Genomic DNA, 72,089 nt, shown 5'->3' on the forward strand with positions numbered 1-72,089 from the left:
AGATAAGCCCTGCTTATTCTTCTACTATATCAGGGGAAACTACTTATTTAGGCAAACCAGTGACATTAACAACAAGCAACAAAGCTGTGAATGATGTATCTTGTATTTCCTTCCCTTGGTCTTACGGGTTTTCCACCTAGCTGTTCACAGTAGGTTTTGCTCCTTCCTTATTTTCTCAGCTCAAATTCCAAAACTACTGCTATAAGTGGATCTTGTTGGTAACTTGCTTGACACCTTTAAACACTTGTTTTCGAGCTATCAATCAGAAGCGCAGGTAATTAACTTCTAATTCCAAGAACAATAATGTATCTAACAACTATAAATGTTATTAGGTTTTACAGGAATACTTTTCCCACTCCAACAAGACAGAGCAGAGAAGGGAGAGTATGCAGTATATTCATAGGTAAGAAATGACTTCTCCCAAAATACGTAATGGGAAAGGTTATGGTAGAAATCTATGAAGTCATTAATTATATGGAGACAATGACGTAAAAAGGATAATCTGTTTCAAAACGGTAAGCTGGCCATGTAATCAGGTGTTCCTGTAGCTTTATTACAAAAAGTAGCAATGTGAAAAGAGTTATTTATAAAACAAATAAACTTACAGGATATTGCCACAGGTTGTAATAGGCACACTAAAAATATATGGATTCAAAATAGATCTTGGAGAAGTTAGTTGAGCATAGGTGGATTTAACTTTTGACTTTGAAAGTGCCAGAATTGCTAATTATGAAGAGCTGGGGTAAGAACCACTCTGTACACGCTTATTTTTCTGTATTTCCCTAGGGGTTCACTGCTGATCACTGTTCAGGACAAAACAGTGGTCAAGACAAGCTGATTCTCTCTGGCAGTTTCTTGCAGTATAGCTTCTCTTCGACAAAAGTTTGGGTTTTTATTTTGTTAAAATTATTTTGGAAAGTTGCTTCCATTATGGACAGCTCTAGATAATAAGCTTTTTAGGAGAGTCTTTTATTATTGTGCTCTTAGCAGAGGTACGGTACATGATTGTGTTCCCAGGCACAACTGATAGGTACAAAAATGTAGACCACTGATTCCGATGAAGTTACAGAGAAAGTTTATTTCTTTTTAATTAAGAGCTTTCTCTTTAGTACATTACCAGAATTTTAGGTATAAATTAATCTGAGTAATACATACATCATGACAGCTGTCTGATCATCAAGTCCAAAAAGGGAAAAAACAAAAATTCACAGTATTTTGAAAGTTATGTTCTATGGCTCTGTTACTTAGCAAATAACACCAGTAAGTGCAGCCTTATGACAAGTACCCCATTTGTTTTTCCCATGCCATATGTCAACAGTGGAAGTAACTGAGAAAAATACCATCCCCTTGTTTGATTGACATGCATTTTAAACTCCTTGTCAAAACTGCATAATTATTTAAGTAGCATAAATCTGCCAGTCTCCAGATTTAAAAGTAATTGGGAGCCTAACAGGTTGTAGTTTTTGTTTACTTGATGGTAAGAGAATTTATAAAGGAATCAGAAAATGAAATTATGGTAAGGGAAAAGCTTGCTAACCTGCCCATATTTTGCCTTTACATTGCTGTAGGTGATACTAGGAAGGACACTAAAAGAGTAAGATGCCAAATATTTTCCATTTTATGGCTCTATTTTTATTTTTCTAAAGATTTGCTAAATTTTAAGTATCTGGGTTTGTATTTTTGCAAGGATTTTCAGCAGCCATTAGCTGCCTCTCAGAAAAAAAAAAAAAAAGAGAGAAAAAAAGAAAATGTTGTTATAATTATGTTAAAAAAATAATAAAGTAGCTAAGAAGTGTTTCATGGCTTATGATATTGTATTTTTTGTGACTTCAATGTCATCTTTTCTTAAAGACTGAAAATTTGACCTTAAACCATTAATATATTCTATTTTTATATGTAATTTTAAAGCTTTTAGTTTTCTTTCCCTGTAGCTTTCAAGTAATGATATCACTTAGGATTCAAAGTTAGGATACCATGAAGTTATCTTTTGGTTATAAAAAAATATTAATAGTGGTGCTGTCTTTAGGAGATAATTTGTGCAGTAATGTCACATTTCAACAGCTACCCCACTGCATTGGCTTGGAGAATCTTACCATACCCAACAAAGCCACAGAAAGGAAAAACTATAAATTGTAGATGTATACAAAGATGCAGAAGTGTCCCAGTTAAAATTACTTTATAAAGTTCTGAAATTATAAGGATCATGTCTGTACATGGACAGTACTGAAGAACTGAAACGTTTCTAGATAGTATGGGGATTAGTGGGTACGCAGGCAAGGGGTGCTTCATAGCTTTCAGAATCTAAGGATAGAATTTTATAAACATTCTGTCCAGTGGTGAAACTGGCGTATATGCCAGCTTCTGACTAGTCACTGTGAACTGCAGTGCAGCATGTATCTATGCAACTGTCGGGTAATAATACTATGAACCAGATCATTTAAATGAGGCAGAATAGCAAATAGATCTTAAAAATACTCTTTAAGTCTGAGATAAATGAGTTCATTTGATGAAGTAGCATAAATAACTTCAGCATGTCTAAACTTTGGGCAGTTCAAATTATATAAGATGTAAATCAATGTAAAACTTTTGATTAAGGCACTAAATAAGACTGAATAAAATTTAGATTTTTACTTTATGCTCTTTCTCAACTGCAAAGTGACTTCAGCTGCAGTGATCTCTCTTGCCTGAAACAAACCTTCATTTATTCTCGGTTCTGATTATTTATGGCTAGTAATTTCCATTCATCATTACTTCAAAGTTCTCAGATCTGTACAATTTTCTACATCATTATTTCTATCAAATATTTCCTACATGTGAATTGGACAGAAATTTAAGCTGCTAGTTTGAGGATTGTTTTGTACTTACAGAGATAAGGAATCCAGTAATGATATCTTCTAAACCCTTTTTAATTCTATAGTTTCCTATCTATGTGTCAATGTATACCAGACTTGAAAGCTTTGAAGTAGCTCATGTAGAAATCTGCAGTCTATGACTTGTTTACTAGCAATTATTTTTTACCTTTTTTGTGACACAGTGAATTAAAAGGAAAATAGAATCATCTTCTGCTCTAATTGTGCCTCTAAGGGAAAATTTAAAGAGATAAGACAGAAAGGAAAATGATATGTTGATACACCATTCCAAAATCTGAACAAAAAACAACTCTTAATGGTTTTTCATGATGACAAAGCCGCCTTGCAAACACAAATGCTATCCTATCTACTGGTAGGACTGACTAAGACTAAGAGCAAGTTAGAAACTTCTGAAATAGCCATTTGTAGCTTTTAGGTTGCAGCTCAAGTGTTCTTCCTTCAGACTCTGCTTTGCAAAAATTCCTTTAATGGAACAGGACAGTCTCTCTCAGAGGCAAGCTGTGAGCAGGCGTTTAGTGCTGTGCCCAGAAAGAACCCAGGGAGAAGGCACTCAGCAAGGAGACAGGTGCCTAACCTTTCTTTCCTGTCATCCCAGTTTAAGGACTGTTCAAGCTTTCTTTAGGAAGTTAATTTCAGAAATAAGCCAATTCCGGGTCAAATGACTTCCATATAGTCAATCCCCTTGTTCCCTTGGTGGGTAATACATAAGGCAAAGCGTTCCAGCTTCTTCTCTTCAACAGGATGATGCCACCCACTCATTCCATGGTTAGATCTTAAGTATTTGAAGTGGTTTTGAAGCTGTTAAGGGTTTAGACTTAGGTGTTTGACAACAAATCACTGGAATTAAGCTTTTTCTTCTTCTTTTTTTTTTTTTTTTCTGATCTTGTCAAGCTATAGATCTGGAAATCAACTAAGGTTCTAATTATTTTGATTTCTGAGTTTCTTTAATATAAAAGCATCTGAATGTTTCCAGGGATCTGTATCAAGCTGCTGGATGATTGACTGGCCACTTAGTAAAATATTAGAAAGCATGCAGAAGTCACCTGCTAGTGGCTAGGGTGCCAAAAGGGCGTCTGGTTAATTTAGAGGATTTTTTTTTTGTTTTTTAATTTTTTTCCTGTAAAGATTAAATAAAATCTATAATATTTTATTTTTATTTGCTTTCTAAAAGTGAGTATGAATAAGAACAATATATCTGAAAAATTCAGTTTACCTCAATAAGGAAGTTAACTTTTTCAGTTGGAGAATGGAAAAACAATATTCTCCTTTTTATTTGATTTTTCTTTCTATTTATTCTCCCAAAAAGAACATTGTAAGTAAATCTACTTTTCATCAACACTTTTTTCTGTCACAAGATTTTTCCTTTTGTTTTCCTTTTCTGTAATCTGCAGGTCTCTTATCTTCACAGACAACTGGACTGGGTCATAATTTGATCTGTACTATTTAATATGTAGTTTTTCATAGCTGTCACTCAAAGATGTGCATTGTCTCTCCCTACTGTAAAGCCGTCCCCTTTTAAAATGATAGGATGCTAGCTTTTTGTCAGTGATTAAGGTATTCAAACTCCAAATGATCTGATTTTCAAGCCCCAATCAATACTCTTATGACCTTCAACAAAAAGTTTTGAGTGAGTTAAGCACTTCAAGTTTTGGCATGACATACAGACATTTGCCATGTCTGTCAATGTCTACACAGTATACTTACTTTTTTATTAATTTGTAGAACTTTAGAATTGGATAACTACAATTGGACAGACAACCTTACTTTGAGATCCATTACTTTTATATGAAGTCCAGAAATTATTTTTCTTTTTTTCATATGATAATTAACTGACTGTAACAGGAAATAAACAACTTAAATCTCCCTTGATATCATATATAATTCAAAAATTAAGAGGTCAAAGGTATGCCTTTTCAAAAAGAGAGGTAAGTATATATTTAAATAGAGGCAAAAAGGTCAATTGCTTTTATTGACTATTTTAAGTATTCTCTTTCAGATGTTTACTTGATAGGAAGAATGGTTCAGCGGAACAGTTAAAAGCAATTTCTAGCAGACAGAGATAAAGAGAGAGGTTGTAAAGACCAAAGTCCAGAAATACTTGAATGTAACCGTCTTTGGCTACTGAAAGACATACTATGGTGGCCAAACATATAAACCTAGATCACCCATGATGCACAGCGAGCAAGGAAAATATTAATAAGACAAAAAGGGTGAAAAAAAATACAGAGCGGTGTATTTGTATGAATAATTTGTTGCATGTACACGTTGTTATACAAAATAAGACAAAATGCACTGCTGCACTCAGATCTGGCTTCATGACAACAGATATTTCAGCAGCTTTAGTAAGTCTCTCACTGGCACTGCTTTTCAAAGTGTCAATAGGCTCAGCTCGAATTCTGCTTTTCTGCTGGAATGTGTCCTTCTTATCCTTTGAGGTTCATAGAAAACAATACTGGGTTTTAGTGGCATCAGGAACATAGAATCAAAAATTGTTAGAGTTGGAATGTGCCTTGAAGATCATCAAGTTCCAACCCCCTTGCCATGGGCAGGGACATCTTCTGTTAAACCAGGTTACTCAAAGCCGCATCCAGCCTGGCCTTGAACACTTGCAGGGATGGGGCATCCACAACTTCTCTGGGGAACCTGTTCCAGTGCCTCACTACCCTGACAGTAAAGAATTTCTTCCTTGTATCTAAGCTAAATCTACCCTCCTCCAGCTTGAAGCCATTATCCCTCATCCTATCACTACATGCCCTTGTAAAAAGTCCATCTCCAGCTTTCTTGTAGCTTTCTTTCCCCTTCAGATACTGGAAGGCTGCTATAAGGTCTCCTGGAGTCTTCTCCAGGCTGAACAACCCCAACTCTCTGAGCTTGTCTTCACAGGAGAGGTGCTTCAGTACTCTGATCATCTTGATGGCCCTCCCCTGGACCTGCCCTTGAACTTCATGAGGTTTGCATGGGCCCACCTCTCAAGCCTGTCCAGGTCCCTCTGGATGGTATCCGTTTCCTCCAGCATGTCGACCTCTCCACACAGCTTGATGTCGTTGGCAAACTTGCTGAGGGTGCACTCAATCCTACTAACCATGTGGCCAACAAAGACGTTAAACAGCACCAGTCCCAGTACCAATCCCTGAGGAATGCCACTTGTCACTGTTTTCCACTTGGACATTGAGTCGTTGACCACAACTCTTTGATTGTGGCCATCCAGCCAATTCCTTTTCCGCCGAGTGGTCCATCCATCAAATCCATGTCTCTCCCATTTAGAGACAAGGATGTCATGTGGGACAGTGTCAAATGCTTTGCACAAGTCCACGTAGATCATGTCAGTTGTTCTCCCCTCACCCACCAGTGCTGTAACACCGTCATAGAAGGCCACCAAATTTGTCAGGCACAATTTGCCTTTAGGGAAGCCATGTTGGCTGTCACCAATCCCCTCCTCATTTTTCACGTGCCTTAGCAAAGTTTCCAGGAGGATCTGTTCCATGATCTTGATGAGCACAGAGGTAAGACTGACCAGCCTGTAGTTCCTCAAATAGCCTGTATCTATTCCTTTAAAAGATAATTATGACAAAGCCTCTGACAGGAGACAAAAACTTCCTGCTATGTCTTCCTTTCTATAAGTAACTTCTCAAGGCAAATATTTTCCTACCTTTTTATGTACTTCAGTATTTTTGCTTTATACGATCTTAGAATGCTCTGAAAAATCACTTACATTGATATAGAAGTGTGCCTTACAAACAATAATTCTGAAATGACAGGAAAATGTAAATCAATGGATCGAGTATATTTTGCTGTTGTCAGAAAATTCTTGTCCTGTTGTCCAAGCCACTGTATGAAAGTCCAGCAAAATATTGGACATTTTATGGAGCAAAGATCATCTGTAGGCATCACTGAGTATTAAAAACTCTTGCTCTATTATCTGCTAAACAAACACATTAGTAGCAACATATCCAGGAGGAAGGGTGCAATTGATGCAATCAATGATTTTGCTTAGCCATCACAGAACAATTCTCCATACACTTCCTTCCACCTCCAGAGAAATAAAAGTACTTTATTAATCAACAAATTCACCACTGTTTTTCCCCCGGAAATTTCTGAAGTCAAATTTAAAGTCAAATGTGGCAGGACCGTGAACAACACTAAAATAGATAGTTGATCTGGAGACAACAGGATCATAAGCTGAATGAAGATCCTTCTAGCAGTTGTAAAACTGTTCATACAGACTGGAACTGAGCTAAATTCAGGGTCTTCCACTCACCTTAGTGAAACTTCAGGTTCCCAACACCTTTGAAAAGTCAGCTCTTTATGTAATGCTTATCATCAACTATTGTAGAGTTCCACATGGTATCCTTCAGACAAATTTCCTTAACTGCTTGTAACAGTAATTAAATAGTAACCTGAAAATGAAATTACATCTGCAGCTGGAGGAATATTTCAGTTAAAATGATTAGCCTTTTTCCTGTTCATGAATGGTTTGAACACCACGGATTTCTGCATATGTGTCTAATTCCAGAACACTAGCCACACTGTTATGCCAACAAATTCCATCTTAGGGATGGAAGAGTTAGTCACAGCTGTCATGTATGTTGTGCTAACTTCCCAATAATGATGGACGGGGCGGGGGGGTGGGGGTGGAAGAATAAGTTTCTTTCTGGTGAGAATTCACTGGATAATCATTTGTAGCAAAAATAATGTAACTTCGCATTTAATAAAATTTTCATAGATAATTAAATAAATAAAAGTCACCATCTGAAAAATATTTAGTCTGAAAAGTCTAGATATCGCTTATGTGTATGGAAAGAGAACATTAAATGTAAAGACATGACTAAAATCATTGGTGTGCAATGCAACAGGATACATGGTTATTCATCTGTTGTTCCTTGTAGATACAACAGCTGAAGCACTGCTTTCACTCAGCGGGGAAGAGAATAGTTTTCAAATCCTTCTGGGAATAAGAAACTGTCCAAAGAGAGTCTGTTCTATGTAAAACAATGAAGCCTATATAATGTAAAACCTTTAGGATGATTCCAGCAAATACTAACCGTGGTTCTATCCCTTGCTACTCGATGTTAATTATTCTAGAGACTCTGAGCTTATTTATATAGATTAATAACATTGAGAATAAATGGGACCAATTTCATGTTTTGCTTTGATTCCTTATTCCTTATTTCAGACACTTTACCTAGCATCTCTTACGGACCCAAAACTTCCATATTTTCCAAAACCTGTGTTGAGTAAACCTATGTGACTGAAACTCTTAGAAATCTTTGAGTAGCAACTTTGATCCACATCAAGTAGTTTCTCCTTCAGACAGACAAGCTGGTATTTAAATTAATCACCAAAGCTGCTGGAAACAATTCTTGTTGCTGCCTAAGAACACCTAAGAACTCTCATTTATCAGGCAAATATCAGTATGGACAGAGAGGATTTCAGACTCTCCAATTCAACCTATCCATTCTGTATACGCTTATGCTTTTTTTTAGAACAGGTTCTGAAATACAGTTCTTTACCCGTTCAGAATACTCCACCCACCCACCCATTCCCGTGCTTCTCTCCTTCCTTTCCCTTCTACCTTGTTACATGAAACCAGGAAAGTAATGTTTAATGGAATGACTTTACAAGTAATGATTGAATATAAAAATCCTTATACAACTGATAATTAAGATACTATCCAGAAGAGTGAAGATGTGGGACTGGGCTCTTTAACCAAGAAAAGGAATATGAATCTATGGTCTCCTCACTTCTTCAGAGATCTTTAAACACTGGTTTTCTCACTTAGAGGAGACAGTTTGTTTACAACAGCAAATTTAGGCAACTGACTCCGAAGGATCTTCACCTGATTATGGTTATGAATCCAAAGAGGAGTGAGACATCCAGTTCTGTAAGAATTCATTATTCACTAGGCGAAGAAGCTCCCTGTTCAATAATCTGGTTGGTGTGGAAGCCATTCTGGACCTTAAATTATTAATCATGGTACAGAGATCCTGTGTCCTCCTGCACAGTTCTGTACACTGCTCAGTACAGTGATGCCATCTGCATACTACAGTGGCCAGACCTGCTTTACCCACATCCTTGGTGTAAATGGAAACTCCTAGTCTTGCTAGCTTTGTCTTTTTCCACCTAAGCTGTGTCTTTTCCTCAGAAGAGACGTCTTTTCTCTCAGTTCTCTCTCTCCATTGACTACAGAGGGAGCCAAAAGTGGCAAAACTTTTACATGAGCTGCATCAGTTGGATGCCAGAAGTTTGGTGGGATGAAACCTGGCCCCTGTGGTTTGTTTCTCAATTTGTACAAGGGGATGCCACAACACTTTATAGGGGGTGGCTATGAGGGCTTTGAGTGGGCCTGGAACAGGGTTCATGTAAGTATATGAGATAAAACTATCCTATTATGTGCTTTGTGAAGTGAATATAATCCATGCCAATAATTTATACTTTAAATCAAGCACAGATTCAGCTTTGGCTTTGATAAAGTCTTTATAAAGAGAAAAAACAGCTAGTTGGAAATGTTAATGGAAACAGACCATCTTTAGAGCTGGGAGAAGAATAGCTCTACTTTGCCAGGACATCACACAAACCCAACAAACCCTGGATTGCTTACCTGGAGTCTGAATCAGAACAGCTTCTGTTGATCGAGAACTTTCAAAATGTTTGCAGGAAAAGTCGAAGGACAGCCTACAGGCAGTCACATTTTGAAACGCTGAGATAGAAACATCTAGGTAGGCCTGTTTTGCCTCAGGAGGTGCTGGTCTGTTATGATCCAAATAAGACAGACACTTAGACTCTTTAAAGTATCATTTAAAAGGCAATTCATTAGAGTTAAGGAGAGTTAAGAAGAAGATAAGAGTTAAGAAGAGAATACTGTGGATAGTCTTACATCCCTTTAAAACCTGGGAAAGCCTGAGTGGTGTAGCATCGAACAGGATTCTGACCCACGTGCAGCACACCATGCAGACCCTGTCCATAGCAGAGATTTTCCTCTTTTGGTCTTTCAAGCTATTATAGGATGTTCTTACAAGGAAACAACTCTATTCACCATTTCTACAGTCAAATAAGAAAGAAGTTCCCATGAGAACTTCTTGCAAAACATAAAGACAAGGCCACGCAGGACGCATAATCATCGGTGCTGAGCAGGAGCTGCCTGCGGGCTCCCTTGTTCCAGTGAGCTGGTTGGGTTTGTTCTGCAGCACAATGCAGCATGCCATACGTGCTGCACCACACAGCCTGCACCTGCTCAGGTTAGCTCTGCTGTGGATCACGCACTCCCACAGGCACATGGCTCTGTCAGTCAGCATCACTACAGCCTGTGCTCTGAGGATCACAAACCAGGCAAATAAGGTGATCTCAGAGAGGTATTAAATTAGGAATTTGAAAATGAAGGCCTGCTTGTGTGTTGCAACACTGCTGTTGATTCAGTCCTGAAGCATTACGCAGCTTAATGGCAAGTGAGTACTTGATGAGTCCTTATAAAAATATGAACTGGCTACTAAAAATAGCACATAAGTGAACTGAACAGTATTTGTTTTCTCAGTGATAATACTTCTCCAGTTATAATGCTGAAATACATTCGCTGGCAGGAGATTTAAGATTCTGAATAAGTACCTAGCTGTGTCTAGTTTTTCTGCTACTCATTTGTATTTGGGGTCTCCTGCAGAGTCTGTTAATGCATAGCTCCTGACTTAACATTTAATCTGTTAATGAATAGCTCCTGAAGTAACATTTAGTCTGCAAAAGCATAGTTTTCCAAGGCTTTTTCACAGTTATATTTCAGTAAAGTAAAAAGAACTCATGGAATACTTATATTATTTTACCCTTTAAGTGGAATGAAGCTTATTTTGCTTATAACCTGTGCTGTGAGTTCACTTCACTGTGAGCTATGTCTATTTTTCTCTCTTTTAAACCCAAGTCACTCAGAAAGAAACATGGAATAGATTTTTGATCTGCAAAGAACAAAGTTAGCACCCTAATGTAGGTATCTCCTTGCTGAGTGTGTCCTTTGTTACTTGTCTATATAGTAAATTTACAACTTGGCTATTTAAATATTACTTCTTCCTCACGTCTTCTATGCAATTTTGTGAATTAGCTCACATTTTTCACTTTTCTGCATTTTTATGTTATAATGTATTTAATTACCTTGATTGGAAAATATGTAAGTATATAAAATTATCTTTGCAAAATAAAAAGAACAAATACAAAAGTTAAAATATGTCATAAGATCTAAAAGGCTAGACTCCTGGAGTAAATCCATATGTGGATCACCAGAGAACATAAAGGTGCATGGAAAGAAATAGTAGCATGTCTGCCTTTTTTCTTTAATTAATGTGAATTCGTTCTCTTTTATCTACACATTCCCTGTATATTGTGAGCATAGAGGTTATGTTTATGTAATTCTCACCTAATGAGGTAAAGCTGTTCATTAATTAGAAGGCAATTACAGTGAACAAGTACAGCTATTTCTAGTTCTTTAGAGATATAGGTGAGTGAAACAGCAATTGCTAAGGGGTAGACAGTACACTGGGACCAGTATGCTGATATTTGAAGCAGAGAGTACTTTGACAGGTAGGTATTTTCATAGGTTTGTTGAACAATGCTTTTCAGTCATATTGTTTCTCTGAGCAGCTTCATCTGGGAGAATTAACAAATTCTAATACAATGTTTTCTTAACAGAAACAATCAGTTCTTTCTAAGAAGTATCACAACTCCATCCATCACTTGTATGCAATGTATTTTGCCATTGATTTTTCTCACTTCAATAACATTACAAAGTCAGCTGAAATGAGAAAACTTGTGTCTCTTAAAATACCTGAAAGCATATCAGGAGTTACAAATATTTTGCCCATAAATAATTCTTAAATAATCAGCAGTAAAGAAAATTGAATTATGGCCCTTGAAATTATATTCACTACAGACACATGCTATAAAGTAGTAGAACTAAACTGAGAAGGGATAGAAAGATCTACATTTTATAGTAGTTTAGTTCTCATTATATATATCTTAATACAGAATGATAATAATTATTTATAAATGTTTGAACATACATTTAGGGTAATAATTGAAATTTAGGGTAATAATAATTGAAATAAATTTATATTTTTCTCAGAAGGAAATGATCTAAAGGAATGGCTATAAAATAACCATGTCTACTCAGACAGCAGTGACATAATGGAATTATAGATTTTTCATTTTGTTCATTGACCCAGATTACCAGGAAGAAGTATCATTAGCTTCTCTTAGGTTCATACATTTTCTTCCAACCACTTCTGCACTTGATCCTTGTGATGGGTTGAGCCTGGGTAATGAGAAATAAAACCAAATCTTAAGATACCTTACCACCACCCCTCCCTTCTTCTTGGGCTCAACTTCACTCTCGATTTTCTCTGCCTCCTCACTTCAAGTGGTGCAGGGGGACAGGGAATGAGGGTTGGGGTCATGTTGTCTCTGCCTCTCCTTCCTCCTCACACTCTTTCCCTGCTCCAGCATTGGGTCCCTCCCATGGGAGACAGTCCTCCATGAACTTCTTCAAGGTAGGTCCTTCCCATGGGCTGCAGTTCTTCACGAAATGCTCTAGTGTGGGTCCTTTCCATAGGTGCAGTCCTTCATGAATACACTGCTCCAATGTGGGTCCCCCAGCAAACCTGCTCCAGTATGGGCTCCTCTCTCCACAGGTTCTGCCAGGACTCCATGGGATCACAGCCTCCTTCACGTTCATCTACCTGCACTGGTGTGGGATCCTCCATGGGCTGCAGGTGGGTATCTGCTCCACCATGGACCTCCATGGGCTACCTCATCATGGTCTTCACCAAAGCTGAAAGGGGAAACTGTGCTCTGGCACCTGGAGCACCTCCCCCTCCTCCTTCTTCACTGACCTTGGTGTCTGCAGAGTTGTTGCTCTCACATATTCTCACTTCTCTCCTCTGGATTCTATTGCCCAGCAGTTTTTTCCCCTTCTTAAATACATTATCGTAGAGGCACTACCACCTTCGCTAGTTGTCTCAGCCTTAGCCAGTGATAGGTCTATCTTGGAACTGGCTGGCATTGGCTCTATTGGACATGGGGGAAGCTTCTAGCAGCTTCTCACGGAAGCCTGTAACCCCACCTCCCCACTACTAACACCTTTCCACAGAACCTTATCTGTTTTTCTCTTCCAATGAAAAAAAATTCACACAACCTGAAGACTAGGAGGTGAGGTCAGGTTCAAGACTTCAAGAGCTAGTAAAGTTTGTGCAACGACACAGAATTCTCTTTTCAAAGAATTAATCTCTAATAAATTCAATATTTTGGCACTTACAGAAAAAAAATGCATCAATTTCCTTCTCCACAGGACTTCCTTGTGCTTCGTTTAATAAGCTGCTCTGGAGACACATCAGATGTGGAAAATCTGGGGAAAGGGATATTTGTCATAAAACATGTGCCACTAACAGTCTAAAATGCTCTTTAAAACTAATGCATAAAACACTACCTAACATTGTAATATGACCTCTCAAGTCTTATCCCAATGTGATTTTTCTCAAAGCAAGTAAGCCTTATTGTTTCTTATAGGGCTTGATTTACTCTAAAACATTAAATGCCTACTTAAATTTCAAAAGCTTGCCCAGAATGACTAAGATTTGGTCAAGTGGAATCTCACTTCAGTAGCTACCTTTATAATAAAACTCTCTCCACTCAAAATTCTTGGCTCTGACCTGGCATTGCAAGCAAATTTACATCAAGAGACTATTCACTGTCTGATATACCGGAAAAAAACTGCTGCTATTTGAAAAGCAGAGTATGTACTTGGTTCTTAAGAGTGAAATTCTTGTTTGTCTAGTAGAGCCTATTCCTACTCATACTGAAGTCACAAACTAATTCATACTGATCTTAACACACATGCATTTGATTAATATTTGCAGAAGAAATTTAACTATTAATATAGCAAAGCAAACCAACAGATGAGGCCAGATCACTCATTTGGTCAATAATGGGAATGAAAATAGCATGAAAGCTGTTTTCATATTTTCAGTGAAAGCCCGTGGTAATGAAAATAGCGATAACATGAATAGAATGATTGGAATTTATATTTCTAAACAATCCAATGCCAACTTGATACTGATTCCAAGTATCTAACTATTCAAGCTAAATAATTTTCAAGCTCACACTGGTATTCTTCTGCAATGCCTTTAAAGTTGAATTGCTTTGAGCCAGGTACTGTGTTAAATTCCAGAATGGTTACGTTTCCCAAACACAACGAAACGGTGAGGAGAGGCAGAAGAGAAATACTGTGACCTTCTCCATGGTGTACCAAACTCACCCTCTTCAATATCAGTTTTATTGTCCCCATGAAAAGTCAATTAACTTTTATGCTTTCTCCAATTTCCTAAAATATTCAGTCTCGGTGGAGAGACTATGGTATTGAAGCATATTGAGAAAAATCTAATTAGAATGTTTTGCCTTGATGGCTGAAAACTCTCCTACATAGTATAGCAAAAATTTTCAAGCAACAGAGACAATATATGCTCCCATATTTATTTGTATGGCCTATATACAAACAATGTAGATTATTTATGCATATTTCTACTACAGGAAAAAAAATAATCTCTTCAATAGCTTTTTTTTTTTCCTTTTCCCAATATTTTCTTCCTTTTAGTTTATGTATCTTCATATTGTCTCAGATCTTTGCAAGAACACTTTAGAAAGTAAGAGGTAGCAGTGAGATAACTTTCATTATGACAGAAATTAATCAAGAGATGACTACTTTGCTACTGTAGAATTCAAAAGAAGCTCAATATTGAACTCCTCACTGATACCTTTTCTGTAACTTGCTACAGCTGTTAGGATTACAGTATGTTGATGTCATGCCTTCTGGTGTGATCTTGTTTTCCTTACTCCATTGGATCCACTTCTCTACTGTATGACTATATTATTACCCATGAAATGTAGAAAACAGAGAAACTAATTTTTGAGTGAATATTTTAAAGAAAATTTTATGATGAATCTGATGTCACGGTGATGAATTATGTCTTTTCATTTTCAAATTTCAGAAATAAGAGGGAGAACCATTATTGGTGGGTAGGAGAGTTATATAATGTTTTATAAAACCAGTGAACTGAAAGAATGTTCTATAATATTCACTGGGGTTTTATGAATCATATTCAGCTTCAAATCAGTTTTTTTTCTTGCCAATAACAAGCAAATTTGAGGCTTTTTTACTTTGTTTTCAATAGTGCTTGAAGAATGACCATTGCAGCAATTTTGTGTCATTTTTTAGAGTTTCCATAGAAACCAGGAGAGTAAACTTAAAAACCTTTGGAAAGTTTCAGAATTGGACAGAAGCTGAACAGAACCTTGACCCTGAGTACTGAAAGATGATCCAAAACTAAAAGACAAAGCCTGTGCTAGCCAGAAAGTCCTGTAGTTACCAAACAATAAGGGGGACCTATACATTACAATAAATTTCTTTTGGGTACTGATTGGTTTTTCAGCTTTCAAATCCACGTTAATTTGAACTTCACTGTCTTCAAGTTTCCATAGCATTTACAATGCTGCAAAAATAATGGGGGAGGGGGGGAATCACTGAAATAAAATATTGCCTATTATTACTATGAAATGGAATAAAGTGGTTGGCATACAGATTTTCATAATCGTCCCGGTTTGAAGTAAAACCAAACCAATTTTCTGTTCTGTAACTTTACATCCTAGCTAGGCCTCCTCTAACTCTCTGAAATTAACGGCATATTGTGGAGAAAACTGCTCGTTCTCAGAATGATAAGGCCAATGTTTGTGCTCCGTGCCAAGGAATGGTATGCAGGGAGGCCCTTGCTTATACTTATTGCTATAACAACCAAGGTCAGGTAATTTCGTTATTTGCCCCTTTAGACGGTCGGAAATGGAAAAAACGTAGAGGGGTCACGTCGGTGGGGAGGAGTGGACAGGACAGGTGACCCAAACCTGACCAACAGGGGTATTCCATCCCATCTGCCCCATGCTCAGTATAAAGGCTGAGGGATCAAAGGGTCAGCCCCTTCCTGCGATGGCCGACATCCAGAGAGGACTCTGTCTGTTCATCTGCCTTTGATCCCGATCCGTGTGTTCCTGACTCCAGAGCTGGAATCCAGTTCCCATTCGTCACTGAGTCCAGTCTGGGACTTCCCCAGTGCCTGCCGGTGATGTGACTGTCATCCTGGGAGCTTGATACGGTTTTGTATATATTGTATCTATTTCATTATTTTCTTCTTTATTTTTATTTTAATATTAATTCTTCATTAAAGTAGTTTAGTTCATTCTAAACTTCTGAATCTCCTTATCTCTTTCTCCTCCTCTCTCCTCTTTTAGGGGGGGAAGGGGGGGGAAGGGCCATCTGCCGGTCCGGTTTTGGTAAATTCAGCCAAAACCACAACAGATTTATTGGCGCCCAACCGGGACAATAATACAAATATCTGGATGCCTTCAGCTTTAAACATCAACCTTGAGCATGTGTGTTGCTAATCTCACAACATGTGGAGCAGTTGGAATAATTTGTTCCTTAATTCTTTTTAAGAAGTTGTCTACCTGATATCTGAAAATTACAGTTGACACTTTTTCTTCTTTACTGCTCTTTAAGTAAAGGAAAAGCCATAAATAAAACAAGATATAAAACAATACGTGACACATCCCATCCTGCAGCAATTACATGGGTGTACCAGCAATATTCACTGTTGCATCTACAGGCTGTTTTTTTGCTAGGTATTTAATTCATGAATTCATTTGCTGTTTAAGAATGCAAGCAGCAGATGGTTGAAAAGGAAACTTACTGTTTAATTTGATTTGTTTATTCTGTTGGTAATTAATTCCATGCATCAGAGCCTTCTGGTTTCTCCCTTTCCCACTCTCCTCTGAACCATTGGAGACTGACTATTGCTAGAGAAGAGATACTGGATTAGGCAAGCTGATGCTTTTGGTGGTATGGAGAAACCTCTCAGCTGCCTGCCTATTGTGTCTTCCTCATACATTTTGGGTTCTTCAGCCGCTAGATTTTGAGTTAGGAGGTAATATTTTCTTCATATCAGATTAGTAGTGATCTTTGATCATCCAACTTGGAGATGATTGTCTTATTTTATTGTCTTTGGCGGTATGTAGCAGTGTCTACTTCTTGGCTAGTGTGAGCTCACATGTACTCTGCCAGTACAAGGACTTTGATCTTTTCTCTTCTCTTTCTATAACTTTATGGTTTTTCTTGTTCAACAGTACTGGTTTTAAGTTTATAATACAATGCTGATATCTTTTGAGGTGAGTCATGAAGTGACAGATAAGGAGCCTTCTCTCATATCCATTAAAATTGCTGTCAAAACTCAAACTTCAGTGTTCTGGGATCTGAACAAACATTCAGGATGTCCATGAAGAATTTCAGTTAATACTTGAATTCCTGAGATCTTAATGGTCAGAACTTTTTTAAATGTTACACCGGTTTTCTGAAAGTTTTGAGTTCTTATTACTAATGGAAGTAATGATTCAATAATGATTATTACTATTAAAATCATTTAAATTCTAGCTGGAAACCTGAACTTTTTCTTACCTGATTTTTTTATTTTATTTTATTAAAGAACCATTATAAAATACTTAATACTTCAAATAAAAGTCTGGTATAAACTGCAGAGTTTTAAGAAACTACAGTAGTGCTAAATTTGATCTAGTAAACAGTATTAAAGTAAAATCAAATTATCTATGCCTAAATATAACCGCATTAGTACAACCGGATCAGTTCAGCAAGATAAATTAGAAGTGAAGGACTCTTGAGAGACATTGCATCACTTGGAACATTTAGTAAAAATTAAACTAGTTACAAAATAGGTAAATGTTGCTCTCAAAGCCACAACATCGTGCAGTGATACAAACTTTCCCAAAACCCCAGTATTGTTAGGAACCAGGATTTCATTTGGGACTACCTTAGGAAATGCAACACATGGAAACTTCACAGAAGAGTTTTTGAAATATTTTGAATGCAGTACTTTTGACAAATATCCTCATGTTATGATGTTTATGAAAAGACAATGCGTTCTAGTCAATTTGTGAAAGCTTTATTGCTTTGTGATATCTTACCCTGAGGGCTAGCTGAAAACTTTACTGTGATGTAAAAAAAAAGTTTATAAAATAATTTTTGTTTCTGAAGTCTGTATATAATCTGAAAGGAGAACTATCGTGTTTCCTGGTATATGTAGCTCACATATTATGGAGTAAAAAAAATGTTGAAAAAATTCATGATATCATGATGTCACATATATAGGACTGCAAGTGAACTCATAAAATTATATTGTTCCCTACTATTCACTTAGACTATTCTAGAAATTGTGCTGCCTTTGTAGCAAAAAATGATATAGCATCTAAGAACAGAAAACTAAAGCCAGACAAATTCAAACCTGAACTAAGAAATTAATTTTTAACACTGAGAACAATTTAGCTTTAAAACAATTTATTATGATCTGTGATAGGTTCTCCAATGTTGTAAATATTTTACTTGAAATGGTGTGTTCTTCAGAGGATGTTCTCTGATTCAAAACAAGAACTGATGAGAAAATTCTATAGCCTACGTTATGTAGGAGATCAGACTGGATCCTCACAATGCTCCTATTTATACTTATAATCTGTGAACTTTAATTCCTATCTCCAACACAAAATCTAATCAGAATTGAATTTGCATTAGCACTGGCACCAGTATGTTATCAGCTACTGTTAAGGGAATAACATTAGTTGAATTCTCTTTCTTCCACATGTGATTCTTAAATCATATACATCAGCAAATACAATGTATGCCAAGTAAGTATTGCCAGTATGATTGTTACTCATTGCTGTTACTGCTACCCGTGTAACAGTTAACCACAGATCAAGACTGTGGTTCTATTGTGATGATGAATCTATCGTCTGCCTGATCAGCAGAAAATTACTGAGTAAGTGAGCTTCTTGGACCATCTCACTTCATCCCAGTCCCTGCTCTCAAATTACTGTGCTTGCTTTCTTTAGTGTACGCAGTTTTTTTCTCACTCTTATTGTTAGGACAAAGAGAATGTGGTTAAGTAGAAGATACAGTCGTGAGTGGCCTCATATAAAAAATAATGCCTGTCTGAAACAAGGTACTGAGAAATAAAATACATAACAAAATTCTAATATTGCAATAAAACCATCAATGTCAATAACAAGTCCATATATTGGGCTTAACAACCACAGAATGACTCCTAAATATTAAACTGGGGGGGAGGGAGGAGGACAGTGTTCAGTCAAGGTATACATAAACCACTTTATTTCTGGTTTTGTTTCATTTTAAGAATTCTTATGAGTGATGACAGCCTCCATATCTGCCTATCATCTCCAATAAGCAGTAAAATTGAGCTAGGCTGCTAGTCAGAAAATAACTTTAGACTTCTGTATAGCCGCAGCTAACATCCTGCATTGGTCAAGTATTCTTTAGTGTTAGAGATCCAATCTTTGACAAACACATATTATATTTCAGTTGCATCAAAAGACTTGAACTGTGACAAAGATAACAGAAATAGCAAAGGCAGATCCTGAGGAGGGAATCCTATCTATTATACTGTAGTGATTATTTTGTTCTTTTAATAAAACATGCTACAAGTCTCAGGCGCATCTGGAAAACAAATTTTAAGCTGTATAAGCTTTACTCATACTCAAGTTTACTTCAAACAAACTTTCTTTATCGTGTTACCATGAGATCCACTTATTTCCTTTTTGAAAATTCCCATTCAGCTTCTAGAGAAGCTAGAGATGAAGTAGGATTTATGAAGTAAGATATAAAAATGTTAATATTTTTGCTTTTCAAGAGTGATCTTTGTTTCAGATATCTAAATAGTAATTACGTATTTCACGAACACTATTAGAGCTAACCACGGGAAGAGGAGAGAAAAAAACTTAGAAAAATGTAAAAATGTCAGAATTAATAAGTATGCAAATGATTATTTGTCTTGCAGGAGCTCAGGCTTGCACAAGTTATTTAAGGAGGGCATGATTACTTTCCTGATAATAGTCAAAGAATGAAATTATGTCAGATTTGTGGTTCTAATTGTATTGCTTTCAAGTATTCAAGAATGGTAACAACTTTGTTCCAAAAGAGGGCAAGTTTTTTCAAATAAAACTCTAATCCTGACTGCAAGAAAATAAAGACTTATTAATGTTACAACCCCCTAGATCATTCTGTCTTCTCCAAATTTATTACTACTTTAAGCAGCAGAAAACATTTCATTTATTTCTCCTCTTCAGTCAGAGAGCTGGTTACTGAATTCCCCTAGGCCTCCTTCACAAGCTCTTCCCCTGTGCCAGCATGACCATGACAAATTGTTTTGCATATCATAGTCAAGACCAACAGACACCTCAGGCAGTAGGATCACGCCAGAATTCATATGCTACATTTGACTGGAATGATCACTATCTGCAAAAAGAGTCAAAGAAAACAATCTCCTCTGCCCTGTTTAGTCAATAGCAGAAAAACGCCACTTACTCAGGGTGTTCACATAATTCTTCATGAGTATAAACAGTACAGGGCAGAAGTAAGTGGGAACTGGGCTTACTGTGCTGTGAGAAGAAATTAGCTTTTATGTCTGAGCAATGGGAGATCAAGGTTTCCATCCCACTTGTTTCCCTTCATGAATCTCCAAAGTGAACTTGGAAGGACTTTTTAAACAATAGGTAAGGAGATGCCTCCATGGGATTTTGTAACACACACAGACTCTTTCCTCCATCTTCTCAACATGGACGTAACTCCATTGCTTTCAGGCAGAGAGAGATAAATGAGAATAAATGATGCACTGATCACTTTGATTAGAAAGGAGTGCTTGGTGAAGGTCAAGGCCTATTATATAAACTCACAACGGAATTATAGAAAGCAAATATAATTGTATGAATTGCCCGCAGACTCTTCTCTTACAGTTTGTTATCATCATTGTATGATAACAGGTCTAACACTGAGGATAACTCACTAGCAGAAAGAAAGAACAGATGTTTGAGCAGACTAGCCAATGCTGACCGGGAAAACATCAAAGAATTTGCTTTCTGAATTGAGTTTCTCTGTAAACAAAGTAGGAAAATATTGCACAAATGAGTGGCACTAGATAACCAGATAAATCAAGTTACACAAATTTATAATTTTTGATCTTATTTATCTAATTTATCTAATTAATTTTTTTGCTTTTTAATGTGACTAACAATCTGTGGACTTTACTCAAGCAAGCTTCTCATTACACTTTAAAAGTGGCTTCAAAACTAGTAAGGAGTGACTGAGATAAACTTTGGCTTTAATCATGCCATGCTTGTTTGTCATGCTATACTGCAGGTCTGATAGACTTTTCTGAAAAGTGCTGTAATGTTAGTTATAGTGACTCTTCAAGTTATTAGAAAAGCTTAAAAAGAAAGAATTCTAGTTACCGTGGTAGTCTTAGTATAGAATTAAAACATCTGTGACTTCAAGAGGGCATAGTGTCAGATGGGAAGTAGCAAATATAAAACACATTTAAAGCAATTAGCCAAGTCTGTCATAGGTATAGAGTGAAGTAAAAAAAAACAATGGAGTTTTCCCTCACAAATTCAGGTATGTTTCTATATATTTAAAACTGTATTAGTAGTAGTGGGAAAACTAGTACTTTTGGATGTGTAGGTACTACATGAAGATGTATGGCAGAGTTTGTTCATCTGACATTTTGTACTAGTCTTAAAAGCCATTTGAAATGAAAGTGATATTTCTCTAAACTCCTCAGGCAGCTTTTGAAATAGCAGCATAAGACGGTTTCAAAGTTCTCTCAAAAATCCCCGTTGTTTGCTTTTGGAAGATGAAGAAAGTTTATTTCCATGGCAGCTGGAAGCAACCACAGATCTAAAAGCATACATAGGAAAACTAGTAACGTCTGAAGGACAGGTCTAAAATAATATTACTATAACACAGAATTTTATTTTAATGGGTTCATTTATCTGAGTTATATATGTGAAAATTAAAATAGAGGTTGTCTGGCTGTGATTCTTCTATGGAGGAGACTGCTTATTGCAATAGTTAGAAAAGGCTCAGCACATTGTCTAGAATAAATATGTCTTTTAATCCAGGGCTCTCAATTACCATTTAGCGTGAAGGGTTAGTCTATTTGCCTTGTGATTTGAATTGAAGCATATTTAATATTAATTTATTTCGGAGCTTTTAAAAAATATGCTAAATGTTAAAGCAGTTTTGCAAATCCAGTATAAGAAATAGAAATCTGGCTTTGATCTGTTACAAGCAGGAAACAGGTAAAAGCAGAATTCCAGAAGAGACAAATTTGTATGCACATGCAAAGTTACATAGACCTACACAGAGTTCAACACAAGCACAGGGGTAGGCACAAACTGTAGTCTGTCCAAAGGCCAGTGTTTCTGAAGAGACATATCTACTAACGTATACAGCATTTGGGCTGTACCCAGAGCTCACTATAGAAGCAAAGCTTTAGCTTTAGGCAAGGATATATTTTATTTTCTTCTTTGGAGCACTTTAGGTTGCTTGTTGAAAATACCTATTAGTGAACACATTCTGTGACCTCAGGGGAATCAATGACTTTATTTTGTTCTGATTTCTATAGCAAGCCAGTCACAGCTGTAAATTTGGGCTATAAACAGTGATACATGACATCATAGCAACAAAGCCCTCATTTTTGAACTATCAACTGATAATACCTCTAAATTATAGATAATGGTAAATAACAGCTTTAAGAATACTCTTAATTACAAATCACATTTTTTCTGCTATGCATTGTCTGGTACATTAGATAAAGTCAGTTAAACTGGAGAGAGTAGGAAGTTGAACAAAAGACTGAATACCTGCCTTTTCACTTTTAAAAATAAAAGATTTACTGAAGATAATATAGCCCCCCAAAAAGTATTTTGTCCAAACATGAGTTTGAATTTTGACTAAGAAAAAAAAGATTGGGTTCACTTCCTTCAGATGTGAACAGTGGGTATTTCAACAGTAAGGCTAATTAGAATATTAGTGAAACATTTTCTTTGTTGATGTTATTTTACTAATTATGACATCATTGTTCCATTTCTGTGTTTATAGCTTTCTTGAAATATTAGTATTCAGTTATATGTCAAATACTTTCAGATATAGTTCAATTACAATGGAGAAAAAAAAATTGTTACCTGGCCCCCAAAATGAAAATCTGGTTTTAATCCCTGGGCTCAGATCTCATATAGAATGAGATCTGAAGTGCCTAACAGAGTTTCTAGAGCTACCTAAAGATAAGAGCTTAACACAAAAGAGTATTAAAAACCACAAGAAATCGGAAAGCCACGTTGAGATAAACCACCATACTGCTAGCCAAAGTATTTTGTCTTCAACTGCGAACAAAGGAGTTGCCAAAGAAAAAATATCAGCACAAAGCATGCATAAGTGATACTTCTGTCAGTGATCTGTGATCATTATCAGCTCAGAGCTCCTGATCATCTGCAGCTTTCTATGTATTCAGCAGTCCTCAGCAAAATTTTCTTCCTTGAATTTATCCTGGCCCCCTTTGAATATACTGGGGCTTTAAGGTGTCTCTAACACTTTGAAGCCACAGTCTTCTGGAAGATCATCTCCTGGTAGTGCGCTCCTTTTTTCTCTTCAGAATATTAATCAAGATTTACTTTTGGTTGTAAATATCCCTTGATTAGTGCTGGCTGCATCTGCCTTTTATGTAAAGTCTTGTGACTATTACTCAACAACATCACAGAAAGTGGATACTGTGTTCAGCTGCCTTGAAAGCTGTCCTAAACACATGTGGTCGTTCCAAGAGAAACACGGTCACTCCAAGTAATTGAATCAGCTGGCAAATGATGGGTTTAACTAAGTAGTTTAACAAAGTATCTATACAATCAGTGCTTGAATTCGTATAAGTTTTTACAACTCTTCTTCAAAAATAATAAAATGCCTTGCAATATGCAGCAGTTAAACACTGTAATGAAACAGCAGACATGAGACTTAATTTTTTTTATTCTTTATCCTTTCTCTCTTTTCCTTTGATTCATAGTCAGGAACTAAAGCTTACATTTAAGAAAAAAAAAGGCATAATTTAACCTGCCTTGGCTATAATTTATTTGTAGTTATAAAATATTGGATGTATATGAGAACTGAGATTACCATGGTGTCTCACTTGATAATACTGGGAAGCAGAAACTAGTTCCGGGGGTTACTGGATTCCCCCAGGATTCCAGGACTTCCTGGATTTAAGCGTCCTAATCTGGAAGTACTCCAGATTTCTTAGGTCTTCAGGAGCAATGGAGCATTTGATAACTGAATGCAAGTCTCAGAAGGATCCTTGCCCTTGTCAGATGCAATATGCTCTATAAGTGGGTGTTGTAGTTAAGTAAATTTCAGACATTGCAGAAAAAGGCAGAATAGATAGTGAAATTGATTCAATTTTAGCATTGCTATTTCATAATCTGTTTTCTGTAAGAAAAAATAAAGCTAGTACTCCACATTGTCTCAGAGATGGATCTTTAAAATAATAGAATTATTTATGAATTAGGACATCAGACAGTTCATCAAAACTTTTATATAGAAGATAGGTATCTGCTCCCAGGAGACAAACTGTATTGACTTCATTGGTTTTTGATACTAAGGCTTTTTTGGACTCTGCCTCTCCTATCTGTTCATTTCTTTTTTTCCCCAGTAAGATTTGACTAAGCTGTACCAGCAAATGATTCAGTTGACAAGGACTTCCCTAGCCCCGGTTGCCCTTAGGCTCCAGGTTGGGATGCTCCACAGAAGGATAACACGGCTAAAACACAGCTACTGAGAGGTCATTCTCATTCCACTCTACCTCCATTCTGTTTACTTATTTTCCATTAATTTCCAGAGTAGGACACTGTGTGTGAGAAAGTTGCTACTGGCCACTAATCACTTTTTCTAGAGTCCTGACCTAGAACAGATTTAGCTATATAAAGGTTTTCTGCTGATTAGATCTGACCTCCAGTTGGACTACTCCAGTCTATGCTGCATCTCTCCAATTTTTCTTGTGAAGTTATTTGAAAGAGATAGTGAGAGAAAAAAGAATACGTCACACCTACAAAAGATCTAGAAAGCTGATAGACACCAAAATTGAAATTTTAGGATATATAGGAAATTGAAGAAAAAAGTGATGTAGAAAATTCCATGGAGGAAATAGACATATTCACAAAAAACACCCTGTAGAGACATTTCATCCTCTCCTTATAAATGGTTCTGAGAACCGCCTTTCCACCTAAATTTAAGATTTAGTAAAGCTAAGAAAATATATTCTGAATTCTTTAAGTGAAGGCCTAAGTTCTATTACAAGCCAGATTTCTTAGCTCCATGGGAAAGATCTTTTAAAGCACACATCCTCACAAGCTACCTCAGACAAACATCAACGAGAGTGACAAAACCAGTATCTAGAATCACATCTGTTAAAATCTTTGGCCAAAGGCAGTGCCGATCATCTTTAATGTGATAATTTACTGCCTAACTCTCTCCTAGGAGGTTAGAGAGAAATCAATCTTTATTTTGTCCTTCTCTTACACCTCACAATTTTAGAAACATGATAAATGAAGTAGTTGTGCAACTCATTTTGCATCTTCTAGAGATAAGTTACTCTCAGTGTAATATTTTAGGAAAAAATATAGAAAAAAAAGAGAATATGTTAGCTATTTGACAAACTATTTTAATGTACTATACATTTGCATAAAGCATTTTTCTTTGTCGTATTTTATATGTTGTATTGTATTTGTAATTTGAGATTAGAATATGTTTAATTAATTTTAATTTTAAAGACATTCTTGATGTTTATTGTCCAATTGTCATCTCTTTTGTTCAGGAACCAATGTAAGTCTCTAGAAATATATTGCTGATGCAGAAGTCTGAATGAACAACTTTCAAACAGTAAGTTATTTTCACACCATTTCCTTGGATTATTACACTCTTCTCTCCTCCGCCTCCCCCCCGCCCCCAGCCTCAGTAATGAACATTACATGCATTACATTACAATAGTTCTCTACACTAGCTGTGTCACGATATCTTTTCTAATAGGCTAATGATAAAAACTGACAAAGAAATTTCCAGTATGATTGTTTGTTCATGTAATTCCTACACAGAAATGTGAAACTTTTAAGGAAAAAAAAATTACATGAACACTGCATAATTAATATTACTGCACTACTGTTATAGAAATTAAATTAATAGTTTTGCTCAAAGTAATTTTGTTTTATACAGCTAGATATATTTCCTCCCCTTCTCCTCCAAAAATAAAGGCAATAAAGATAAAAAGCAATAGTTTCAAAGTTTAAGTAGTATTTCATAGACAATATCTAAATTTTTCTAAGTATTCTAAGACAATGATAGAGGGGGTTCTTTTGTTGTTGTTTTTTTCAAGCAATGGTAGTTGTTTATTTACCTGTTTCATGGTCTCCAAAGCAGGCCAGTAACCAGTTGGAAACAGATTTAGATCTAAGAACATAGTTTTCTGTTACTGTACTTTATGAAATTACACCATTTTTGTCTAGATGTCATTCATACTGTAAGACTCAAGATCTATACTTTTTCTTATTTGGAAAACAATTAAGTTACATTTTTACTTACTGGAATGCTTGTCCTCTCAAAATATTAAATACCATGTCTTAACACTTCAAATGATTGTATGCCTCCTCCTGAAAAGATGAAGTTGAATGTTTGACCAGACAACCACTCTTTAGCTGTACATATACAGTAAACATCACTGAATTTGGATCTTTCAGAAAAAGTTTTGTTGTCATTGGTTGTTGTTTTGTGGTGGGGTTTTGGTTTGTTTTAGGGTTGGGGTGGTTTTGGGGGGCGGGGGGGAGGGTGGATGTTTGTTGTTTTGGTTTTTTTAATTTAAAGATTAATTCCTCTATAAGATATATTTCTGTATCACTTGAATTCTAGAATTATTGCTCATCAGTTATGTTTAGGGATGATTAAAGCTTCCTTTTGAATTTCTGTCCACATAAACACAAGGAAGATTATGTTGCCAACACATCATTATAATCCACAAAACTATGTGAATGACCACACCAGTGACTTTCCAGCTGGAAAAAGTTAAGGTAGAAAATGGACAGAGTACAGGAAATATGCATTAACCTCATGTTATTCAAGAAGAAACCTGCAGCTGGGAACACCCACATCACCATCAGCATTCCTCCAGCTGGTTGGTCTTCCATTCATTTTAGCAGGCCTCCAATTCATCACTAAAAACATCACTGGTGCCCAGCATTTAGATGAAGTAAATGAGCCACATGCTTCCTCTAAGGCAGAAAATTTTAGGGAAATATTTAGTTCTTCCCCTGGAATTTAACAGTGTATAGACAATCATGAATTAAGAGTGGAATAATAGAAAATCCTGCCCTGATTCCTGACATTGCTCATTGGTGCACTGAATACAAAATTAGAAAGAAAACACAAGTCTCCACTTTAAAGTTGCAGGCTGTTTTTCCAGGATAAGTGCACGAGATCACAGAAGAACCCACAGCTTCCAATTAGATATTAGCATAAAATCAATGTATAGCGGGGAGAGTGATAGAAGCCCCAGATGCGCTTTTAATCAGAACTCCAGTATGAGCTTAGTACACTGGGCATACTTAGTTCTCAGCTGCCTGTCAGTCTAGCAGTGCCAAGACAGACAACACCATAGCAAGATGGACATTTCCTTCTTAGATCTAATAAAGGAAGAAATGGGTATTTTTGTTGGAATCCCTCAAGAATTATCTCCCATCTTTTGGATGGATAAGTTCCAGCCTAAGTTTTAAAAAAGTACAGAAAACTCTTCCCAAGTATTTTAAAACATTGTTATTCTCACTTTGTGGCTTCAGTGAATTCTTGACCAGTAGAGCAAAATAAACATCCTCTGTTTAGAGCTGTCAAATAGAAATGAATGCTTATGTCAGCAGGATTGTCTTCATCAGCACAGACTTCTATCTGAACTTCAACACTAACAACAAAATTCGAAAGAATAAACCACTGGCCTCACCTAAGCAAATACATAGATGCTCTTACTTTTTCTTTCCACTCCCTCAGGCTCCGTGAAATGCTCCTACATTGTTTATATCACAAATAGTGGTAATTGTTCTTACTTGCCAGGATACAAGCTCTGTGTATTAGCCTCTCCATTTTGCATGAATCAGCAGATAAATGCTGTTTTCTCTATCCAAGAGCTTCATGTTTGTGACCATTTCCCACTTACGTGAGGAAAAGTAATTTACTTCAACAAATGTTTGTGTTGTAGAAATTTGAGCTATTCATCAGCCAGTGCTTTGCAGGAACAGAGCTTTGGGGGTTTCTTTTTCATTATTATTTCTCCATAGACAATTTAAACTGGAACCTGACTAAAACAAATAGACAAAAGAACATTTTTTATTTGTATTACAAAATACTGTATGTAGGTTTAATAGGAAAAGCCAAATAGGCTTTGGGAAACTTCTGTCTCTATAAAATAGTTTCAAATTGTAACAGATAGGGTAGAACAACATGTATGTACAAATTCAATTAAATTGCTGTAATTATTGAAGATAATTTAATCTCTGTGCAAACCCATCTGGCATACCTACAAGGGACAGGAAAAGAGTATCATATGCACTTGCATATCCTTCCTTTACAAATTCTTTGAAGCACCTCCACAAGGTATCTTTCTAACTTACTCCTTACATGTAATACATGCATGCTGTCAGCCAGCTCTGAGGAGTATTTTGGAAAATGCAGAAACCAAAGTGTTGATGGAACTGAACTAGTTTCAACTGTTTCCATTAATAGCTGGTTATTTTCCTGCTAGCTGTGTATATGGGCTTACAGAGACTATGATTCATGAAAAGAGCAATTCTTGCACCCCCAAAACTTCTAGGCTTTCTACGCTAAAGTAAAAAGCATAGAAAATCCCAAATTTCATGTATCTGGTCTGGTACTTTTAAATAACAGTGTGGTATGTTATTTTTAAAAACTGTGTCTGTTCTGGAATGTTTAAAAATTATTGTATCTATATAAAAGAGCACAGAAACCATGAGGTTTGTGGTACATTCAGTGGTGTTTCTGAACTAAGAAAGAATTAAAGATAGATCTTCTAATTGTACTTGAAAAGATGAAAAAGAAGGGGGACTCTAGCTATTATAGGTGGAGAGTCTTCAACATATAACACAAGTGTAACCAAAACATAAAGGTCAGCTTTTCACAAAGCCAACAGCAAAGGTAGAATTCTGGCTAGGAGAGGCAAGAAAGATAGCCATGGAGAGCTAGGCCATCCTGTCACAGGATCTGAATGGAAGCTGTTAGGACAGAGTCAATCACAGTAGTGGATGTCCAAAATGAAGTGAAAAGCTTTCCAGCAACAAATGTTACAGACATTTACAACCACATTTAGATGAGTTTTGACCTGAAATTTAAGTTGTATGTGACTCAAGGAAGGCATTTATGAGCATGTAAAGGTGCCTAAATTTAGACATCAAAAACTTTCAGACCAAATAATAGCAAAAAGCTACCTCTCTAGGTAGGCAATAAACTTCAGTGTTTAATTTAGATGCAGCTTAGACTGCAACTTATCCTATCATGTCTGTCTTTGAAAGGTAGACAGTGAATAGCTATAGAATTACAAATCAAAATTCAGTTTCTAGAACAATATAAGAACAAATAATAAATACATTATAGGCAAATACCTAGAGTGTAATGATGTGATAAGAAATGGTCAAAATTAATTTTAAAGAGCAAATCATATCAAACAAATCTGATTTCCTTCTTTGACAAGGTAATAGGCCTTAAGGCCTATAAATATCCAGTATCCTGTAAAGATTTAGATGCTGCCCTATGTGATGTGTTCAGAACCTATCATGAAAATATGGATTTATTGCAAGAAGTCAGCAAAAATGGGAAATGAGTGGAGAAATAGTGTTCAAATTATAGTTAAGTAGTGTTCAAAACATAGCTATTAAGTTCTTTCATTAAACTTAAGTGCTGTGTCTCCTTAAGCGTAGAGAGAGAGTTACACAAGAACTGTTCTGAACTTGCATATAGCATACTGTGGTGTAAAAGGCAAATGTTACAGTGGGTTGCTTAATCTGGATTTGTATCAGTATGACACATAGCTTAATCCTTTTCTTCTAGTTATTAGTGGAAAGACCTCATCTAGAGCAGTACAGAAAATTTTGAACACAGCACTTGAGGAAAGTTATGGCTCAATATACAAGGCTATGTTCATGCAAGAAGCCAGGGAATAACAGATTGAGCAGAGAATGATTTAAAGTCAAGAGAATATGAGGAAAATTTGAAAGAACAGGGTTCATGTAGTACTTAGTAGGCAGCTGAAGGGACACGTCCTTACACATATAAAGAGGTAGAAAGGATAGATGCACTATGTTTCATGTTTATACATAGATGTGATTGATACTGCAAAAAGGAAGGACCTGTTGTCCATAACAGGACAGATCAAAAAGTTATGTATTATCCTGCTACAAGGAAGACAAGGTTAGACTTCCTAGACTTCCTAAACATTTCATACTGTCTACAAATTTTCATTTTAGTGATCAAAGATAAACACAGGTGACATTGACTGTTCTCACACTCAGTGCATCTCTTACGTGACATCCATGTACCTAGGAGAGCTGCCAAAATTTGGCAGTCATCCCATACTTTCTTTCCTTTTTCCAGTCTTCTGGACTTCCATAAATTTTCTGTAAATTCTTAGAAGTAACTAATGACAGCTCTAAGACTTGCTTCAACCACTCCCCTAACTAGCCTAAATGAACTCATCTGGATCAGTATTTGAAAACACACTAGTTGTTGAAGTCCCTAAGTTTTTCTTTTCCTGCTCTACCATTGATTAATGTAAATTTAAGGATGTAATAAAAGATTGACCAGCTTCAATCAGAAATCATTTATTTTAATGATTTCAATCAGCTTCAATCATCCATTTTCCTATTTTCAAGCCAGTTTTGTGTGTGGAAATTAGGCAATATCCTTAAATCTGGGATGAAAATACAACACATTGCATCTCACTTTGTACTGGCATAGCTCTGAAAAAACAAAACAAAACAAAACAAAACAAAAAACAAAACAAAACCAAAACCAAAACCAAAAACAAAAACAAACAAACAAAAAAAAAACCAACACAAACCAATCTGGGAAACAAAGCAAAAAACCTATTTCTTTAACCCAATTTTTCATAGTGCTGCAACAGTGGATATCTGAAAGTTCTGTCTGGCTTTGGTTCATTTATAGATCTGGAAAACCACAAAAAGATAATTATAATTCAGTTCTTGGAAAAAATAGGAAATAATTATTTCGGACCTACTTAGCAGATTAATTCCTTTTTTTTAAAGTGGGTGATATCTCACACTACAATGTAAAGACACTGGAGAAAAGATTAAAAAAAAAAAAGAACAAAGAAGGTATGGATAATCTAGAAACAGTTATGGTGGCATTATTTAAACCTGCATTTTAGAAACTGGGTGAGGAAAAAAAAAAAGAAAATCCTGTTTTATTTAAATTGGTAAGGAAAGTACAAAACTAAAAGAAAAGTTTCAGTGCACCACTGGGAATTCTTTCATACAGCTACAGCATGCATTGTAAGTGATCTACAAGAAAATAAGTGGTATAATCACTGCAGGAGAGGAAATTTATAGAAATGTGCAAAGGGGGAAAAAATCACTTATTTTAAAATAGTGCTAATTATTTTCATGCTGTTCTCTTCTTTGCTACTTTCAATATATGTTGTAACTCTCTATTCCAATTAAAATTAATGTTACATCACTTCATCTAGTGTTCCCATTTTGTATTCTACTTGCACACACTTTACATTACACATGTGCAAATCTGTATTGATCGCATGAAAACCCCAACAAATACTCAGAACAGGCTTTAGCTCCAAGACTGATTTATGGTACTTGTAACAGAAATTTTGGCAAGAAACACCCACTCATGTCATTTTTGAATTTGAACCAAAAAAATCTCACCAGTACTCTTAGATTTTTATCTGATGCCAGTCACTGGGATAACTATGCTGATCTCTGCAACCAACTTAATCTCTGAGTATAAATCTAATGGAACTAAATAAATGAGAATTTTGAGTGAATTGCTCTGTGTTTTAATCATCACTTACTATTTAAATGGTTAATGAAAAGTCAATTCCTCAAGATGAAACTCAGTTTCATGCACGACTTCATTATACTTTCATTTTTTTTCTCACATACCAGAAATAAGACCGCTCTGCAAGTAGTCTGTTAATCACCTAAAACTAAACATTAATCCTGTTAACCTACTTCCAGTGTTTGAAGCTTGTTAAGTTATGTTAATGTCATAGCAGTAAAAAAAACCTTAGAAACCTTTTTGCACTCTCACAAATGTTTTATTCCTCAAAGAGCTATTCATTGCTATCAGAAAATACAGTGTTTTTGCAAAACAGAAGACTGCTTTCATTTGTGTGTTTCCAGTACAGCTAAGCTTTCCCTACACCCTTTTCTTTCTTTTTTTCTTTCAACTTTCAATAGGCTACCTTCCAAGAATCTGCTAACAAGTACTAACCAAAATCAAGATCACTCCTGAAACCAGAGCACATAGAACAGTCCCTAAAATCAATTTGTATTGTAACTTCAACTCATCTTTAGCAACTCAGACTAATGCAAATAAATGTAATCAGTTTATATATGCAGAACAGTGTCAGTAGCATGCATTATGCTTCCAGTACATCTGTCAGGGATGTGAACAGTTTGTAATGTTGCTTTAAGTTTACAAAGTTGTTTAATAATTTCTATTCATGAGTATCCAAATAGGACAGGCCGTGTGAGAAATAGAACTTGGGTGATAGTTATTTGTGAAATTTAAATTTGTTTTTCACCTTTTTAAAATCCCCTCTCCCTGCACGTTATTCATGGAATTCAGATTTTTCTTAGAATTTGTCCTTATTTTTCCAAATAATGTGACTAGTCATAATTCATTTGGAAGCAAGATGGAGACCCTTTCTCTGTAGCTCATACTAGCATATACCAGAGAAGGTAAGACTGTATTCTAGAAATAACTTCATGATTTCCATAGCAAGGAAGTCTTGGAGAGTTCAGAACAGACTCCATCAAACTCTGTGAAGTTTTTCTTTCATAAATATTTTAGTATATTTTGTTTTACTCTGAAACATAGGAAATTAAAATCCTTAATCATTTTCTAGAGCATTGCATTATGAATGGCATCACTCTCAATTTTACAATCCACTGCTTCAGTGCATTTTCAAAAACTTAGAGCATATAAATAGTTACTATATATTAACTAGGCAGGGCACTAATGTCGGCTGGTTTTGGTATTATTATTGTTATTACTATTATTGTTTACTTTCTTCTGTCCATAAAAGTCAGAATGGCATAAAATTGATATTAAAGACAAATTATGAATTTTCTTAGTATAATAAATAGAAAAAAGCCAAATCTATTGTTATTCTAATATTTGACAACAATCTCCAGCTGAAATCTGTGCTCTTCAGATAAATCAGTTTTGTTTTGTTTTGTTCTGTTCTGTTTTCAGAAGGTTACATACTGCACAAATACACTTAAGATGGATTAAATGGACTTCTGAGGTGTGTTCACCAAGCCCACTAACTGAGCTTCACCTCTCATCTTTCCCACAGCAGAACTCTCTTCAAGGCACTGGTTTAGTTATCTAATAATCCTATTGCATGGACCAAAAGCTATCATATGCCCATGATGGATTGACATCATAACTAAATTAAAAACTTTGGTACTTAGAATAATAGAATCACAGAATGGTTTGGATTGGAAAGGAGCTTTAAAGATCATCTAGCCCATCCCTGTCATCCCTGCCATCAGCAGGGTCATCTTCAACTAGACCAGGTTGCTCAGAGGCCTGTCCAACCTGACCTTGATTGTTTTCTGGGATGGGGAATCTACCACCTCTCTGGGCAAACTGACTGTTTCACCACCCTCATTGGAAAAAGTGTATTCCTTATATCTAGTCTGAATCTACCTTCTTTCAGTTTAAAACCATTACCCCTTGTCCTACTAAAAAGTTTGTCCCCATCTTTCTTATAAGCCCCCTTTAAGTACTGAAAGCCTACAATAAGGTCTCCTGGGAGCCTTCTCTTCTCCAGGCTGAACAACCCCAACTCTCTCAGTCTTTCTTCATAGGAGAGATGCCAGCCCTCTGACCATTTTCTCGACCCTCCTCTTGCCCTCCAAGAGATCCACATCTTTCTTGTACTGGGAACCTCAGACCTGAATGCAGTACTCGCAGTGAGGTCTCACCAGAGCAGAGAAGAGGAGAATAGTCACTTCCCTTGACCAGTTGGCTATGCTTCTTTTTATGCATCCCAGGTTACGATTGCCTTTCTGGGCTGCAAGCACATATTGCTGTCTCATGTCTATTTTTTCATCCACCAGTAACCCCAAGTCCTTCTCAAGTACCTCATTTACTTACCTGAAGTAACTGCAAAGATGGACAATGAAATACACAGTCAATTAACAAAAGTTTTTCCAATGCAAAAGGGATTAATGTGATGTGGAACTTGTGCCTATTTGAAAATAGCAAAGTATAAGGAAGATGCATGGGAGACATATTTGGACATTTCAGAAAAGAAAAAACATTCTTCATGAAAACCAGGGCATTTCACTACATGGTGCACCTTAGGGTTTGACAGTCTAACCACACACTGGTAACTTTGGAGATCAGTTTTTGGCTAGAATGTAATGAGCTACAGACTTCCTTATCTTTTCTGTTTGTTTTGAAAAAGACTGTAGCACTCAGTGCTAGTCAAGTGGTCTTGCTATTCAGTGGTTTCAAAGAGTGGTGATGTGGCACTGGAGAAAGACATCTGGCACAGCTTGTGGAAAGCCTTTTTTGGGAACTCAAAAAAAGAAATTAAAAAAAGGTTTGTGTAATCCATGGGAAAGCTATTCTAACTGTGTGTACTAACTTTTTGTTTCTTAGCCAGATTTCCAATTTTGGTTCTTATGCTTCTGACAAGATCTTGTAAAACTCAAGCATCCTACGGAAAATTTTACATGAGTGTCACTAAAAGTCATTCCTTCCAAGTCTCCATAAAACCACAGAACTTGTTTTGAACCTAATACAAAGAATCCTGTTTAATTATTTTTAATTAACAAATTTCAGTAACCTCTTGTAAGAAAAGTTCCATCCACAAATACTCACAGGTTTTGGTTCTAATTGGAACTACGTGTTTCCAATCATTTTATCTTTTGAAAACCAGCTGTCTACAATTGTATGCATGGAGAAGTTAGGTATTGAGTTGTTAGCTTTCAAGGAGCAGTAGCTGCAGGATAGAAGCACATTGCTGGTGGGATTACAATATGACCTACAATGAAAAATCTAGTTGTTTTACTGTTGTTCAACATTCCTTGCTGAAATGTCTGTGATGAGCCGAGGAGTACTAAAAACATGGCATTGTGTAGTACTACTGCATCATTTTTTAACAAAGTAACTAGATGTTAACTAATTTTGTTTTATTTAAAGGTTGCCAAAGCTTCTTCAGAACTTAAGCTCTCAATAGTACTTTGGTAAAAATTACCACTGTGGAAAAAGCTCTGTGTATTAAAAAAGTCATCCTATATATATTCATTTAAATTTTTTCTAGACTCCTTTTCATAATAATTTAAATAATTATATTACTTGTTTGGTTTCTTACTTTGATTTTTTTCCTCTTTATTCTTTTCCCTTTTTTATTTTCTTTTTCTCTTATATGATAATTTGCAGTATGATACACATGGAACAAAGATTGAATTTCCAATGGAGTTGACTCTTTTCAAAGAGATAGCTCCATCTAGTGTCACAGTCAGACACCATTTCAATTTTGTATCTTTTCTTGCATAAAGTAGAACTAAGCAATTCTCACAGCTAAAATAATTAAGATTTAAAGTATTGTATCCTGCTGGAAGGAAAAAAATGTGAACAAACAGATGAATGTGATATCTGAAATATACAAAACGAAGTGTACAAATCATATTTTTGCATATGCATTCTTCTTGAAGGAGCTGAATTTGTATCATAGTATTGTCTGCAGTTAATTATAGGATTCTCTGGCTCCAGATTCTCTTACTATGAACTGTTGCATGGAATAATCTGCTGAAGCAAAACATTCATCACCAATCCTCTAAGCCATTGTATCTTATTTAATTTAGGAATGCTTTAGGTCTCTGAATATGTGTGGTGCAAAGAAATTTCTTTAATGTGTCCAACAAGGACTCTGCTCAGTACTAACACAGTCTGCAAAAGAAAAGAGACTTAGGAAATCTGGGTGGTGGAATTCTAATATAATTAAGCAATGGCAATCCAAAGATTACTGTTTTCAAGCAGTCATTGTTTTTAAAGTGCTTACTTATAAATTAACTAATGGTAGAATAATTTGTTTCCCTCACCTACTGACAAATTAACTAAGGGTTGAATAATTTTTTTGCCTCACCTTAGATGTTGCTAGGTCATTTGATAGTGTGTTGAAAAGTTTTACCAGTATAACTAATCATATTTACCTGGGTATAAAAGCAATTATATGAAAACTCTAGCCTGGAGAAGAGAAGGCTGAGGGGAGACCTTAGTAATGCTTATAAGTATCTAAAGGGCGGTTTGAGGGAGGATGGAGCCGGACTCTTTTCAGTGGTTCCCAGTGACAGGATGAGGGGTAACGGGCACAAGCTGGAACATAGGAAGTTCCACTCAAATATGAGGAAAAACTTCTTTTTGGTGAGGGTGACAGAGCACTGGAACAGGCTGCCCAGGGAGGTTGTGGAGTCCCCTTCTCTGGAGATTTTCAAGGCCTGCCTGGGTGCAGTCCTGAGTAATGTGCTCTAGGCAATCCTGCTTTGGCAGGGGAGTTCGACTAGATGATCTCTAGAAGGTCCCTTCCAACTCCAACAATTCCGTGATTCCATGATTCCATGAAAAGTAAACCACTCAAAAAAGGAACAAACAGAAAAGCTACAATACATATACATTCTGAACTATTAGATTTGAGATCTGCCATGAAGGATGTAAGGAAGCTGCACCAAAACCCAACATTCTCATTGCGGGGTGGAAGAGATAAACAACACTTTTATTAGGTTTGCTAACAGTGTTAAACAAAAGAGAATGTGGAGCAGAGCTAGGAAGAGGAAACAAATGCAAAGGGAACAATGAAACAGTAGCAATATGAAAGCATAAAGAAAGGGACTAAGAGTAACCAAATGAGAATCAAAATGGCAAGTAAATAATTTAAATGTGGCAATATAATCTTAAAATAATTAGCAAACAAAATTACTGGCTGGCTTAGTGATGGTACTAACAGCAGATTAGTTACAGACAGGTTTGCAAACAAGAACAGAGAAGTCCTGTGTTAAGTCTCAGCCATACACAAAGTACCAAGTTGTGTAGCAGAAATGGGCTTATTTCCTTCCAGAAAGCTATATTGAGCTTGGATGACACACTCAGTTTAGAGTATTTAAGCTTTGACCCTCCCCAGTAAGGGCAACATCAGATTTTCTATAATCTCCAAAAGTCATTAAATAAAATACATGAAAAACATCTTGAAAACTAACACAGTTGTCTCCAACTGATTTCTTGGATTTTAATCAATAAGGTTGAAACCTATTTCCACAGCTTTTGAAGAGTGCCATAAACCAGAAATTTTAATTTTCTTTGAACTCAGAGTTTATTTGTAAATCATTTGTTCCAGTAACAGCTTATGTTTATTAAAATGTTTGTAGGTAAGCCATTATATAGCCCAAATTACATGTTCTTGTGAAACTTTGCCTATATATTTTCATGTAAAATTTACTAGTGATATTTTATGCTAGAAAGGAGAAATATCCAGAAAATCTTTCAAGAACAGAAAACCACTATAGAATTTACCAGCATCGATATTTATTTTCTTAATTGTATAAAGCTCTTGGCAGCTGAATATAGTATACAGTCCTTGTAGATTATCACAAGTACCTGGGTATATGTGTCCATTGGAATCAGGAAAAATCAGATTTTAATTTATTTTCAAAATCTTCTCTATCAACCAACAGGTTTATGCAATGAAATACTAAATGTGTACTGCCAGATTACAAAAGCATCTTCATTATATTACCTTTGTTCCCAGATTTTCCATTCTCTTTTTAATGTATAAATGATAAAGTTACATCTATGTCAAATAGCATGGCATATGTTTTTCTAACTTTTTAAGAATTTCACACAGTACAGTTGAAAAAAATAAGTGTTGAAAAAATAATAGAGTAGAAGCAACAAGGAACTGATATTTGTTGAATGGTTACTGCTTAAAAGTAAAAAACAACAAACCCACCACTTATTCATCATATATATGAGTAGCTTTTATGTGCACATATTATATATATCTAAATTTACATATACATGTCACCTTATCGCTCTCTACTACTACCCAAAAGGAGGTTCTAGCAAGGTGAGTGTTGATCTCTTTTCCTAAGTAAGAAGTGAGAGGACAAGAGGAAACAGCCTCAAGTTGCAGCAGGGGAGGTTTAGATTGGATATTAGGAAAAATTTCACCAAGATGATTGTCAGGCACTGGAACAGGCTGCCCAGAGAAGTGGTTGAGTCACCATCCCTGGAGGTATTCAAAAGACGTGTAGATGTGGCACTTAGGGTCATGGTTTAGTGGTGGATTTGGCGGTATTAGGTTAATGGTTAGACTCAATGATTTTAAGGATCTTTTCCAAACTAAATGTTTCTATGATTCTATGTCTTATGTTTTCATTAGATAAACAACCATATTTCTATACCTGGATAGTTTACTGGCACATAGAAAAGAGTTACATGAGCAAAAAAAATGTGACAATATTTTGTTCACTTAGAGGAAGTAAACAATTATTTAAAAACATGCAGTTAAAGAGGTCTAAAGGAAGGACCAGACTGAAGGTTGGGAAAGTGTACAGAAAATATATACAAGCCAATTTGCAACTTTAAATCATGTATGTTGACCGATATTTTTGTAACAGTACAATTTCAGCCAGTCAAAGTCAATATTTAGCTTTCCTCCAGAGAATCACATGATTTTAAGTTGAAAATGCTAAAAAATAATAGAATCTACCTTTTCCTTTTCTAGTATATTCAGTGGTTGCCATATTCATGATACATATATATAAACATTTCTGAATTTAATTTCTCTAATCTTAGGTCCCAGACAATGAAATGGTGATGTTTTTCTCATCTAAGTTAATGTACTTCTTGTATTTTCTTCTCATGACCACATTATCCAATGCAATCAGATTACCTCTCTACTTTCTCTTTGATAAAATAAATACATTTAAGTATATTGACTGATCTAATCAGTCATTTATCTCCCTAATGTTTGTTTTTCTATTTTGATTTTGTCATAGTTTTGGTTTTACTTTACCATCAAATCACTTTAATGGATCTTAGTGCTCCTTTCTCATTTTTTGATGTTCTGTTAAAAATGTCAGAGGCTTTTTGCTCATAGTTATGGTAGCAAAAATAAATTGAAAAAAACCAAAATATTGACATAGCAGCAGAGTCAATGTGTGTTATGTGAGTGCAACTGTGTGCTTATGCATTTGGAAAAGGAATCCTTCCTTTTCCTCAGAGTCCTTAGGGATGGCTCTGAAAACATCTGTTGTTTCTTTCCCTTCTGGGAAAATTTACAGTACTTATAATACGGTTGTGTAGTCTCTAAACCAAAACCTAATGCTTCTTGTTTGGGTCATGAGCTGGTCAAAAAGTTTTTTGTAGAATGTTCAGAAGAGCAGCTCTTCGCCTGTCTACCTGAAAAATGCTTATGTATGTTACTTCCACAAGAAAATAAGTTTCAGTGGACTATAAGAGGATTTTGTAAACAACTCTGACTTAGCTCATTACAGTTTTATGTTTTTAAAATTACTTTCCTGTAATAAGTAGAGAAAGTTTAACTAAATAATTTCATAGATCATGAAATGTTGTTTTACATATAGCATTTGTTATAGTAAATATTCTCACTTTAAAAAATAATCAGTTCAAATTTGCAAGATTTCTGTATAGACATTCTGCTCTGATAAAGCAAACTTCTTCTGAAGTACACCACGATGATAAATGCTTGAGAACTACTTCTAAAAATAAGTTCACAAACGAAGTCTGTAAAACCAGATAGGATATTAAAAATATCTAATTAAGATGTTTGTGCTTTTTAAGGAATTACAAAAGATATTTCCTGTCTTTCTTTTACTTCCTTCCAGTTATGCACCTGAAAAATACTTCATTTATAATAATATTTCAGAAAAAAATGCCAAAATAATTGTAGTTTATGAAAAAGAAATAATTACTCATAAAGGCAAAGTCTCTCTACAAGACTAAATGCTAGGAAGTGAAGAAAGAAATGGCAAAAAAACCCAAACCAAACCAAAACCCTAGGTAATTTCAGACCTGACAGATTCAGTTGTGTTATATTAGGAATCAAAGTAGAAGATAAGATTTGTTCTCAGAATTTATCCGTTAAAGATACACCTTCGTATCATATTTAACCAAAAGCATAACTTCAAATACATTGAATTGGAGGGAAATACCCATAACATTAGTACATCCTAAGTAAATGAGGATGCAAAATCAAGTTGTCAGTGCAGAGTACAAATAGAATATGATGGATAGGTGATAAATACACATAGTATAAAATTTAAAGAGGAAATGTGAAATTTGGATTACAAATCTTACCAAATAAGTGATTTACAGTAGAGGAAGTATTCAGAACTCAAATAAAAAATGTTCTGTGACAGAGTTACAATGTCTCAAACTATAGATGATACAGTAAACATTGAAATTGAAAGTTTTCAGAGAAATGTGCCAAAGAGGAAACATGCCTATCTGGAGTCCAAGTCAGGTCAAGACCATTATTCATTGATATGGAATGGCCACATAGTCATTGCCCAAAACTTCAAAGGCACAGGAATATCAAAGATGTTTTGAGATCTCCATTCTTTTGAGCCTCAGAGAGTCTGTGCTTTGAGGATGGAGATCTTGGGGAAGCTGTGCTGGTTTTACTTTTTCTGCTCTGATTTTCATAAACAAGCCAGTCAGTGTGGGAAAAAGATGCTGGTGTAAAGTATGTACTATATATACAGTAACCACAATCATATTTTAATTCCTCATTTATGCAAGTAAAGTTATAAATAGGGAAAATATCCTCTTGCTTACATGTTCTTTCATTCACGGCTGGACACTTTCAGACAACATTGTTTGGAAAATGTATAATTATTTCTGTGTTTGTGTAATGTTTACCAATATGGATTTTTGGTCTTAATTTCATCATTTGAAAAGCAGGCCTAGAGATGCGTAAACTGATTTTTCAACTAACTGATTTCTTCTTTTCAGCAGTAGACCCAAATTTTTCTGCTTAACCTAAACATTTCACTTAAGCTTCCAGAGGGATATAAGAGGAAAAGTGGGAAGGGAGGAAGAAAGAGGAGGAAAGAAAGAAGACAAAACTGTTGAAGACATATTAATTCTACTTCATGATGAAATTTTTAACTGTATCATTTAGTATATAATGACATTGACCTTTTCCCTAGATACTGGCTATAAAAATAGAACAATCCTGACTTGAGACAAGAGTGGTTGGTCTTTATTCAAAATAAATAATTATGGACAAAGTGGAAGGGATGCTTGTGTCTGGTGGTTTTAAAGGAAATTGTCCATTTACCAAGTTTCATAAAGCATATGGATACCAGTCCTTAATTTGTATTTAAACTAAATAGGATATAGTTTGTAGTAGAGGCCACAACATTTGTTTTGTGATGGCTAGGGAGTTTTCTCAAGGAAAAAAGATGCAGATTTACTCCACAAGCTGGAGTGAATTGAATCTTGTTTCTAGGATACTTGGTGAATATTTTAACTATTAACATTTTTCAGAAAAAGAGAAAACTGCTGTGTTCTTGTACTATTTTTTTCATCCAAAACTGTTGAGTGAAGCTTACTCAAATTGAAGGATTTTGTAAGAGAAGGATCTTTGAATGACAGGAATAATATCTTTAATAAAGTGAATGTCCCCATAAAATTTTTACCTCAAGCTATTTCTTATCTCTTCCTTGCTCAATTATGGGGTCTGTAGTTTCAGAGTTTCTACGGTCAACAAAGAGAGCATTTTTCTTAACTCTTTATCACAAGCTCCTAAATCAGGAAAGTCTAGAAGGTATTATAAATCTTCACAGGATTTAAACAGCTAAATTGATTTCTGGCTATGAAAATGAAAATTTGAATTTGATTTGCTCTGTGGGGATAATGGTACATGTCTATGCTTTGAAGCTTTGCAGAGTTGAGTAACCTACACGATTCCTAGGCCTGATCTGAATATTGACATGCTATGCCATGGGACCCATTGTAATTTTCCTAACCAGGGAGGAGGGAGTGATCCACAGCACGGCTAACCTGAGCAGGAGCAGGATGTGCTTTGCCGAGCCATGCTGCACATAAAGCGTGGCCTTCAGGCCCGTGTTGTACTACACAAGTCCCTTGGGCACAGGTTGAACTCAGCCAGTGCTCTCCAGAGGAGACTGTAGGCAGTTCCTGCTCAGTGATGGCAATTACGCCACCCTATACCACTGTCCTGGTTTGAAGTAAAACTGAACCAATTTTCTGTTCTGTAACTTTACGTCCTAGCTAGGCCTCCTCTAACTGTCTGAAATTAACGGCATATTGTGGAGAAAACTGCTTGTTCTCAGAATGATAAGGCCAATGTTTGTGGTCCATGCCAAGGAATGGTATGCAGGGAGGCCCTTGCTTATACTTATTGCTATAATAACCAAGGTCAGCCAATTTCATTATTTGCCCCCTTGGAGGGTCAGAAACGGAAAAAAATGTAGAGGGGTCACATCAGTGGGGAGGAGTGGACAGTACAGGTGACCCAAACCTGACCAACTGGGGTATTCCATCCCATCTGCCCCATGCGCAGTATAATGGCTGAGGGATCAAAGGGTCAGCCCCCTTCCTGCGATGGCCGACGTCCAGAGAGGACTCTATCTGTTCATCTGCCTTTGATCCCGATCCGTGTGTTCCTGACTCCAGAGCTGGAATCCAGTTCCCATTCGTCACTGAGTCCAGTCTGGGACTTCCCCAGTGCCGGCTGGTGACATGACTGTCATCCTGGGAGCTTGATACAGTTTTGTGTATATTGTATCTATTTCATTATTTTCTTCTTTATTTTTATTTTAATATTAATTCTTCATTAAAGTAGTTTAGTTCATTCTAAACTTCTGAATCTCCTTATCTCTTTCTCCTTCTCTCTCCTCTTTTAGGGGGGAGAAGTGGGGGAAAGGGCCATCTGTCGGTCTGGTTTTGGTAAATTCGGCTGAAACCACGACAACCACCTCCATCTAAAAGTGAGAAGATTCCGTTTTAGTCTGTAGCAATGTTGTTTCTTTGTCAGAAGCTTGAAAGACCAAAAGAGAATGCCTGCTGTGGAACATGGTCTGCAATTGATTTGGAGTGGACTCTGCATCGATGTATTTTCCCTGATAGAAATGTTTTCTTCAATTTGGATATTTATCTACAAACATGAATGATTTACACAGCTCTATTCAGAACTGTAGTACCATAGGAACACTCACATTTTGACACAGCTGAACTTCACTATGCTTAGGAGAATATCTTTTAAGAAAAAGTACCATCAGTTTTGATTTTTGCCATTCTAATAACTTTATTTGTTTATTTACAACTAAAACCAATAAATAATGCAAATAACACTGAAAAGATTGAAATTATGTAATAGAATAATAATATATAAATAATACACTATTAAAATCAATATACTATTAATATATTGTAACACATAGCAATATTTTTACTGTTATTTCATTGAATAAATATATAATATAGCCAAATATATTATATAAAAATTTTAAAGAAAGAGCAAAGGATAGAAAAATGTGGTAGACTGGAAAGATAATGGATACTGTCAGGGCTATGGTATTTCTCTTACCCTGTACACATCACAAAAGGATGATCTTTTTATGAAGACTTTTTACGGTTGAGAGAAATTTGACCCCAAAAAAGTATTTCTATACCTACCTTGGCCACAGAGAATATTTATTTTCTCTCCTGTTAGAAATCTGTTAATCATCTAGAATTTTACTTGACTCCATACTAAGCTGGTCGTATACTAACGGAAAAACTTCTTTTGACTTCCACAAGTTTTGGAACAACCTCAAATAAGTGCATATTTTTCTCAAGTGCATACAAAAATGGATAAAAGCTCAAATGTGCAAATTACTTAAGAAAAGGAAACTGCTTAAGGAAGGGAAGTGTTATTAGTAAATGGGAAGGATAAGAACATACACACTTCTGGTCACAGTTTAAAGTTTCTTTTCAAGTGGCATTGCCAAGATAAAAGCTTTATAATTAAATTCCTATTTGACAAAGACATCAATTAGTTTACTTAGTGTTTTTATGACTTAATTGATGACTAAGACAACAACTTATTTAAAGCTTGAGCCATTTTTATAGTACAGTATAGTTTAGATTAGTAACTTTTCATCCCACTGGGACCACCCTGTTCTGAAAGGGCAATTCACTGTAAGGCTTCTTTGTGTTCAAACCGGCTCTCCCATCATATTGTCTGTTTTATAACTCAATCATGTGGTCACCACACAACATTTTTTAAAATAACTGTTTTTTTCTCTTCTCTTCTCTTCTCTTCTCTTCTCTTCTCTTCTCTTCTCTTCTCTTCTCTTCTCTTCTCTTCTCTTCTCTTCTCTTCTCTTCTCTTCTCTTCTCTTCTCTTCTCTTTTCTCTTCTCTTCTCTTCTCTTCCCAACCTGACACCCCCCCCCCCCCCTTCAATTTTGATCTCCCTGTAGTTGTGGTAAAGCTGTCACCACTGAACACTCTTTGCAGCAATATTTACCAACATATATTGGTGTCAGAATAGAACAATAACTTCCTGCCTCTGCAATTACTCCTTGAAAGGTGCCACTTCAATACAATGTACAGAAACACAAACAAATAAGAACTTAACAAGAAACCAATTTAAGACACATTGTTCTTTTTCAGGCAGTCATGTGTTACGGTTGCTCTCTGTTTTTCTCCTTACATGGGTAAGATGTATAATATGATGTCTATATGAACAATGCAAACTTTTAGAAAAAAAAAATATTTCATACGAAACTTTAGCTACATATTTAACTTTTAATAGTTGTGAGACAAGTTTCACTCTCCATCTCCTGATGAGCCAGCAAAGAGTTTGTAGATGAGGGTCTCGGACATCAAGACTTCTTCAAGCCTATGGCCCATCTAGCTCAGCATCATCTGCATCAGTGACACTTCAGGAAGAGTATAAGATTCTCCCTCCTCAAGCTGCCATAGCTATTACTGAAGTTCTCCAATCTAATGCCCAGCTTTAGGAATACCAGCTTTAGGAAATGCCCTGGGTAATCCTACAAATTATGGATGCATTTCTCCACTATTCTGAGGCTGATGTCTCTGCTTTTCATCAGGCAGAATTCAGGAGGTAACTCGAATGGAAAGAAATAGATTTCTTTTCCTTCAGCTAATGACCATCATGACTAATTTACCACTCTGGCTCACTTCAGGGCAGCATGAATAGCAGGAAAAAAATGGGAAGATGCTTATCTAGAGATTGTATGCATTTTGGATTTTATAAGATTTGTTTTGGAATACGTCATGACCTGAAGCTCCATTGCAGGTATACTGAAGGTTGATTTAGGTATTTCCAGAAATATACATCATCGGCAAAAAGATTCATGCCTCCCATATTCAGCTAGAAAGAGTTCTCAGGTTCACTTCCTGCTGGCAATTGCAAAACTTTCCATTTGTTTTCAAAGAGTCATTATTTTTCATGAGGCCATTTTTTTTTATTCTTTTTCCTATATACAAATTATCTGCAATAGAATCTGAATTTTACTAATTAAATTCTTTTTCACACCTTTGTAAACTTCTTATGAACATTATTTGGGATTATTTGTATTTTCTTTGTCTATCTTCCCTATTCAACTAGTTTAACAAAGGAATGAGGGAAACAAAGAAATAAGAGTGCTCAAAAGCTGGAAAATGATTCAGGGGTCATAAAATGTTTTCTTATTGTGTAGTTTAGTCTATCTGTGATTTTTTCTGTAAAATTAAAAAATATCCGTAACTGCTCACTCTAACCTATACAAATTACCATGTTGAATACATATATGGAAGGTATGCAACAGAAAGTTCGTACCAATTTTTTGTTGGTACCGTATTTGCCGAGACAAATCTTCTTACATTTTGAACTGAAAGCTGCTGGGAATGGACATGTCATTGATAGTGACATTTTCACATTTTCACTCTAGAATTTCATAGTTCGATTCATGAGGACTCCAGTGACATTTTAAGAAGCTGAACCAAACTATAAATTAAAGGTCAAATGCTTAGGTTTTTTTATTTCTTTTCTTCATTTCTTTAAATTAAAATCCATTTTCTTTAACTGAGTCCCTCAGCTAAACCTCGCAGTCTTTCAAAGATTATTGGAGTGCTTTGGAATATAGAGCAAAAATCTTCTAAGCAAATCCACCCATATGAAAAAAGATCTCTGTTCTGTGCTTCTTGAAATGTTCTTTGATTACTGAGAGTTGGTGGCATGAAAAAGATACCAGGATTTTTTTGGTTGGAAGCAACAGCATATAATGTCTTCAACAGCAAGCCTTTTGTTTCTCATTAAGCCTATTTCCATTCTCATATGACAGGTAAAGAAATGACTGCCTTACACATTTTTAATTTTCACATAAAACTTCTATTCTGAAGATAAGTGCTACATTGTCTATCTGCAATATAAAAAATGCACACCACACTGGTACTAATAGCTACACCAGACACTAGAAATGTACGCTGATTGCTGATAAACAGAAGTCTAAATGAAATACACTTACCCGAATTGTTACAGCATTGCAGAAATGTGAAATAAATTGGATTTTCTTTCTAAATGGTGCCTTTTATTTTTAGATATGTTTTCTGAGTTTTTCATAATCCCTAACAAATGAGCATTAGAGATCTTCTTTGTGACTAGGGAGTTTCTTTCTTTCATACAGATGATTTCTCTCAGGTTAAGGTCTTTTTTTTACTTAGAAAAGCTCACTTCTCTAACTGCAGTAAAGCAGTAATCCTACTGCAATCTTACAGCTCCAGCATTTTGCTTTGTATTTGAATTTATGCAAGGTATGAGAAAATTCTTATTATCTCTTCACACAAGTACAGAACAAAAAAGGATGATGTAAATTTGCTTTGGATAAAGCCCATAGTTAAAAGAGAACGGAAATAGGTTCTGATTTCTTAAATGTATATTCTTCAGGTAGTTGCTGTAGATGGGTAATTGTAAATAAGCCAAAATTGAACCTTCATCCAAATCTGGCCAAAGGTTCAAGTGTAAAACTATGTTTTGTGTCTATTTTGTTATCAGTTGTTGAAAAAAATTTATCCAAACAAGGGCCAAAAAATATAGAGAAATAAGTCCCAATATGAAGACTGAGATAAACCAGTCACATTTAAATTTACTTGACTTGCAAATTGGGAATTTTGTTTTAGGTCTTCCAGTGTAGACATCTAGGTGTTTAAGATGGACTCATTATCATCAACTGAGACCTACTCAATTCAGTCATTAGTGCCAAGGGTGATGCCAATTTAAATAGGTGCCTGATTTTGGTCAATTTAATAGTTAAAAAAAAAAAAAAAAAAGAGAGAGAGATTACAGAGAAATAAAGTATTGTTTATATGAAATGTAAAAAGTAAATCCCCTCAGTTACATATCCAAAGATCATTTCTCAATGGGAACTAAGCTATACGTGCAGGCAAATTTAGCTTTGGACCTTGTGATTGATAAAATTCTCCTTTTATCAACTTTCACAGTGTTTCATGGAACTATATTATAAGGAAATAATGTTCATTTATTTTAGAATCATCTCATAGATTTACTCAGATATTGAATTATTGTGTGCTTCCAAGTTCTAGTTAAAACAGTAATAAAATTTCAAGATGTATAATTCTGTTTCTAGAAAATTAATATCAGACTTTGAAGAAAATCTGAGATTATTTTTCCTGTAGAATTGAGTCTAAGGATTAACATTAAAGAATAAAACACATGCCTGTTTTCAGGCTACAAGCAAACAAGGACAGATTGCTACCTCATATACATTAATTTATGTGGTATTTTATATAAGCACAAATTCTTCTAAAAAAAAGAAGCTAAAAGTGATTGTTACTTTACTGGTCAGTAAGGGTTTCATGTAACCTAATTATTAATTAATTTAATAACATTATAACTAATGTTATTAAACATTAGTTACTCATAGGATGTTACCTGCATCAAAAAGCTGGGAGTTCTTTTTCTGTACTGTATGTGCTTTGTAGACTTACTATCCAGACTTAATTAGGGCTTTGAAATCATCAAGCCAATTTAATGCAATCTTGGTGGCTTTTTCTCTCAATTTATTCTTTCTTTAACAATGAAAGTGCTCTGTTAGATTCATTTAATCTTTATTCTCATGTATCCCATGGAAATCCTGTATTTTGTGCATATTAAGCCAACTGCATACTAGCAGCGGAGAAGAGAAAGGCATATCAAAAATTAAAGAATAAAATAAAACTAAATATTTATTTGTTACAGAAGGTATATCTTATTAAATTAGACATGGTCTAAGTCTAGGACATTAAGATTAATTATCTTCTGTAGGCACTGCAAACTTGCAGCGGACACATTTCAGTGTTTGCTGTGGTGTGATGTTTAGATATCAACTCATCTTATTTAAACTCATCATACATTCCAAAACTATCCATCTATAGTATGTATTCCCTAAAAAAAAAAAAAAGATAAGTGATCCTAAAGTAACTGGAAACTACTTTCAAAAGGTCAGCTGTTCTCTGTTGTATCAGAACATCATAACAATAACATATTTTGTTCTCTGACAGTTTCCAGTTCTTTCAATTTATTGTATGGCAGGGATTGCTGTAAGATTAATTTGCCCATTTTTACATTTCCTGTTATGGAAGAGAAAATACAGAGAAAGGTCAAAAACTAAAAGAAAGAGAAAAAGTTTGAGGTAACAAAAAATGTTACTGTTTTCCCTGTCTTACTTGTCCACACATACTTTGCAGTGAGGTGGATCTCATTCCTGTAGGGTGTAACACCCCTGAGCATGCAGGTTGGTGAGAGGATGCTTAATATTGCTGTGTCTTCTGCTCTCCTCAAGTCACAGTGATGCCTTCACTATTACTCTTGTGTTCACATATGTAACAGAAATCCCCAAGGCCCCTTTGTATCCTCCATCAGTGAGGACAAACCACAAAGCTTTTTGTGAGCCTACACTAGGATAAATGTGTACTTAAACTCTTGTAATGAAGTCATATATCATGGTTAGCTGTGAAGTATTGTCCAATAATATCCAAGACACTGTTTTGTTATCCACCCATGCTAACAGAATAAATAGAGACTTTCCAGATCATTCTACAGTAAGTCCCTGTCAGGGTCCTGGGAGCACTCATAGGCTCAGCTCCCTGGACTGACCTCTGCACCCTATGTACTCTTTGGTCCAGGAGTCCTATCAGTACTCAATGCTGGATTTGCCTGACCCGCATCGCAGGTATGACTGTTTCCAGTCCTGTTGTCTGCATTTCATTTTGGCTTTCCAGAACTGACCTTGGAACTTTCTTTGAGGTTACCTTGCCTTTGTCTGATGACACTGGCCAGTCGATGGGACCCGTTGCCTCCACTGCCTTGCTCTGCTCCCCTACACCCTGGTCAGGGGGATTACCGCCCAGATGTGCTGGGGGCACCCTTGGCTCCCAGTTCACCTTCCCTGTGGAGCAGCCTCACTCTTGTAGCTCTTGACAGTCCCCAGGTAAATATACAGAAAAATATACTTATTTTATGTGCAGAAATAGGGAAAGGATTGAGTAAATTAATTGGGAACATATCTCCTTGCTTCACTTACTGAAGGCACCAGATTCAGTGTCTTCACACTTTCATACCAACGATAGGTTTTGAAACTTTCAGTTTAAGAATGCAAATAGTCCTAGGGTTTTGTGCCTGAATTCTGAACAAGAAATGGTACAGAGACTGTTAACAACCTTCAGATGTGGTAGGCTGTTGTAAATCTGTAAGGTGACAATGATGTTTTTACTATTTCTCCTGCCTGGATTCATAACACTGTCTTAGAGATCTTTTTTTTTTTTTTTTTTTTTTTTAAAGAGATTGTATACCATTACTATGTCCTGGAGCCGACCATTTTGCCATTTGGGGTTTCCTTTGGTTTTACTAATATAAATTCTTTGACAGGTTTTCATGTGTCACCCAGCTTTCTGCCAAATGTGGTGTTTGGTGTATCCTGCTCGTCGCTCACTTCATTTTTAGCAGAGTTTAAGTTATTTGCAAGGAATATGGCTGGAAAAGGAAACAGCTGAGGCACTGTACAGTCAGCCAGGAAGAGTGAATAGCAGAGTCACTTATCTGTCTCCTCATTCTCCATACCTGATTTTGTGATATACAATGCAGAAGTGAAGTAAGAATTAAGTTACAGTTGCAGAAACACCAACAAAGAGTTCATTTATGATATTAAATGCACATATTTACTACATTCTCATGTAATACCCCCATCTGACATGGCACTGGCTAAATTATGTGATGGGAGCAGTAGAGAAAAGGCCTCTATCTGAAAAAAGGTTACCATTTAAAGAACGGTATGAGTGCAAACCCAACATCTCTGCCTTCAGATTTTGTATCCAGACCACATGGTTCCACCTTTTCCTCTTGATTTTGTTTCTTTGGGGTTTTCTGGGGGGGGAGGGGGTTGTGGCTGGGGTTTTCTTGATTTGGAGGCTTCTGTTCCTCTTTGGCTTTTAGCCGTAGTCTTGTTGGAGCCTTAAATCCTTACCTATACACAGAGCTCCCCAGCTGACCCACACAGAAACAAAAGTTAATTCAATTCAACTAGGTGATATCCCTGTATTAACTTTCAGCTACTTTTGTTGATCTTTTCCTCCTTGTTTATCTCTGTGGGTTTTTTGCCCCCCTACGCCATTCCACAATGCTGCCTCTGTTAGAGCTCACAGGAAAGTAAGACAGACCTGCTGGATGCATTGATGCCAGGGAAATGGTTTCCTTAGCAACAAAAACAAGGCAAAAGTTCCCAGAATTTTTTTGCTAATCAATGTAACTTCTATTCCCAGCTGTAGACAAAGAAAAGGTAAAGAAATGGATCCATGAACTACCCTGTTACCATATCCTCTCACACGTCCTGAAAAGCTGCATATCAATGTTACTAGTACAGATTTCCATATTTTAAAAGTATTCTAAATAAGAATTCTCATTACTGAAAATAGGTTTGAAATTAATTTTCATCATTTTGCTACTGAAAAAATAACAAAGCAATAACTCATAGTAATTGCACATATGTAGCACCCCATTCACATTCTGTCCAAATTGCCATGAGAAAGAAGAGGTCCACAGATAAGGACTATTTTGTGCTCTGTGACTAGGAACTAATGCAGTTTATAGTATCAAGCTGGTTTATAATTTTCAACACTAATTATGACGAATGTTGTTTGCCTAAGGATAAAAAAAAAAAAAAAAAAGAAAAAGGAAGACAGAAGACAAGTTATTTGTCTGTTTGACAGGTTTTGGAAGTGGCTATTTTATTAGAACTTGTGGAAGAGGTATTCCCATACCATTCCTTTCACAAAGACCACTTATGACAGTTATGAGCTTTGAATATATTTCCAAAAGGAGAGAAGTTAAAGCTAATGAAAATTACTTTGTCAGAGAAAGCATAAGAGCTACACATAAAACTAATCATAATTTTTCTTCCTAAAATGCTTACTTACCATATGTGCTTTATAGGAGGAAAATTATCCCTAAAACTGACATCTTGTAAATTCACTTATCCATGATGCCATTAGACTGTAGCTGCTTACTCTGCTGCCAAAGCTGAATTTGAGAGCCGTTGAAGAACAATGCTCATTTTCTTCTTTACTCAAGCTCTGTCAACATAATGTTTCTTCAACTTATTTCTGGGGTGTACCACATAGAAAGCAGCCTGTTTTCAAGGTGGCAGGTGGAACATTCTTTGTCATATATTTTGTTGATTTCAGAATAGGTGTGAAATGCAAAGATAGTTTCTACATTTCCTATAAAGAATTTAATGCTCTGATATAAAGGCTCGCCTGATACGGATACTCTAAACTGTTGTGTTTTATGTGCTGTGATGTGGAATGTAAAGCTGATGTGTGTGGATTTGAAGGAAAAGTTACCTTTGAAAAGAGAAAAAGAAAAGTAGTATTCTATCTATTGGTATTCACACCCCTCAAAAAATTAAATCTGGGAACTGAACACTTAAAAAATGAAGGTGCAAAACTTACTGAGGTCTAGTTTTTCTGTCCATTTAATATACTGCACAAATTTAAATAAGTTCAACTCTTTTAACGTTACTGAGTTGAAAATTGAGTAGATTCAAAATATATTCTTGGAAATATGATTCTTAGGTCCTGTTTACTGCATCTAGTTGAGATACAAGATTTTGTTTAGTTATCATGGGTATATTTTAGTTAGAAACTAAGTCCTGTATTTTTGGAGAGTATACAATGACGACATACCTAAAATAAATTACCATATCAGTTGCGCTTGCAGAATTCCCTCTTTGCTACAGAATTTTATATCTTCCCTAATTTGGATTATAATTCTGCTGCTCAGGTCCTGCTCAACAAAATCTGGTTCGGAATGTTTTTTTTTTTCATCCTCTGCATAATCTAGCATCTTATACAAAGAAGTTAGATGAAGTGCATAACAGAATGTTTATCAGTATTTGCCATTGCAAGTAGTTATGAAATCAATGCACCTTACTCACACACTTAGAATAGGAATTAACTGGAATGTCTCAAGATATTTCTGAGGATATTAGCATTCTAGTTCAGATCAGTGTGTTTCTAAAGTGAATCTCCTGGCTGGCTACTGTGCCTTGGGCTCACATTCTGAAGCATCCTCGGTGTGATCAGTGAATTCCTTCTGTATTAAATTAAAGATACCCTTCAGCACCACATCTAATGTGCTCCAATTATTAATAATCTTATAGTCTAATAGTCTAGGGCTAGACTAGAGATAATTTGAAATAAATACCTCCAAAATACACTACAGATCCACTCCTGCTCTGCTGCATTGCTCACCAATGTATACACAACTTCAGTATAACGTCATGTGAAAGAGTAAATGTTGACTTTGCAATGTTAAAATCCATGCATCTCATCAAAGGGAAAAGTATAATATCACCTCATTTTAGAGACACCATCAGACTGTACAGGACACTAATGACTGTTCATTCCAGTCTTCAGTTTTGTAAGTAAACTGATTTCAGACATCAGTATTGAATCTGATCTCAGACTCTAAACCTAGGAAAACAGTTTTATATATATCCATCAACCTGCCTTTTCTCATCACTTTTATGTTTGTATCTGGATTTAATAGGAAGATATTTTATGCATTATTGTGGTGTTATACTAGCACCTAGAAGTTCTGAAAGCTTCAATAGGGATGAGACTTGCTAAATAGGTGTAAAATATGACCAGAAGATGTAAAAAAAAGATAAGAAAAGAGGGCAGTTACAGGCAAGCATCATAGTAAGAGAACAACAGGTATCAATGAATCAGTGAATCAATGCCTAGCCACATTAAAAGAGTCTCATTAAGAGAATGAGTCTAGATCTGGAGAAAGCACATTAGAAGGGCAACAGCACTTTTTCTGAGCTCACTCTGCGTGATTCTGTAAGTGTCAGAGCTGCTAAATTGGATCAAAGTACAGCCAAACCATGCTTTGTTTGCCCAGAAGTTCACTTAGTCTCACAGAGCAGTTCTCTGACTCCTTTACTTATTACTATATGGCCTGGTATTATGAAGCCATTACTGTTACAGAACTTTGATAACATTACATTTACTGGCCCATGTTCAAGGACACAAAAGAAACGCTAACAAAAATAAAATGCTCTCAATTATGTATAAACATTATTTTTATTCTTTTGTTTATTTGGTTAGTAAGTCATAAGATTGGTACTTTTTCTGTTTTACAGAAGAATTTTTCTTTGGGTCTTCCATTTTAGTGACTAAACACGCCTGAAAAAACTACAGGCCCATCCATCAAAGAACGCAGCTGGTGCAAACCTGATACATCTAGGAGTCTAAAAATGTCTCCAGATGTTCAGAAAGAACAGAAAAATAGCCAAACTTTTTTCCAGGTGAAAAAGAATATATTTACAGAAAATTCAGGCATATAATAACCCTTTATAGCCCTTATACAGATTATATTCCACGATGAACAACATACATGAGTTTGCTGTTTGGAGGTAGATATGTCTGAATAGAAGATAGAAATGTCTCTATATCAACATTATAGGCTTTGAAAAAAGCTATAATGTCTGCTCCTAGCAAAAGGATGGGTTTTCTGTTGCATCTCACCTGCATAAGGATCATTTCTTTTCTATAAACCTATAGAAGTGTTCTGGAGTTTGCCAATAATAAGAACATGGATATCAACAACTGGGCTGCTGCCAGAATCTTGCATTCCCTCCTGTGCCTGTACATCCAGACCTAAGGAGAGACTGTCAACGTACGGTTAGACCCCTGAGAGGGCCAAATTCTATTTTTGGTAGAAAGAGTGCCTCCAAAACCCAGGTAATTCCATGACTAAGGTTTCAGTACAGATGTGATGATTCCTCAAGTTCATTTGTTTTAGGTCAAAACCTCCTCCAAGAAAATCTACTGGTTTACCTTTTTCACTAATAGAACAACTTGCAAATTATCCTAGAGATTTTGATCCACATACTGTCATGTAAATTAGAGAACTGTGCATGCTATTTCTTTGACAATCAACCTGTAAGTTTATTTGTCAGATACTCCTAGATTCACATAATGAAATGTTGTCTCTAAACCCCTCTCATTTGTAATGCTTCAAATGTAGTACTGCCAGCAAGGAGGCTCATCACAGATGTGTGTTTTTAAAAGATTTGGGATTGTCCTAAACAATTTCTCATGCAAACAATGAAAGAAAACAAAAAAACAAACAACAAAAAAACCCCAAGTGTCTGAACCTGAGGCTATATTTTTCTTTGTTTTGTTTTTTTTGTCTTGAAGATTGCCTATGTTTGAAAGTATTATATGCTTTTCAAGAAATGATACTGAGTATACTGCTAGTTGTGGTTGGCCAGTCTCAAAGCTGATTGGGATTGATTTGTTCCAAATAATTGATTCCTTGTTGAGAAAGTTCCCGAGGGGATATTGTTTTAAGAAGCTATTGGAGCCAAGAGAAAGTGCTTAGCATGTATAGATTTTCAAAGAGTGACAAAGGTGACATGGAAAAAGGCATATATACAAGAGTAAGAGAAAGATACAGAGGACTTACTAAGGGAAATGTCATAAGGGCAGCACAGATAACAAGAGAGGAGAAGTACAGATATGGAATTAGATACCATCTTGCAGATAGCTTCCAATACAGCGAAGAACATTGCACAGGAAAATTTGAGCTTTTGTTGCCATAGTGAGGGAGCACAGTGATATAGCATATTAAACATAGAGGGCATGATTTTAATCTGTCTTGTTACATTTGTGTAAACATATCATTGGACCAGGTCAGGTACAGCAGTGGTGGTTTTTCTGACAGCCAAATCCACCCTTCTTGTTCTCTTCAAAAGGTGAAAATATGCTGAACTCTTCAGGAGGATATTATTACTCTTTGAAAAACTACGTTTGATTTTGATAGTGCATGACTAAATGTATAATAACAGTGCACCAAACTTTTGTTGCAATTTAATTGAGTAAGTGCTGATTGATCATTACATTTAATAAGTTTAAGATCTTGGGAGCTTTGTACTGGGAGAAAAAATAAAGGCTAATCTTCCATAAACAAGCTTTCTTTTTCTGCAGAAAGGGGAGCTTTACTTAAATTTGTTTTAAATTTTTATAATTTATACTGTTTTTTTACACGGCAGTGTGGGCGAGTCTGTTTGTTGTGGCTCGCTAGATGGTGCTGTGTTCCAACATGCAGGAGGAGCACAGCTCAGCATCGATGTGACAAAACCCCTGTCACCCATGCAGACATGGGCTGCTAGCTGGAGGTGGTCAGCATGCTCTGCTCTTAAGAGGGAATCAAGTAATCTAGGAGCCTATTTTAAAAACAGTGGCCTAAATTTGGAGTTTGCATTTTACAGGCAGTAACTCAGAGTTAAGAAATCAAGCCAGTTTTTTAAGCAAGAGTCGCCTTTCTGTTTTGTCAGTGTAGCTCTGATTTTTCACTTAGCTGTAGAAACTGAAGTTTTATCCCTTTGAGCTTTATGTATGCCATGTGCGTACAAAGTTATTATTTTTCTCTTGGTCTTATGATGACAATGATTGTGAATGTATTGCTAAGTAATGATCTTGCTGAGAAACTGTGGAGCTATCCTCAGTGTCAGAGTCCAGGTAGTACATGCAATTGCTTTGTTTAGCAGGGAATTTATTTGTGGAGTGCGTTGTCATTATCAGAAATATAGGCTTCAGCTCAGCAAATCACTGACCCATGGACCTAAATGTCTTGCTAAATCAAAAACATTAGAGAGAAAGAGGAGTGAGTGAACATCAGAACAAGGTGTTCTGTTACCCCTCATTGAGTGTGCTTTTATCTCTTTCCAGTCATGTGGCAAACAGCTACTAAGAAATTTATAGCTAAACAAAGTTTTCGTCTTCTGACTGAAAACTCTTTGACCAGTCTGCTTTTAGCCTAACAGCATGGTACAAATATTTGGGATGTGACCTCTCTTAGAGCCTTTTATATCATGGTCGACTGTTTTCATTACATTTTATCTGAAAGTATTTTTGACATGGTTCACATGAAGCAAACTTGCTGGCAAGATATGTGGCTTGGCAAGGCTATGAAGTCCACAGCTACGCTATTCGGTTAAAAGGCCCCAAACACCTGATACTAGTTTCCCTAGCTATCCACAGCATCTAAATTTTGTCAGCTGCTGCACTGAAGACACAATGTTGGGGTTGATTGTCTCCAATGCATGGCAGCCATCTTTCTTCAGAGCTTATTGATCAGAATATTCACTATCTGTGCAATATGGTTAGCCTTGAAGACCAGTGAAAGATTATGGTGAAAAAGATAAAGAACATATATGCTTAGGACAAGGTGGAAACAACTGCTTTCATGAGATAGAAGAGGAACCTTTTGAGGATGACAACAAAAATGCTGCAAGCGGTCCTCCACAAAAGAGTTACTGTATAACATACCACTGTGGGTGACCACAAGGAATCAGTGCTTACAAGGAAGAGAAAGGTAAGTGAAAGGAAGCAGTGAAACAACTGGCACATATGTTCATCTGTGGCTGGTCATCCTCTTTTCAATGTTGCATGACCAATAAACCGAAAACTTCCTGTAAATGGGTCATACCACCCAGCTATCGTTGAGCAAAGATCACTACCCGAAGCCAGAAAGCTAGGGTGAGAACAGTTTAGGAACACTGAATTTCCATCTTCAGAGGGGACTCCCTTGGCCCCTTTCATTGCTTATTTGGCAGCCAGACCTCTTAGCATCAGATAACCATAGGATGAATTGCAGAATCATAAAATGGTTTGAGTTGGAAAGGACCTTAAAGATCATCTTGTTCCAACCGCCCTGCCATGGACAGGGACACCTCCCATTAGAACAGGTTGCTCAAAGCCCCATCCAACCTGGTTTTGAACACTTCCAGGGATGGGGCATCCACAACTTCTCTGGGCAACCTGTTCCAGTGCCTCACCACCCTCACAGTAAAGAATTCCTTCCTAATATCTAATCTAAATCTCCCCTCTTTCAGTTTAAAACCATTACCCCTCATGCTATTTTTACACTCCCTGATAAAAAGTCCCTTCCCATCTCTCATGTAGGCCTCTTTTAGGTACTGGAAGGCTGCTATAAAGTCCGCCTGGAGCCTTCTCTTCTCCAGGCTGAACAGCCCCAACTCTCTCAGCCTGTCCACATAGGAGAGGTGCTCCAGCCCTCTGAGAAACCAGAATTCAGCTGTAGTCAGATTTTTCTTACCTAGGGCAGTGAGACACAAGTCCTTGCTTGAAGTATACAATCTCTCATGAACTAGGTGAGGAAGAAGGAATTGCACCTGCCTCCTGTTCAGAAATGCATCCCTGAGAAGAGCACTGCTGTTCTCTTTGCCCCAAGCAGAATGCTTCATCCAGCTTACTTAGAGTCATGTGTTTTCTCCGTAGAACCTCTTCAGAATGAAATTAGAGAGTCAAAAGGACTTGGTATGAACACTCAAATATTGTAAATGGGCCTGGAATTACTTCAGTCTGGTTTTGGAGCATGTCCCAAGGAGACAAAATTACTAGACAGAGTACTGTACCAGGGACAGTGGGACTTACACAAAGAATGTTGCCTTGATCATTTCTAAAAGGATTGTTGACTGGATCCTATTGCAAAATAGCAACTAGCCCAACTGAAATCATTATGTTGCTGCTTCCCAAGGTAGTGTGATCCCATACTTACCCCCTTTTGCCTGCTATTGTCTACTCTCACACCAATATACTCTTATAATGACCTTTCCTTAAAATGTGTTGCTGTAGTGAGACCAGTGTGGATACATAAAGATAGTGATATCATCACTACCATCATATTTCTTGTCTCATGAATACTGATGTGAAACAAGCAGATGAGTGATATCTGATACTCTGAGTAGAATATCTGTAGCCTAGACGTGGAAATATCTCATAGGAAAATAAAGGATAGTCCCAGACATCACAGACTGGATATTTTTTAGGAACAATAAGAGCCTACTCTGTCAGGTGAGGCAAACTGCCCTGAAGAGTCGTAGAAAGCAATCTAGCAAAGTTATATACCCATCCCACTGTTTTTCTTCAGGAGTTTTGTTGATTTTTCATTGTTGATGAATACCCACTTGGTGTAAGTTTAGAGTAGTTTATCTGGACCTTTTGAAAGGGATACAATTTTTTATTTCAAAGACATTCTTAGTGCATTTGCCATCTCTCAGTCAAGCTGGAAATTAGTGCCATATAGACATTTAGAATCCTAACACAGTGTACAAAGTAACCATTGTCTTCAGAGCCACCCTGGTTTTGGACCATGAGGAGAGAACTGTTCATAACTGAACACCAACTCAGCTTACATTGACCAATTTTCAGGTGCTGATTTCTGTCAGCAGAATCAATTTCAAGTAGGCTGCAGATCTGATGAAAAACATACTAACTTGCAAAGTTTGTCTCTTTTTCTGAGGATTTTTTCCCCAAAAGCAATAGCAACAGGAGGAACACCCATAGACTATTATGGTGTGCTAGCAAGATGAACCTCTTCCTTCAAAGAAAGGAATTTCTATGCTTAATATTTCATCTTCAAATAATATGTTTTTTAAACAAAATGTTTGCTGATTGACCAACTCAGCCTTACAGAATTTAGTAAATATCACATTCATTAGGAAAATCGGAACATGTAGCCTCCTATACTGTACTTTGCTATATTGTTTTTTATTTGTTCTAATCACATTATCAGGACTACCATCATTGTTCTCTGAAGAGCAAGGGAGTATTCAGGAATAATCAATCAGGTTCAGTCAATCTGGGTTTTTTGCGTCTTTGAGGTGAGGATTACTGCACTTGGTGCCTTGAAGAACAAAGGCAAGAACCTTGTAAAACAGTTCTGCACTAGGACAAAGGCCAAATATTACTCATAAAGTGGCTTCACGGAAAACCGAGGAAAGCTGCCTGTTGACTTCACCATTAGAAAATGTCTGATCATTCTGTAAATTCTGTTGAGCTCCTAGCATGAGACAAAATTACTGATATGTGCCCCTAGTTTCACCAGAAGAACACATTACTCCACTGTGTAATGCTGCTGGTGGCGTCATGAGAATTGCAGGAAATAATATGCCTCAAGCTTTACTGTCTACTATGAAAGCTAAGAGGTTTCAGCTTTAGGATCAAAGCTTTCTATCTTTGTTTTCAAATGCATTCATATATATTCTATGTTGTATTAACTGAGTTAAATTCTTCAACAACTGACTATTGAAGGTAGGATTTTGTGTTATATCTAAAATGCTTAATAGTCTAACTCATTCTTCTTACGAAGTGGCAGAAGCTTTCAAGGCAGAACACTGAATAGTCTTACCAAAAAAAAGTTTTAACCTTCTGCTCAGAAATATTAAAACTATAAGATTCCAGAAACCTTATCTTGAAAGCAAAACCCATTGTCTGACACTGAAAACAATTGCAAGAACTGTAATGTGCCCAGTCATCTCAAATAGCATGTTCAGAAATGACTTTGAGGGGCAGGCCATAGACCTGCACAGAGATCAAATGAAAATGAGAGAGTGTTCTCCAGATTGACGATAAACAGTTGGCACAGGGCACGTGGCGGCATTGGTGTCTGCCTGAAGCAGAGGGCTGATGGAGACATCTATCCCCTTAATCTGGAAAGTGAGTTTTCACTGAAGTCTAATTAAAACTCGTATCTAACTTGCATCCTGTACTTGCTTTTTCTTTCTTTTCAGGTGGCACGACTCAAAAAATTTTCATAGAATGGAAGATCTTAAAAAATGGAATAGTTATTTTATTCTTTGAAAGAGTACCCTGGTATTAGCAACATATTCCTTTGTTGCAGACTAATTTTTCTCTACTTTTTCTTCCTCTTAGCACAATTTATGCTCCAACTTCATGCTAACCTAAAGAAAATTCCCATAACCCTTTTTTAGTCCAGGGTTACTTGGAGCTTTGTGCTCACATTTCCTTGTCATTAGAATGGATTGCATGGTATTTTTGAGGTCACTGGATTTTTAAATAACTGAAACATCAGACCCGTAGCTGTGTAAGTCCCAATGCTTACAAATTTCAAGCAATGACCTGTGTTGTTGATGATACTCCTGACAGCACATTTATTCTAAAGTATTTGAATTTCAAATCCAACCAAAATCAAGTTGGGTTGATGTTTCCGGAGGAATTGTTCAAGTAAGGTTTGTGCTAATTGAAAGGTTCCCTGGATCTTGCACAACCCTGACCATAAAAAGTCTGATAGCAGAGTAATCTGATACCCTTATACTGTTTTAGTTCATGCAGAGGATCAGGATCCTGTCAAAGAAATTATAAAGGTCATCATTTCATCTTTCAAGCTGGCCAAACTTATTATTCGTCAGTACAGGGGGACAAAAAGCCAACTCATAATTTTAATTAGAGTAATACAAATTTATTCCTGCAAATGATTAATGAGAAAAGCCTCAGCCTAAAGTTAAAGAATTCATTGGGAAGGTGGAATCCTCTCTGCACCACATTATTGATGCTCAAGACCAGCAGTCCTGCTTGGCCATTCCCTAAGACATATATACACAAAAGCTTCTCAAAGCTGCAGAACGTAGGCCCAGGCTATATACAAAACCCCAAGAGAGCAGGTACTGGGCTTCAGTTCGGAGATTGGAGGGGAAGAGGACCAATTTCAGAACAGATATTCAGTCTCAGACATTTCAAGTAGGAGTCCTGGCCTAGTGGGTATTACTGCAATTTCCAGTTTAATCCTTTTCTTTTTTTCTTATTTTTTTTTTCTTTTCTTTATATTTCAAGTCTGTTTTAGTCACATTGAGATGAAAAGTCAACAGCTTTCACAAAATGTCTTCTCCTGTTCCCAGAAATAAACCCCATTATCTGCTCCTTGTAGAAAAAAAAGGATTGGTAGACTGAAAAAAATCTGAGGTTTCACGGAAAGTGTTATATTTGCATTCAAATATTTATAACTAGCAAAGAACTATTGTCTACTTTACTCTCAGTCTATGTGAACACGTCTGGAATGTATAAATCTATTTTAGTTTTGTAGCCTTAATCTTTTACATTTTATTCACCTTCAGTGTCAACAGCAAAAAAAGACAAGTGCAGTGATTATGTGGGATGGATGGGCCAGCCATCAGATTTATGTTTTCATTATTTTTTCCTATTTCTGAATTTCCTAATTTGACCAAAATTGTGCAGCAAAGATGCAAACTACAGATGCTTTTTGTAATTGTAGTCTGGCCAGAATTCAACCATAACATACACTGGAGGAATTGTTGATAAGTATCCAGAATAGCAAAAATTTTAACCAATATAACCAATTAGTGCCTAGACTATTGATTGTGACTTTAAGCATTACTATGTGAAGAAAGAAAAAAGAGGAATAAAACCTAAGTAAATACTGCAAGGGACCCGGCGGGGGGAGGGGGGGGGGGTTGGGGTGGAGGTGGAGGTGGGGGAAGGTTTTTGGAATTATCCCTTAAAGATTACAGTTTGTGGGAAAACATTTTTTAAAAAATGCTTATTGGCTGCCTCCTTTCAAATATTTTTTTTTCTCTAGGATGTAGCCACAGGCCACTTAGGTGGCAATCAGATCCAGATGTAACCATCGCAGGTGAAGGGAGTAGTGCTGTGATTTCTGCCTATGAGTCACCTGGGACTCCCCTAAGTTGTTGCTCCATCACAGATGACTGACAGCTTGGAGTAAGTGTTTTAATGGAAAGGGGAAGGTTGAAATTATATAGATAGGTGAAACTATGATAAATTTTCTCTGAAATCAGGTAAAGTGCTCTTCCCTACAGCAACTGTTCTAGCAATGGTTGAACCCCACCCGCTGTACCCAAATGAAACATTTCAATGAAACCTTCAGTCTTTCATGAGTCTTCTTTCATTTAATCCTTTCATGAACACCAATAACGAATCTTAAAATCCGCTTATGGTTTTCATAGAATCAGACTGTTGGGCGTTTTGTTTGTTTTGGCTGGGTTTTTTGGTGAGCACCTTCAGGCCTGCTGTAATATTCACTGAGGTGTAGGTATCTTTCCATTGACCTCAGAGGTAAAGGGGCTTTCTTCAGTGGTTAGCAAGTATCATTATCCCACTGGAGCCTTCTGGAGTGAATGCAAAATCTCTGATCTAACAGACTAGTAACTGAGATTTCCAAACCCAGTGTTGTTGCCTTACGGTGACACCCAGTGGAAGAAAGAAACACTCCAGCTTTAAAAATTATTATGCTTACACCTCGTTTTTTGAAATGTAAAGTGCATTACAGTTGTGTAAACTGCTTGATCTGCAAAATACAGATCCACAGGAAACTCTTGTCACTTGGGATTTCAGCTGAAAGCAAAAGCATAGTCTGGTTTCATCCCAAAGTAATTTACAGGTTACGCTTTTATTAGTGGTGGTGTTTGAACACAGATCAAACTGAAAATGAACTGTTTCCTTCTCGAAAGACCATGGGAATGAATAATCATTTTTTCTAAAACTTTGGTAAACCTAGCAGTTATATTTGGGTTCTACCTAAAAAGAAGCAAACTTAATTTCAGCATTTACAAACCCTGGTTAACAGAAACTTCTGCATAAATCTAAATCTCCTGCGCCCAAGCTGGGTCAAAAAGTAGTGCTTTCTACCTTCGCTAGTAATTTGTCCCAAAAATGTAATACCTCTGCAACTAAGCCTAACAACAAGATTTGTCAAATCTTTCTTTCTATTTTCAAGCTGCTTTTGTAAGTCTTCCATTGAAAAACTTTATCTATCTACTTTCATATTCATATGATAAGGATTTTCCAGTTCCTTACAGGGTACTATGCTGTCTTTTGTTTACCAGGAAGACAGATGATAAGTGTGAAATCAATATGATCATCTTGTGCCATTTCAAAGATAGTGAGGGAGAAGTGTGGCTGCATAAAATCCTAGTAACTACTATAGCTGTGTGGATTTTTTTGTATTCTTTATCGATTGCGTTTTACACCTTTTGTAGGTTACGTTAAAGTTTAATTATATATCCATTTCCACCAAACAGGGCCAGTAACACCAGCAAAGTTTCCACTGTAACTTCCTATAGTAGTTCTAATGTCTCTACTCATTAATTCATGTTATGATGAGGCATATTTTACCTAACTCAAGCCAGAAGTAATTTGTTTTTCATTTTAGCAGGAAAGCCTCTTTTGGTACACAAAAGCACTATAATCAGGGCTTAAGATGCTTAAAATGCAAAAAGGAGAGGAGCTCATATGGATTCTGGTTAAGAGAGATCTCTCAAACGAGTCATTTTGCCACTTCTCTGATCTCCTGATTTCTTTGTCTTGGCAATATCTCTTCTGAATACTGTTGTTAAAATTATTTTTAACTTAGCTTCCACATTCCAAAAATTCTTCTCTGAGGAATAATGGTTGGTATGACTATCTAGTCATAAGGGAGTTCAACTGCCAAGAGGTTATCTAAGACCTACAAGAACAACTACATTGCTTTTGTTGGCTATGCATGAGCATGGGCTTTGAGTTAACCACAGCACATTGCTCTCACAAGCTGTGTTCATACTGCTAAGGTAGGCAGGATTTGAGTATGTTAAATAATATGAGGCAGATCTGAGCATGAATATGAGTGCCTGAGGGCAGGCTGACTTTTGTGACGTGGGTACCACTGAGGTGTTTGGTTTCAGACCTTAACCAATATAACATACATAACAGGGGAGACTTCACTTTGTTTGTGCAGCTCTAAGCTTCCTCACACATCATCTGATTGCCTGAGTCCATGTTGCCAAGAAACTTTCTGTCAGAGAAACAGTACTTGAGCTTGGGGGAAAACAGATTTCTACCATAAGAGTTGCTGTTAAGAGAGCGAGAAATATTTTTTTCCTCGAAAGACATGGAGGCAAAAAGGGATATGATCAGGGATGTAATTACACTCTCTGCTTTCAGAAAGTGGAGCTCCTGGTCTCGTTAACCCTTCAGGACACACCACATGTCCAGAGTTTTCACAAAGTTTCTTTGTAGTGGTTTCCTCACAGGCTGAGGAGAGAAGGAATGACGCTATAGAAGCCACTCCTTTCCAAGTCTGGCCTCATAACTGCATCTGGGATCTTGAGCTCTAGATGCTACAGCAATGCGTTTACCTTTTGTGCGGTGTTTTGAAGACAGGTGCTAAGGTCTGCTTTTCTGACTGTTGCATACTCTTAAGTCAGTGGGACGCTGAGGGTTCAACATGTCTGTAAATCAGGCCATTCTGTTTTTAAATTGCAATTCTGTTGGAAAGCTTTTTACACACTCGTAATTCAAAAACTTCTTTCCCAAACCAAAATTATGCTGGGGAACTGGATGAGTCATGGGACTGGGAATTGAATATGAAGCCTTTCATCTCTAGATCACAAGTTCAAATATGCCCTGGGTCACTAAAGCTTTGTCATGTACTGGCTTTTCAGCACTGTAAGATACAATGCATATGAGAATGGCAAAATTCCATTCTTGAGGACTATGGTGAAATTGCACCAGAAGGGAAAAAGTCTCACACTACAATAAAGTCCAATTGCTTTGCCTGAAAAAGCAGAGGGTGGAGGGAGTTATTTGCCTTTTTATTTTTTAATTATTTTTCTTCTTTTCTTTTTTTATTTTTTTTGTTGCAAAGATAAATGAATCTACCTTATGAATCTGAAATATATATATATATATTTCCCTATTTGAGTTAAAAGACACAACATAAAGTTTCCTCAACTTCATAAACAGTGGGATGACCAAGCGTGAGGGAGAATCTCACCAAAAGAGACGTGATAAACAAGAATAGTTAAATTGAGTTAGGCCTATGTTACTGTTTTCTTATGCGTGGGGATTTTTTTATTTGTTTGACTGGTTTTTTTTTTTTAATCTTGGAAGAGATCTGAAAGAAGCAGTAATTTTGATTAGGAGTGTTATTATAGTTGTCCATGACTTTAGATATATATTTTTTTATTTACACATTATCAAGCCTCACATATTATATTTTTGTGTAGGTAAATCATTATAGATATATTTCTTTCAGTTCTTCTTTCCTAAAACACTGAAAAAGGGTATGAAGATCTAAGATGGAGAGCAAGAAGTCAGGACACAATATTTATGATCTCATTCAACCTCAAGACGTTATCGGTCTGGAGGAGAAATTTAATCTTGAACATAAATTGCATTTCCTAAAAAAACATAATCTTGCCTTAAGACACCAAACACACTGATTACAGAGAATGTCTGTGTTTACACATTTGTACAGACCATGCTGACTGTATTAGTGTCCTAGGAAACAAACTATGTGCAGCATACAGACCTGCTCCAAGCACTAAGCAGAAAAAGAAAAAGAAATTTTGAAATCAGACCCTCTGATCTCTAAATCCTTTCAAATTCCTGAAGCACATTAGCTTTACTACTGCATGATGTGCACGGTAGTATTTCCCCTAATGAAATCTGACTAAAAGTTTAAATGAGTTTAATGCATGAAATGTATAAATAAAATGTGGCCTTGATTAAACTTAGACTTGATACATAACTTAAATGGGTAGCACAAGAGCAGCTTCAGTATCATGTGTCTAGGCTATTTTTGGCTACACTGTGTTAAAAAGGAGATGAATTTTAGCATTTCACATACCTTACAAAGAAAAGTTAGTACAAGGAAGCTGCATGCAAAAAATAAGCTACAACTTGGTTTAAAAAAAAAGAAAAAAAAACAAAACGATTTTTTTTTCTTATTTTAAAATGTATTAGAAGGGATTTTTATGTCTAAATGGATGATGTATAGTTTCTCCAATCACTTTAAAATAAAGTCAGTCTAAGACTGCCTGTGACACCCAACTGACAAACATCCTCCAAGCCTCCCTAGAAGTAGTATCAGCATAGGCTTTGTCATATTACCTCGCTAATGTGTCTGAACCCTGACCTGTAGGAGTCTATTCATGGTGAAGAAGGTAATTCTCCTTCCATATCCATTAAATCTTTGGCTTCTTTCCAACATCAAAACCAGGTTACCCGTGCAGTCCTCTGTCACAGCCTCTGAGAAGCTGACAGTCAATTCAATTAATTTTACAGTGATCACAAAGAAGGTGCTGCTTTGTTGTTATGGCTGCAACTTCAGTGGTACCACCACTGCTGATTTACACTCAACTAAGATACTGTACCCAAATTTCCTCCAACAGATGACTTTGTGTAGTAAAAGAATCCATACGGCCAATTTTCAGTGCACAATTCCCATTTCATTTATTAAATTTATATTTGGTTTAAAATCAGCAACAAATTTCCCTGAGGGAAAAAATCCCAAGGGGAGCAAAGTTTTCTGGGAAGGGTAGAAAGATATCCAACACTAACGTGTATCACGTATATTTTCTGTTACTTTCAAGCAGATATGTGGTGGTCACAATCTTGCATTTAGGAGTCATTTACTGTACTTGTGAAAGACTTCTAACAGGGCTTCTTTTTCTTAGCAATTATATATTTAATTCCATCAATTATAACCTCTGTGTCTGTGTGGGTCCCAAAACCAATCATTGCTCACTTCAGTTCTCTGTCCTGTAGATGCAACGTTGATTTTGAGTAAGAGACCCACTTTTGAAGTCAATAAAATTGAACCTGTGAATAGCACTTGCTTTTCACTGGGGAACACGGAGAGACAAAGCAAATTTTACCTGCTGAAAACAGCATTGCCAGTAAGACCTTGATAGTATTCTTTTCTCTGCTTAGTGTCTTTGCTGTAGGGCTTGCACCCTACAGACAGTGGAAATCCGCATAGAAATCCCCTAAGGATTGTAGACTTGACCAGAAAAGTGAAGGTAGCAGAAAAGTGAACACATCTGTACAGATTGGCCCAGATGGCAGAGGTTGTTCCCAGGTACATGCCATAAAGGCAGTAGAGATTATCTGAAACAATTTTTTTTTTCCCTGTTAGTGGTACATTCAAAAAAAAAGAGATGCTACTATATCATGTAAATAGATGCCAAGTCTAAAAGACAGCCAAAACTGCTCAAGCAATCCCATGAGGAGGAAGAACAGGCCATATTATACCGTCTTCTGCGCACATACATTTGGCAGCAAAGAGATTATTCTACACTTTGCGTTCAAGTGAATTTTTTTTTTTCCTGGTAATCTGAAATACTGTCTTCCTGTGCACTAATTTCAGTAGGGGTCATCAGAACAAGTACATGAAACATTTGCACATAAACATAAGGCTATCCTTAAAAATTTTGCTTCTTTTGAATAAGAAACAATTCTTAAAATAAGAGTTATTCCTAAATAACACCTTCAAAAATATTCATCAGGTTACACCTTAATACTAAAGCTGTACCTTAAAAAAAATGAGTGTGCACACTGAGCAGCTTGAGCTTTTTTTTTTTATCTTTTTCTTTCTTTTTTTTTTTAAAGCTCACTTTGGATTCTGCCACTTCTGAAACGATGAACACTGTAAAATTGGATTTGAAACCACAGCATTAAATGCTTAAAATCTGATCCTTCTGTTGGGACCTGGGATAAATTAAACTGATGTACATTATTTTTAAAGAAAGGAAAAAATATGGGAAGCGGGTTTTGAAGCCTGAAGGCAAAGAACAAAACAAGTTATGCAGGTGATATAAACCATCTTATTTTCATTTTTTAAATGGTTTTCTGCTTCCATATGGTTACTCAGACTGGAAATAATTCTCTAGAAAACACATTTCAATGTAATAACTAAAATGCTTTATATATATATATGTTTTATGAAATCACAGCAACTAGAGCTGTTGACTAAAGTTCATTTTTTCCCTCTACATTTGTTTGACTTTTAGCACATAGTGACTTTTAGTATATGCATATCTTACAGAAATTGATTGGGTGAAAACATAGATTGATAAATGGAATTAGATGAGATATTTTAAAATATTTCTCATGAAACTCAGAATGAAATTAGCTGTGATTTTAATCCAAATTTTAGAAATATAAACTGAAAGAACACAAATTACCATATGCCACTAGTTGGGATGAACTTCTTAGTGAAATATTTGACAGTAAATTTTTGATTATCAGCAACTGGCTCTGTAAAAAAATATTTATTAAATTATTATTAGAAAGGAATATTCAGAATATCAGAATATGAATATTTAAGAGTAAGGCAGGACAAGGGTACCTGGGACTCTTCATCCCTTATTCCAAATTAACTACCTATTCCATTAAAATTAAGTTAATTCAACACAGGAAAAACACTTTCTTCACAAATTCTACTCAGATATTCAGGATTAGAATGTTTAACAAATTCAACATCACCACAGGAATGCTATTCTTCCTTTTTAGAATGGGAAAGAGGAAAATAGATTAGTTGAATTCCCATCTGTTGCCTTGCAAAAGGCCTACAAAAGAGCACGTTCCTCCACCTAGATCCTCTTGCAACCATGAATGGCTTAAAATTTCTCAGCTATCCCCAGTAGTGCAGTTCCAAATCCCTTTCATGTGCATCATGCACTAGCTATAGCAAATAGGATCCATGAGCACAGGGGATGCACTTCTTGACCTTTCCACAGTGTTCCTTACAGTAATATTTTGTTCACATTTTGAAGACTCACTCATGCTACAGACAATGGAACTTTCTCACAATCACAGAGCAAGTCTTGAGCAAGAATAAAACACTCCATGAGACTACTGTTGTTCAGAGCTGTGTTAGCAACTGAGAAAATCAATAGCTTTTAGACACCTGAAAAGGCAAAAATGTCTATAGGAAAGAGAAAATGTAAAAGTAGCTATAGGCTGGAAATCTTTCTAACCCTGCAGGAAAAATAGTATAATACATCAGTATTCAGAAGGCAAACGTCTGAGGCTTGTGAAAGGGAATATAATGCAGCAATTCTCTACAACAAGGATAAAGTCAGACATGCTATTCTGGTTCTCACTGATCCATATAAAATGGTTTGTGTCCCTAGACTGGTCCCAGTTCCACAGTCAACATGGTTAGGATTTTCAGCATCTGCATTTCTCTGTCCAGGATTTAACAGAACTGAATGAGATAGAGACAACCTTGGCAGGAAGTGGGAGCAGGAAAAGGAGGATTGATTGGCCAGGGACACTAAACTCCTAATGCAGGTGATTGGACAGGGTGGGACAGTCACCTCCTCTGGCTGGAGCTGTTGGTCTGACCTCAGCCTCAGTTCATGGTCTAAATTACAGGTATGTTGCTAGAAAGGACAAGAAAAGCGTGAAAAACTGAATAACAAAGACGCACCATCTAAGTTAATCAGTTCATTAACTTTTAACTGGTTCATTACTGAAGTACCTTATTTTGTATTTGTGTGGAATGCCTGAGATTGGGTTTTTTATTTTATTTTCCCCAGCTGGTAACTTCTAAGGCATTTTCCAACTTTGGGGAGCTCTCAGAGTGCTGAATGGAAAGTGCAAATTTGTCACTATAACTTTTCCAACTTCCTTCAGCATTAGAAGTTACAAAGACCTTTCATTTTTGTTTTCAAAAATGGCTGGATGAGGGTAAAAAACAAGCTAAAGAAAAAGGGCTTATACAGACTGAAACTGATTTTACCTTTAGTTAAAATGGGGAAAAGGAAACAGAATGCAAAAGTCATACTATCTTAAATCTTTTTTTAACATATTTGAATTTGACACCGATACAACCATTTAAAAGCAATTGACTTTTTAAAAATGGTGTTTTGCAAGTTTTATAGATGTTACATGACTACAGTGGTCTTGTTATATATTGTAATAGTGATTATGCTGCCTGTTTTTCATAATATAACTACAGTGAAATCTCATTTCCAAAATAAAAGGAGTGTTGTAATTGACTTCTGTGGAGACAAGAATGAAGACATTGCCCCTTCATAAGGGTGTTTGGTGTTTTATGTAGGCCTCTTCAAGGCCCATTTGTATCCTTGTTTCATTTTTCAAAGTTGTGGTAGTTGTTTTTTTCAAATCACAGAATAGGGTTTCCAGTAAGAAATTATTAATTCTCTGTGGCTTCAGCAGTAGTGATAGGAACCATTCTGTAGTACATATGTTTGAATTGTCACCATTTTTTTCCCAAAAAATAAACTGAAGCATATAGGATATCTGTGTTGTTATCTTGTAGTCCTGCATGTCTATATATATATATGCTAAAGTATTTATTAAATTGGAATGGAAATTCTTTTTGTTAAATTTTTTTATTTCAATACTGTGGCCATCAATAAAAATTCATATCTTTCTATTGAGTTTAACTCTTCCATCACATGGGTTTGTAAAACCCAAACCTACTTTGGTTTTATAGCAGAACTCAGAAAATAAATTTAGAAAAATATTTTCATTTTTATCTTTTAAAAGCAAGGTTTAAAAAAGAAATCCTTTCCCAAAATAATTGCTATTTTCCTCTAGTTTTATATGGCTACTATCGTGCTGTATCTAAACACCAGAATATAACTGAATTGTGGGGTTTTTTTAACAATTTTTCCACACTCCCAATAATCACTGAAGTCATTTGTTGCCTGCAGCTATTTCTGGTAGTTCTGTAATCTATGGGAAGATAAAGGCCCTTTGAAATGTTTCTAACTTTCTATCATTAAGAAGTGCTGTGTATTTTCCTCTTTCTTACGGAAGAAAAATATCATTCACTCCACCCTCCTCCTTTTATTCAAAAGCCCTTAGAAGTAACAGCAATTTATAAGGCAATTAATAAAATCTACCAGCATCAGTAAATCAAAACAAAGAAGCCCATGCTGTATCTGTGCTGGGGAAATGGAGGAGCTGTACAATTTCCTACTTTGACAATCTTGTATTTGGAGATCAAGACTGCAGAGCAATGTAATCATTATGTTGCTCTTGGCTTTGCACATGCCCAACAGCAAAATCTCACCTCATGGGCAATTGTCACGGCATCCTAGAGTTTCATGGGCATAAATGGCAAAATTAGGGTGTTTGTTTTTTTTTTTTTTTTTTTTTTTGCTATAATGCTTTAAGTGTATTTGTGAAGTAACTGTGGCTAAATAAATGACGCAAGATGTATATCCATTCTGCACAGTGTCCCACTCTGCCTTTTTTCACCATTTGTCCCTAGCAGATTTCTTGTAGTTCCCTAGGATCTTCCCTTTTCTCTTTGTTGGTAAGCACGGCTCAAAGCTCAGTTAATCGTTGTTTATTATATCCAGGAACAAATGGCTAGTGAAAATAAGCCCCTTCTTATATAGTTTTTGCATTCCAAAGGAAACTACCCAGACTGACTTGCCATGCTGCCATTTGTCACATCTTATTACCTTAGCTACACCATGGTAACTTACAGCAAGGATGTGACTAACAGTAACCACATGTAATGCTACACAGTACCATCTTGTCTGCTAAGGAAATTTAACAAGGCATGGTTTCCAGAGATCAAGACCTTTTTTGTAATTGCAGAATTTAGTGGCTAGAAGACACAAGTGGGGAGCCTTTAACCCATTAATGATCATTTTGTGTGCTTCAAAGGGTTCAATGCTATTAAGGCTCATGTCCATATATGCAATATGTTTGTTCGATATGGCAAATTAACAGTTAAAAGTGGAAGGAAATCTGGAGCCTGATCTTGCCCTTGTTCTCATT

This window comes from Numenius arquata, chromosome 2 (assembly GCF_964106895.1).
Source record: "Numenius arquata chromosome 2, bNumArq3.hap1.1, whole genome shotgun sequence".
NCBI lineage: Eukaryota > Metazoa > Chordata > Aves > Charadriiformes > Scolopacidae > Numenius > Numenius arquata.